The following is a 72,089-nucleotide window of genomic DNA, read 5'->3' on the forward strand; positions in this document are numbered from 1 at the left end:
TTTCCCCTACGCAGCTCATCAGCGACAGAGAGAGTCTGTCAGCGCATTCGTAGACTGACACAGCTTCCGCGTCTGTGTCTGTTATTAGCACGTCTCTTAAGACAAGCTCAATTATCTGACACTGCCCATAATTTTCACCCCCCTCTCAGGCACAATGTAAAGTTCCTCTCCTTTATTTCTCGAGCTGTTCACTTGGAGCAGAAAAAAAAGGAGAGAGACGAGAGTGGGCGGAGGAGAAGACTTGACGAGATAAACTGAGGGAGGGGAGAAAAAACAAGATGAGTCAAAAACTAATTTGATGCTTACTTTACAAGAATAAAGAGTTTCGGAAGACACTCGATCAAATATATGTGTTAGATATTGCAGTGGGCCTGCAGCTGTACGGCCATACGCACTGTGCGTACCATGAGGTGCACATTTACAATACAGAATATTTCACCAGTCATGAAATGTGTCCCGTATTTCTGTTGGCTGTTTAAAAGAACTAGCAATGCCCAATTTACAGATGAATAATTCTTTTGAGTCGATTCTTTTCAGTAAATTGGCCAAACGGGCTTGCAAAACGGTCTGAATCGATTCGTGATTCAGTACAATTCATTCAGACTGCTCTCTCTCACTGAATCATTTGGAGCGGTTTCTCACACAGTAAAACAGTATCGGGATATTTACGAATACAGTGTAAATGTATCTACTGTCAATTGAAACAAAACGCTGTCTTTTTGAGAGGTAACTTTGAGAAACTTGAGCTAGTGCTGTGTTTTTGCGTCCACTCACGCTGTTTTCCATATAAACATTCGCTAGATGGATGTCTTTTGACAAATGCGTCACGTTTCACTGTGTTTTTAGCATCTCTCATGGGAGCGTTGCATTTTTAGACGCTGTGTCAAGTTAAAAAGAAGTTCTTCAACTTATAAAAACGCGTCTCGAGACACCTGTGTTCTGCTCTATTCGTTGTGGTGCGTTGTTTTTTTTGTTTTTTTTTCACGAAAACGCATCTGTCTGAATGGTTACTGGAAGAAATGCTTTAGCTAATAGTTACATGAATGCTACTCATACTCGAGAAAAAAAACAAAAAACAAATGCTTATCTCAAAGTCACCAGATTTGAACGCTTTGGTGTTGTTTTTTGCAACAAAAAAATTCTCACGGGGAGAATGCCCACGGACCCCCCTAGATATAAGGTTTATTAGGCAGATTTAGAGGTCTGCAACCCCACCCGGGCCCGACGAGACCCGAGAACCCGACAGGTTTCAGGTCGGGTTCAGGTTTGTAATTAATGAAAACACTACCGATCTTCTTTCGCGCACATGCTTTCACTCACAAACACGTGCGAACGGACGAGTTAGGGGCCGTTCACACCGAATGTGTTTTTGCACACGTCTGTTCTGTTTTCCCATTGTTTAAACACTTCCTGGATAAATGTCTTTGACATTTGCACCGCATCTCGTGTCTTCAGCGTCTTGTGCAGGACTGGCACTGTTTAAACACCATGTCAAGTTAAAAAGAACTTCACATTTTCAAAAATGCATGTTGAGATACTTGCGCACTGTTTCATTCTTTGCGCTGCGTCTAGATTGTTTTTAGCACAGCTGTCACAAAGATTTAACCATATGAACAAGTTCAGGCTGCATAGAGGGGACTGTTGCATTGTTCCAGATTGTTCTGCACCAAGTGAAGTTTCAGCAAATAAATGGTAAGGCAATGCTTTTTTCCCCTTCTGCTCTAATGTACTAAGGGGTTGCCGTGCCTTATTAAAACTGTATGTTTACTGTTTCAGTCCTGTTACAAATGTTGACGAAATGCTTACATAAAATACAGCTATATTAAGAGAAGATACTAGGAGAAGAAATTAGATAGTAAGAGATTTCGGATTCGGGCTTAAAATCTGACGGTATTGTTTGGGCCGGTTTGGGCCACACGGTCTCAGGTTCAGGTCGGGTTTCATTTTAAGGCCAGTGCAGACCTCTAGGCAGATTTCTGTGCATACCCACAGATTAAACCCTGCAGGTGCCCATGTCTGAATGATAACATGATTGATGCATGTCAAATAAAACAATGACATTGCCAATCTTATCTCATTGGACCAATGTAAAATTTGGATTTAAAAGCAGATTTTTTTTTTTTCTGCTGTTGTTAAAAATAGATTAAAACAAACTATCACTTCTAAACTGTCCTATCAAATAAAGTGCAAAAATGCCTCAGCCCCTTCCCCACCCAAAGTATATAGTCTGTTCATGTTCATTTCCATAAACTATAGCTTGTTTTCTGAATAAAATGCCCAGTCCTTATCCACCTGTGACTCAGCTTTACTTGTATACTGTGTACTTATATTATTGTATACTGAAATATTGATTTATTTTTTATTATTTATTTATTTGTATAGGGACAGTACAAGAACATAAGTTAAGCAACAACAACAACAACAACAAAAAAAGATGCATTGTATATAGAGTTTATAGTGCATGCTAATTTGCATCTCAGGTCCCTAGATAGGCTTTTTCCCAAGAAAAAATCAAATAAAAAAAAATAAAAATAAAACTAAACAAAATTAACATAAGCGCTTGAAAATTTAAGAGAAAATATTAGCCATAAGTGTTAATATTTATTGTATCCAATATTACCTAAATGAGACTCAATTATATGGCTTTAAAATTAACAACATGAAAGGGGTCACATTTTTATAAGATGAACGGATTTGAATTTGTAGTACTTTTACTTTTTGATACTTTTTAAAACCAGGTACTTTTTACTTTTATTTAAGTAGTATTTTAATGGATGACTTTTACTTTTACCTTAGTAATACATTTGTGTGGTATCTGTACTTTTACTTAAGTAAGGAAATTTAGTACTTTTTGCACCACTGACTGTAACAAACCAAACTTTGACCAAATATTCAAAAAATGTAAAATAAATATATAAATAATTTACAGTTATTTAAACATATTTAATGTTTAATATGTAAAATTAAGCAACATGAGAAAACTGTCCTGAAAAACCTAAATATGATATAATGAATATTGAATACTGAAGTATTACTTTAGGTACTTTTAAGAAGCTGCAAATTTCTCATGTTAGACAGTTTAGAATATTGGATATATATCGTTGTTAAATAAATGTTCAGGGTTCAGTACAAGTTAAGCTCAATCAACAGCATTTGTGATTTCTACCAATCTGTAAACATTAAAATACTCAATTTTTCAGAAGTATAGCCACAAGACTTAAACATCATATTTTCGTCAACAGTATGTTAATAACATTTTTTTATCGTCATGATGAGTCTTTTTCATCTCATCATCATTATCATTGATAAAATCAAAAAACCCTTCGTCAATGAACATTTTCGTCAGTAATTTTGTTGACAAGATTAAGACTGAATGCATTAAAGCTTTGTATCAGTATCGGTATATACCTTGGTATATACTGTACAATGGTCCTGCCATAGTAGTCATTTGTAAAGGTGTAGAGGTGAAGACCTCTCAAACCTGTTTAATGAACAACAACGGCGACAATATCTGTGCATATCCATTTATATCTTTAAATGCTTGGAAAAATAAGGATTCATAAAATTAAAAAAAAAAAAAAAAAAAAAAAAAAACATCCACCTCCACTGTTGACTTCCAATCGAATCTATGCTTAAAATGTCCAAACAAAACGATAGGCCTGAACGCCAGCTGACAGGTTCACCTCACACCAAAGGGACACCTGCTAATGCTGCTCCGCTCGGCTGCTAGTTGCTGTGGGAACTGATGGAAAGTGGTAATGATGGCAGGTCTAACACGGTGTAAGAGCAGTAACGCGTGTAAGAGAGGGCAATCATCTTGAACCCACTTCTCCCATGGGAACACGCTAATGTGCTAAGCAACGTGTGCTAATGCGCTATAGTCTGACTGCTGAGCAGCAAACGACTGTCAACACTGAAATCTCACCCATTTAGAGCCAGGCCTAATGTGAGAGATAAGCCTTCAACAGCAGGAGGGAGTCGACGGAACATCTCTGAGAAAATAGATTCAGTCGATCTTGGGGGTTGCGTGTGCGCTAGACAAGCGAATTGTGCAAGACGGGGCTTTCAGAAGAAAAGTGTTCCTTCATGTAAAACACCCATTCTTCCATCCACTTACTCGCTGGCATTTTCAGCAGTGTGCGAGCAAGCGGGACTGTCGTTTGGGGTCAGTCTCTTAAAGAGACCTATTCAGTAATCACAGGTACTCTAGAGATGCGCTTCTGAATAGAAAGAGGTGTTTTTTGACTCTCTTTCATTCCTGTCGGATGAAATAAAATGACCTTGGGAGTCAAATGAATCTGTATGTGTCTGTCATTCACAGACAGACGTCGTCTTGGCGCCACCAGTGCGTCGTGTTCCATGTACGCACTCGTACCGTGAGTACAAATGGGATGAAGATTGTTCTGGCCTGCAGGGCAACGCTGAAGGAGCTGATGGCGTTGCAGGAGCGCTGAGGAGGCCATCACGTGTGTTTTTCTTGTGGTAAAAGATGGCTGTAATCAAAGCAAGAAAGACTTGTGTACAGATTACAGTCTTCAATCAGTCAGCAGGGAAATGATATGTACATCACTCTTCGTATGGACGGTACTGCCTCCCGCACATTTCCTGTGTCAGCGTTGCCAAAGGCAGGATGGGAAATATGGAGAAGACATCGGTGACCTGCCATTCTAAAGGGAAGGGGTTAGTTTTCACTTCCCTCAATGAGTTCTCCAGACACATGTCACCATGGGGACCCTGTCCTGACCCGCTTCGATTCAGAGGTTGACGCCATTTAAAGTACATTTCCACAAAACGGAGACGATTCTGTTGGGAGAAATACTCTCTTTATGTGAATAGCTTCAGGGAGGGATGAGCAAAAATTTCGCTTTCAGAGGGACTAAATGGGAATGAAATACAAAAAAATAACTATATACTGTACATACAAGCAGTGCAAGTTAGACAATGTATTGATACCTTGTCTTGAAGAAAACGCAACACATACCTTGACTGTTTTCTTTTGCTATCCAAACACAAAGAATCATTCCATGTCCGTACATCTTATTTTATCAAAATCTAACTATTCTAAATGTGTTTGCTGGGCATAATGTTAGGGTGTTGTGAGTGGTTGCCAGGTTGTTACTATGCTATCTGAGTTTTTTTTAACAATTTGTTATGTAGTTGTTAGGGTGTTCTGGGTGGTTGCTATGGTTTTACTAGGGTGTTTTCTAGCGTGGTTGTTAGGGCATTGCTATGCATTTGCTTTGGTGTTCTGAGTAATTTTTAACATGTTACTGTGTAGTTGCTAGGATGTTTTGTGTGGTTTCTAGGGGATTGATATAGTATTCTAGGGCGTTTCTAAGGTGTTTTTCTAGGGTGGTTGCTAGGGCATCGCTATATGTTTGCTAAGGTGTGCAGAGTTGTTTTTAGCATGTTACTATGCAGTTGCTCAGTGATTTTTATCATATTATTATGCGATTGTAAGGGTGTTCTGAGTGGTTGCTAGGGTGTTTCTATGCATTTACTATGTTGTTCTGAGTCATTTTTAGCACATAACCATGCAGTACCCAGGGTGTTCTGGGTGGTTTCTAGGGTGTTGCTCTATATGTGCTAAGGTGTTCTGAGTCATTTTTAACATGTTACTATGCAGTTGCTAGGATGTTCTGGGTCATTTCTAGGGGATTGATAGAGTATTCTGGATGGTTACTAGGACGTTACTAGGGTGTTTTCCAGAGTGGTTGCTAGGGCATTGCAATGTGTTTGGTAAGATGGGCAGAGTGGTTTTTAACATGTTACTATGCAGTTCATAAATTATTTTTAGCATATTATTATGCAATTGCTAGGGTGTACTGAGTGGTTGCTAGGGTGTTTCTATGAATTTACTATGTTGTTCTGAGTCATTTTTAGCATGTTACTATGCAGTTGCTAGGGTGTTCTGGGTGCTTTCCAGGGGATTGATGGAGTATTCTTGATAGTTGCTAGGCCGTTTCTAAGGTGTTTTCTAGGGTGGTCGCTAGGGCTTTGCTATGCATTTGCTAAGGTGTGTAGAGACATTTTTAGGATGTTACTACGCAGTTGCCAGGGTGTTATGGGGGTTACTAGAGCATTACTAGTGTTTTTTAGGATGGTTGCTATGGCATTGCTATGCATTTGATAAGGTGTTATGAGTCATTTTAGCACGTAACTATGCAGTTCCAAAGGTGTTCTGGGTGGTTGCTAGGGTGTTGTTATGCATGTGTTAAGATGTTCTGAGACATTTTTAACATGTTACTATGCAGTTGCTAGGCTGTTCTGGGTGGTTTCTAGGGGATTGATAGAGTATTCTGGATAGTTACTAGGACATTAAGTCAAGTCAAGTCATTTTTATTTGTATAGTCTTTTCACAACACACATCATTTCAAAGCAGCTTTACAGGAAATCATGCATTAAAAAAACCACAAAAAAACCCCAATGAAACTGTAATATCGATAATAATTTTTAGCATGTTACTATGCAGTTGCCAAGTGATTTTTAGCATATTTCTATATGATTTTTAGGGTGTTCTGAGTGGTTGCTAGGATGTTTCTATTCATTTGCTAAGGTGTGCTGAGTCGTTTTTAGCATTAATGATTTTTAGCATATTACTATGCAATTTTTTTGGGTGTTCTGAGTGATCGCTAGGGTGTTTCTATGCCTTTACTAAGGTGTTCTGAGTCATTTTTAGCATGCTACTATACTATCCAGTTGTGTACTCTTTTGGATGACTGTTAGGGTATTGCTATATATTTGCTTAGGTGTAATGAGTCATTTTAGCATGTTACTTTGCAGTTGTCAGGGTGTTTTGGGTGGTTGCTAGGGTGTTGCTATGCATTTGCTAAGATGTGCTGAGTCGTTTTTAGTAGGTTTCTATGCAGCAATGTTTGTTTGTCCACTAGGCAAAAATCATAAGTCTGATCTATTAGAAAAGTATAGCACACCTTTCCTCAACAAGCCAGGAATCATTTAGGTTCATAGCATGGTGCAGGATGAGCACATGCCAAAGTTTAATACTTAGGGCTATGGGTTTGTTCTAAAGAAAGTATTCCCAATTCTGACCCGATATTTCCGAATGTATATTCAACACAACAAACACTGTACCAAAAACAAAGACTCAACGATTGCTTAAACAACTCTTAAACAAACAATGATGAAAAAGAATAAACTATTTAAATTTTCCTCCCTGGAAAAGTAGAGAGATACAAAACCTGTAATTTCCTTTGAAACAAGAAAGCACCTAATTAGGCCCTGTGAATAGAACATAACTCTTGGCCAGACCAAAACACATCAAGCAATTGCAGCTCAGGGTGTTTGCGTGTTTTCCCCTGTCCCTCCTTTTCAAATTCCAAATCTCTCAATCTCGTGTCCACCCAAACACCTCAGTTTAATGCAGATTACAAATAATGACAGGAAACTGCCAGGCAGAAACAATCCAAAGAAAAGCATTGCTGGACTGCAGGGGCGTTGTTTACCTAATACCCACCTTGCATCAACCTCCACAGGTACCCCACCACCTTTAGACTGTTAACCTAAACACACAGTCAATAACTCAGACCACTTCCATAGAGATTCAATGAGCTATTCACACACACACACACTCTCTCTTGAGCACTTGCTGGCTCCATAGAGGGAGGTCACACAATTGTCTCTGATTTGGAAAAAGAAGGGGGGGGGGGGGGGGGGATCTCTGACCTACTGCAAAATTGGCCATATTCAGCGGTGGGGGAATATCAGGTTATTGAGTTGGTGCATGCTGCGTGTACTAGACTGTGGTAAACAATCTGCTTGAGCATACGCCAATTCTGCAGTTGATCAAGGGCACGCGTGTGCGGTGTATTCAGAGAGCAATCAGTCTCTAAAGACACTTAGAGGAGAAACAAACTCGCAAACTTTGTCTATAGAAGTGGACGGCTTGACCCCATCAGACAAAGAAAAACCACTATGATCAAATTGCAAAAAATACGCTACTGCACAGAAATGTTTAAGTTACAAAACATACATAGCAAAACAATAAACAGCGAATGACTTCAGAGGTGAAGTGTGTATTTTTTTCAGCCTTATTTCATGAAAATGATGTGACTGTGGCAACATTATGGCGAAATGATATTACGTGGTTCAATATATGTATCCCAGCAGTAAAATGTCTACAATGTAGCTATTAGTTGCTGTAAATGTTCTCTCAAACAGATGAGGTTTTTAAATGAATGCTCTATCAAGTTTTAAATCAACAAAACCAACCTCCCTACTCAAAACCTTCATAACAAATGTGTGATGAAAAACATAATTGGTGAAGTGACCACATCATATTGTGATCCTTATATGTCACTTTGGGCCTATGTGTCAACATGTGTGCTTTCCAGTACTTTGCTAGGTACGTCCTCTTTTTCCCGGACATGTCCTCTTTTTTAGACCTTAAAAAAGCATCCGGCCGGGATTTCTAAATTTGTGAAAATGTCCGGGATTCGGCTTTAGTTGCATTATGGTGTGCATCTGGTCTAATACTTCATTGTGTGTGCACGCATATTTGCATTGCTTTAACCCCTCTTTGTAAGTCCCGCCTTCTCGCACACCAATTGGTCAATTATAAGATGCTTGCAGCAACTATTGGCAAAATTCCTGCCTGTCAATCACTGTGCAAAGTGCTGTTGTGTTCGGCATCAAACTGTTGCTTGACAGTAGCAGCAAATGACAGCTGAGTGGAAACAATGCCCAAACGAAAGTGCAAATTTACAGAAGATTTGCACAAAAAATTCCCATGCTTTCGTCCAGGTCGAGATCTGTGGGAAGCAGTATGCATGACATGTAAAGCTGGCACTTATGTGTAATAAAGGTACACGTGATTTAGAAGCACACATTAGCTCTGCGAAGCATAATGTGTCAGCAAAAGGTGAAAGTTCATCAGGTAAATTAACGGACTACTTTTTGCGACCAGCTAAAATTGTTATCACATTGCTTCATTTTCCATGGCCATTCATTTCCTTTTAGACGACACTAGAAGCCGAGCACTGTATATATTGGTTCTCAACTGGTGTTGCTTCGGGACCCAGATTTAACATTGGACATCAAGTGGCGACCCAAAATTGTAATTTTTTTAAAAAAATGTAACATGTATTTAACATAGTATGTGTCGATTTTTTTATTTATTTTTTTATCTTGCATAGATTTGTTCATGGTTTTGAAGTATACAGGTATGTATCAAGTGACATTATTTCTGTTGTTGATGTCAACAAAAGATACAGGAAGAAGGTGTTTGATTTGGATGCATGATTGTGTTTGTCATTAATACAGCCTCATGGTTACAATCTGACCTCTATTTTAGAGCCATATGAAAACTATTACTTCATAATTAAAGACCCATTTAAATAATTTTATTTTCTAATCATCAAGAAGTAGGTTCCAAGGCACTCTTTAGTTCTTATTTAAAACCACCTTTATTAAGTTGGCTATTTCATATTAGAAACCATTTAAAAACTGTCAGCAGTAAAAAAGAGAAATGTGGATTGCAAACCAGTGCGATCGGCTCAACTGCCTTCTTCAGTTTTCTTTTCTGTTTTGGCATATTAAAACAGGAAGTTGGGGTGGGACAATGAAAGACTTTTTTGAACCCTTTTATTTTGTGAGAAAATTCCTAACTACCATTCTGTTTGGGTTAAAAAAGACCCGGTAGAGTAAAGTTCTGTAGAAAAAAGGATACCTCCCTTTTGATTATAAACAAGAACATTGACATAGGCTTGTTTTTCACACTAAACACAAGCTTTTATAGTAACATTTGTAACCTGGAAAGAGCGCCACCTATATGTCAGTGGTGGTACTATTCCTTTTCCGTAGATATACAGTAAACCCTTCATTTTGAGTGAAAAATACATTGGCTGAGATGTGCAAACATGACCAAATTAGCAAAGCAAATAAAAGCTGAAAACACAACTGAAATAAGCCACAACACAACAAAGTGAAACCAATAACATAACGGAAAAGACACAGCACAATGTAAATAAGCCACAACACAACTAAATTAAGCCACAGCACAGTGAAATTAACAGAAAATAAATATTTTTAAAGGGGTCATGAAATATTATTTTTTTATAATTTATTATCTTCCCTGAGGTCCTCTGACCCCGTCTCTTGCCCTCTTTCTGAAATGCTCGGTTTTGGCCTAAGCACCTCCTTAAATCTTCACTGAAAACGCTCACTGTTCTGATTGGCTAACATTGTGCAGCCCCTCAAACACAGCCATATTTGAAACTCAATCGAACAAGCTCCACAACATTATAAAACTAAATGTCAGGGTTTACACATAACGCACATCCAACAAAGTTCTGTTAAATTTTTTACACTCACACCATAAACTATCAACAATCATGTAATGTGAAATATTTGCAAATGCGTTTGTGCTCAAAACAACAAGATGCATCTCAGCTGAATGAAACAGAATGGGGTCTCCTTTCCAGAGTTTTAAATGGACTTTTACTTGTCTTTTAAAAGTTGAGCGAGATACATGACAACGGTCAAAGATGTCTGTCTAGTGCATGTTTATATACAAAAATAATTCAGAATAGTCCAAATGGTTCCTCTTTGGTGTTCAGGAATATTTAGTAGGCCACATGAGGCCTTGTTTGTCCTTCTCCCTGTTTACGAACTGAGCGCTTGTGGGTGGGGCCGAAGGTGCTATGACGTAAATGTAGCCATCGATGTTGTTGCTGTAGAGGCGGTCATGAATTAATGAGCTCCCAAGTGACGTAGGCAGGGTCCAAAACACCTTAACACCTGACAAGCGCCAAATGCGGGTAAAGTTTCTATTTGGCTGGTGAATTTCGTGGTGTCATACGCCACTTTGGCAGGCGCTTTTTTGTCAGTTTGTGACAGCTTGTAAAATAATGTAACATGTTCCAGGTTTGTCATCATGGAGGTTCTGTAGGTCTTCAGTCAGTAAGGTTGCAGGTCTTTACATGGAACGGCTCTCATTATCTAGTCCCGCTGCTCATTGAAAGTCTCAGTTTGCAGTAAGGATATCGTGCTCACGAACTGGTATGTGTGTTGTGTTGAAGCCGGCTGCTCTTATGAGCTCCTTGGCTCACACTCACGTGCTCTGTTTGTAGCAGATCACCATGAACAGAGCGCTAATTCACTTCATACAGACTACATATTTATTTAATTAAATAGCAGCCATTTGCAGTTTAATAATCACTTTGAGTCACGTAGCGTTTGAGTTTTATGAAGTTGAAAACTTCTGTAGGGTGTGTCTACAGCAGTTACACACTGATGACACACTTAACGGACCTATTTGAAAATGTATACTGTGCTGATTAATTATGCAGGAAATATTAAGCATGAACATATATAGTATCTGTGATTATTAGAAGAAATTGATTGGAATATCTGGCTAAATACAACATAACTGGTGACATTAACAAGCCTGTAATCTTGTCTTGAATTCAGAATATGGACAATCCCTTCACATTATATAATTTTATGTTCTGAAACCCGGGGCTCAACACAATTTCCCGCACTCACTCTACTCAAATCATAATCAAAAGCTGCTCGTTTCTATTTTGCATGGGTAAATAAACACTCGATAGCATAAAGAGCTTAAGAAAAACATGCATCAGTCCAAACGCAACAGCCAGCATTATCTGAAGTTGTGAAATGCCTCTAATTTTTATGCCGTCTTCTCTTGACCAACATCCAGTTCAGACACTGAGAATTTAAATGAGTGATATTTAAAGGGCTCAAGTGCTGGAAAGTGCAGATATATGGCCGTTTTATAGTAGGTAAAACACGCTGTAATTTTCACCGGTGCGCGAACACGCAGTCCGTAAAAAGTCCAGGAAAATTACTGACATGACCGATTCGCATGGGATTAAAATTACTGAGAACTGAGAAGCTCTGGTAATTATTACATTACCCCACATTCCCATATAAAACGAATCCCATCCTAATAGGGCTCAATACTACTACTACTACTACTAATAATAATAAATCAATAGTAACTGAATAATATTTAAGCAATATCTCACACCTGTGATGCTCTGTTATGCAGCACATTATTTGAGAAAAATAACTCCAATGTTCTGAATAATACCACCTTATTTGATAAAAAATAACACAGTATTATGTTGAAAATTAACTGTTCTATTTTCATTTGATTAAAGTTTTAATGAAATTATTTAGACACAATTTTGATGATAACATTGAAATAAACTGTTGATATGGATTTCAGAAATATAATTAAAAAAAATAACATTAATAAAAAAACAGGTATCAGTATCAGCGAGCACTCAAAAGGAAGTATCAGTATGCATTCTAAAAAAAATGGTATGAGGACATCCCTAGTTAGCAGTAAATCTATGAGCTGGCTCTTTTTAGTGAATCAAAAGGACTTATGAATTAGTTGGAGCTGACTGAATTAATTGACTCACTCCAAATAAACCAAGAACTGTTACCGTGTTATGTGTACTTAAGGCTAATGAGACTCGTGAGAGTTACTTACTGGTCGTTCATACGACAACATGTAGTTTAAAATACAAATTTAATTTTAATGTACTAAGTGAATAATCTGAAAAATAATTCTATATGGACTTTCTGGCAATTAAATATTAAATAAATAATAAAACAATACAGTTCTTAAAAAAAGCAGTTCACCTTTATACATGCTTACAGTTTTGTTTGTCTCTCATGTCTGTAATATCCACTTGTAAAATGCAATAAAAAAACAAATTAAAAAAAATATACAAATAATAAAATGGCTGGTAAGAAATCTAACTGCCGGGTAAATGTTTTCATCTACCAGCCACCTTGGCTGGTGGGCTAAAAAGTTAATTTCGGACCCTGGACGTAGGGCTGTTGCGGAAGTCGAGAATAAATGCTTTTATTGCATTGGGGATTACAGTAACTTTTGAGTTCTGAAATTTACAGTATATTTTTTTTATAGTACAATGACCTTTTATATGTCTAAATATCAAGGTAAATTTCATTCCTCATGACATGACCCCTTTAAGCACTATATTTTAAGTCATGAGGCAGTCTGACTCAATGCATGAGAGATCATGAGGAAGCTAGGAAGATGCTCTCTTGTGATGCGCTAACCGGAGAACTAAGTGTTTCCCCTGAGCTGCAGGTACACAAGAATTGCTGCAGGTACTGTGATGTAATTTTCACATCATTGCCTGGTACAGATTCAAGCAAATGTAAGTTATGTGCATTGAGTTCTGGTAGATACCCAACCAGGTTTTGGCCAGAGCATTTATGGACAAATAAGTACAGCGTTTTTATAACTATTTCTTTTTTGATAGTTTTATTGTGTTGTATCTTATTAATTTAATTGTCTTGTAGCATATTTCAGTTGTTTCAGTTTTGTTGTGGGTTAATTCCGTTGTGTTTTCAGCTTTTATTTTCTTAAAAATACAATTTGGTTGTGTTGTGCACCCCTCGGCCACTGTACAAAAAAGCCGATTAATGGAATACTTACATGTTGTATATGTTTGAAACAAATACAGAATAATGATTTATATTCGAAAAGATTTTTATTTCAGAATATAAATGTCCGGCCGGCAGACAAAAAAATTTGTGAAAAATCCCATAGATTTCCATTGAAAGGTCCCCATACATATCTAGGGATCAGGATGTCATAAGCACATCCAGGTATTTTCATACAAAGTTTTGGATGTCACAGAAAAACTGATGGATGGAAACACCAAGATGGGAATAAAATCCAAAATGCGCTTAAGAAACGTATACGCTAACTTGAGGTGGATGAATTTTTTATCAGTGTGAAGAAATGTGCATAAACTGTAATGCATTTACCGAATAAACTCCTAAAGAATTTATGTAGGAATATAGATGGACACCAAAAAAAGGCATGTGACTAAATAATTTGTTCATAACTGGACTAATATCATTGCATCTCAAATGTTGCTCTGGTCATTCTGAAATGCCGGTGTCCTAAAAAAAAAAATCCAAAGCCTGATTAGAGTTTGCAAAGCAAATAAGACTTAATACAAACTTGAACTGTGCCGAAGAGCAGGTTCAGTGACACTTTTGGTTCATCTGACACATATCTGAAAAATATATAGATTCACATGGCAAAGTCATGAGAATGGAGGAAAGCACAAATAACGCTCCCAGAACTGACACGCTGTCGCTCCCAGATATAAGACATCTACTACTGATCATTAGCAAACAAGTACTTCAGAGTGTTTTGTCTGCATGCTCGCAGTGGTACAGTTTCAGTGGAAGTGACGATTTTGGGCTCTGAACACCTGGGATGGAAATGGGCTTTTTTCTCCTGCATATTGTTTTTGCAATATTCATATGTAATATGTAAATTAAATTTGCATGAACGACCCCTCAAGTCGTAATTATGTCTGGGAAACTCTGAGATAATTTTGATAACCGAGTTTCAGAGATGGGAGGAGTCGTAAACTTTCAACATGGTGGCGGAGAGTATGATTTCTGTAGTGAATGTCAGGTTTTATTCATTTTTCGAAATACATTCTCGAAATTGTTAGCGCTTGCCGTTTTGGTCATATTAATTTATGTATGTCAGCAACCATTTGATGCATGTTATACTTTTTTTACACTGTGGAAAAAGCTTGTATTTGACCAAAATTCCATTAACGTCATCAAGCTGAGTAATATGAATAATGGTGTCAAAAGAAAAGTTCCTCAAGAAATACATATGAATGAACCTGCCATCATCCATGTTTCCTGTTCTTTCCGACAACATAGAACTTGAATGTGACGTACTCATAATTACCACTTCAGAAGTGGGAAGTAGAATAATTCTGATAGCACATGAAGGCAGCATCAAAACTACCATTTTGATTTAATGGGATCTTCAAGTCAGAGTCACTTCTGTACACATATGCTTTAATATACATTGAACGCAGAGGCACTACATTTCTGTTTAACTTAACTTTCTATTTATGCTTAAATATTAGCAACCTAACATACCTTCGCATATCGTCCCAACCGTTCAACAGATGACGCCATCGCTACCACCCTCCATCTGGACCTCACCCACCTGGATAAAAAGACTCATATGTTCGAATGCTGTTCATAGACTTCAGCTTAGCATTCAACACAATCATTCCTCAGCATCTGATTGGAAAGCTGAACCTGCTGGGCCTGGACACCTCCCTCTACAACTGGATCCTGGACTTCCTGACTGGGAGACCTCAGTCAGTATGGATCGGGAACAGCATCTCCACCGCCACCACACTGAGCACTGGGGCCCCCCAGGGCTGTGTGCTCAGTCCACTGCTGTTCACTTTGCTGACTCACGACTGTGCAGCAATGCACAGTTCGAACCACATCATCAAGTTCACCGATGACATGACCGTGGTGGGTCTCATCAGCAAAAACGATGAGTCAGCATACAGAGAGGAAGTGCAGCGGCTGATGGACTGGTGCAGAGCCAACAACCTGTCTCTGAATGTGGACAAAACAAAAGAGATGGCTGTTGACTTCAGGAGAGCACAGAGTGACCACTCTCTGCTGAACATCGACGGCTCCTCTGTGGAGATCGTCAAGAGCACCAAATTCCGTGGTGTTCACCTGGCGGAGAACCTCACCTGGTCCCTCAGCACCAGCTCCATTACCAAGAAAGCCCAGCAGCATCTCTACTTTCTTCGAAGTCTGAGAAAAGCACATCTCCCACCCCCCATCCTCACCACATTCTATAGAGGGACTATTGAGAGCATCCTGAGCAGCTGCATCACTGCCTGGTTTGGGACTTGCACCGTTTCAGACCGCAAAGCCCTGCTGAGGATAGTGAGGACAGCTGAGAAGATCATCGGGGTCTCTCTTCCCTCCATCAAAGACATTTACACCACACGCTGCATCCACAAAGCAACCAGCATTGTGGATGACCCCACACACCCCTCACACAAACTCTTCACCCTCCTGCCATCTGGCAAGAGGTACCGAAGCATTCGGGCCCTCATGGCCAGACTGTGTAACAGCTTCTTCCCCCAAGCCATCAGACTCCTCAATACTCAGACACTGGACTGACACACACACACATACACACCTGTACACCATCCAACTTTTGCACATGTCCAGAGTTGCACTTAATTCATTGTCACTTTATACCTGGCTGCTACCTCAATAACTGCTATGTCCATAGAACACTGTTTCATAGTATGTTATGTTTACATTCGGCATTTTTAGAAAGTGTCATCTTTTTGCACTACTCAGATTAGAAATGTGTACTGGTCGGCGCTGCACTGTCTCTCACTGTCTCTTACTGTGCCTATTGTCCTGTTTCCTTTTTAGTATTTATTGTATTGTCCTTTACTTTTTGCACACGTTTGCACGTGCACTTTATGTAGGAATGTGTAAGTCTTATTCAGTCTGTGTAGTCTCATGTGGTTCTGTGTTTGTCCTATGTTGTTTTATGTAGCACCATGGTCCTGGAGGAACGTTGTCTCGTTTCGCCGTGTACTGTACTAACTGTATATGGTTGAATGACATAAAAAAAACACTTGAACTTGAACCTGTATCATGTAATATAACAGTTTAAGATGTCAGATCAGGATGTTCATATCTGAACATGTAGCAGGGATTCTGCTACATAAAGCCTCCATATCAACACATTTAACAGAGCTGAGAGACACTATGGGTAAAATTGTGTGTGAATAGCACAAAGTGGCTGAATGAAACACAGAGTACATGGCGCATGAATGCAGCTCTCAGAACGATTCTTTAGACCCTCCTCGCAAAGATGTTGCTCTTTCAGGCTGATTGAATAGTGGCCATTTTGGGAAATTAATGCCTCATATTTAACTACCTCAGAAGGAAGAGTGCACGTGAGAGAGAGGCAGTTAGACTAAATGGGAGAGACCGAGATGAAACCTCAGGCTTTTTGAAATGTGCTATATCCTGAGGTAAATATAATAAAATAAACCATTTCTACCAACTGTTCTCATTATGGTCCTGTTTCAGAAAAGCCTTTTCCCACAAATGCAGCTGAAATGGCTTTATGTTATTGGTGTGTGTGCTTTCTGCTGGCCTACCAAATCTTCTTATTTATGTATTTGCACATGAAAGTGGAAGACTGGGTCCAGTTACTCTAATTCTAAGTGTGAGGGTCGGTCCAGGTGCAACACTTCACATAGAACCATTTGGCAATTCAAACCACAAACATTCCCATAGATGAAAGAGAAAATATGAAATCACACCCACCCTCACCTCTCCATTGCTTTTACTTTTAAACATACTATATTTTACTACTAACAATTTCCCTGAGCTCAGAACAATACAGGGCCAAGCCTTGTTTTATATAATTACAGTATTACAACATGAGTATTTACACTCCAACAAATCTTGTACACACCCATAAACCACAAGGTTCAAATGTATAGGGGAGACTGGGGCTAGTTGTCACACAACTACACAGTCAATATATAATATAGCAACATACATCAAAGTCATGGCTACAAAAAACCTTTTAACACTGTTACTTTCCTGTAGAAAGGATAAAGTTTACTGAACACAAGTTGACTTTTTGTGACAATATGCCCCTATAGCATTACACTTTAAGAGAAAAGTTGTTACAATGGGAACACATTGTTTATTGACAATGATTTGAGAAGAACAAGCTAATAAGGCAACTTTCACAACATACATTTTTAAAAAATATTAAAGGCTATTTAATGGATTTTCACAGTAAAAATTATGGAACATAAAACCATTCAGGAAACAGCAAAAATGGAAAAGTTAATATACCAAAAATCATCAACAAGACATTTCCATCTGCAGAACTGCCGCTCACTGGAAGTTTTTTAGTTTTTGGCACCATTCAGAATAAATTCTAGAGACTGTTGTGTGTGAAAATCCCAGGAGATCAGCAGTTACAGAAATACTCAAACCAGCCCATCTGGCACCAACAATCATGCCACGCTCCAAATCACTGAGATCAAATTTTTTCCCCATCCTGATGTTGATGTGAACATTAACTGAAGCTCCTGACCCGTATCTGCATGATTTTATGCACTGCACTGCTGCCACATGATTGGATGATTAGATAATAACATGAATAAGTAGGTGTACATGTGTTCCTAATAAAGTGCTCAGTTAGTGTATATATTAAATAAATAGTAATTATATAATATATTCTGTACTAATTTTTAACCTCTTTATTAACTGTATCTATTAATTAAACAATAATTAAATTATATATGTATACATTCTATATATAGCTGGCTTTAGTTGATATATTAATGTATGCTAGTGTGATTTTATTGTGTTCACTTGATATTAACAAGTTATTCACATCTTTATTAACTATATCTAGTCATTAAATAGTCATTATTTTATACATTCGTTCTATATATACCTGACACTAATTGATATCTTCACGCATGATAGTATGATTTTATTGTGTTCATTTGTTATTTATAAAAAATTTTCTCCACTTTTTCTCCCCAATTTATGATGCCCAATTCCCAATGCGCTCTAAGTCCTCGTGGTGGTATAGTGACTCACATCAATCCGGCTGGCGGAGGATGAATCTCAGTTGCCTCTGCATCTGAGACCGTCAGTCCGTGCATCTTATCACATAGTGTGTGTGGAGGCTTCACACTATTCTCCACGGCATCCACGCACAACTCACCACGAACCCAACCGAAAGCGAGAACCACATTATAGTGACCACAAGGAGGTTACCCCATGTGACTCTACCCTCCCTAGCAACCGGGCCAATTTGGTTGCTTAGGAAACCTGGCTGGAGTCACTCAGCCTGCCCTGGATTCGAACTCACGACTCCAGGGGTGGTAGTCAGTTTAAAGTTATTAAAATCTTTAGCATATCTGTTCATTAAATAGTCATTATTTTATACATTCATTTTATATATAGCTGACTCTAGTTGATATCTTAATGTATGCTAATGTGATTTAATTGTGTTGTCTTTTTTTTCTCTCACAATTGTTGTTACCTTCCCTGTGAGACAACTAGCCTCCGCAGTCTCTCCTATATTGTATGGTATTTATAATGAAGGAAGAGTTCAATAAGGCCTTTGGTACTAATTCTTTCTAAACATAGCATGAAATCTTTTAGATACCCATTCAGTAAAGTTCAAAGTAGTCTTTCACTTTTTCAAAGACTTTTTCAATATTTATAATAGCTTTGCAAAGCAATAATCCCCACATAGTTCTCATAGGCAGGGAATATTTTTCAGAATCAATTGAGGTATTGTTTTAGAGCTTCACAACTAAATCAAAACCAATAAATGAAATAACCAATCAAACAAAAACAATTATAAGTTGAGAGTTTGATCTCTTTTGACTTACTCTACATCTCCAGCAGAAAAAGATGGAAACTTTTATCTGTGCGGTCCAGCAGAAAGAGGCCCCTCTCCTCCATCCACACGCGAATGATTTCACTTATCAGGACTGTAGCGTGGCTGAGGCTCCACAGCAGGGCTCCTATCGATTTCCTCACACCGTGGCCACTGCTGCTACAGGAAAATATCACTTTCTACTCTCTCATCCCTCTGTCAGAGGAAGCGGCCATCACATAAGGTCAGCAAGAACTCATCCAAACAAAACTCACCTATCAGCTTGAACTGCTCATGCTTTTATCTATCAGCACAAAGGTAAGGGGCCAGGTGAGCAGCTCCACTATGATGAAGGCCAGTTAGGCAAGTGACTCTCAACTGGTGGGTCTGTTCTGATAGGGTCAAAAATGCTATATACAATTATACAACAGATCATTTTGGTCTTCTAAATTGGTTGGAGTTCCAAGACGCTTCACTGTTTGTTTCACTCTACTTGTTTGTGTTCATGGCATTTCAGACAGACTGTCAGTCTTTGTGTTTCTTTGCAAAACACAACGGTTGATCCTACTTTGGCTTCTTTTGGAACTATTTTCATTGGCAGAGCAAACATTTTCAGCATTACTGTGCATATTGTGTTTAATATACAAGTTACTTTATATTAACTTCTTGTTTATACTGTTGCATAAAAGCAAAATCACACTCACAACTGTGCAGTTGTACTGAATGTGAATTCAGTGAAATTAGGTTGAAAGTTTTGCTTACTGTGCTCACCGAAATTCAAACCACTGCCTCCAGTGGCACAAGTTGTTGAATGTATGTTGCATATTTTTTAATGGAAGTTGAATGTTACATATATCTTTTCAAATGCTGTTTAATGCTTTGTTAATCATTTTAAAAGCTGTATGTGTGAATTATGTTTATGTGAAAAAACAAACAAACAAAAAATTAGCCTACTGTAATGCTAAGGTGAGGTGCACTCAGTAACTTTTGTCTTTGTGTCATCTTGGACTTACACTGACACCTAGTGGCTTGGATGCAGCATCATTTAAAATGAATAGTTTTCAGTTTCAGATGTCATTGTAGAAATGTAGTATTCACAGTCAGCCATGATTAATTTAATCAATGAGTGAAAGTGTCAAATTACAGGACGGTTACTGAGATTAAGTGAGTAGTATTCAGCTGGTCATGTGATTCTAACATGGCAGCCCCCATGTGTGGACCCTCTCCATGTAGAATAAAACAGCTTTTATAAGATTACTGATATGACTGGAGTCTTCATTTTAATGTGAGTGCTCATGATTTCCTACATATATTGCAAAATTTCAATTCATGTCTTTAGGAGTTCAACTTTTTTAATGAGGAACAAATTACTGAGTGCACATTTAATGTTCTGGAAAACATGTTAAAAAATGTGCAAAATGGAATGTCCTTCCTTTCACTGTAAGATTAACTTACTGTAGTTTATGTAAATTCATTCTGTAAAGATTAAGGGACAACAATATTGCTGGCAAAGAATGCAAAAAACATCTTATATCATCATAATGTCCAGTGTGGAGTTCTTTACCAGAACCATAAACTCAAGAAAACTGATCAGTGCCAGAAAGGACAGAATGCGGTCATTTCCATATCAAACAAGCAGTAAACAGTCATTAAATTATTATTATTTTTTCTGATGGCCAGCAGCACTTTTTTCTATTAAAGGCCAATTGTGACTACACCTTTAGGTAAATGTAGATGGTTGAGAATTCTTCGATACCTGCAGTAATGTCTTGACTCTTTTGTTGGAAAGGCGAGGTGATAATTCATGGATCCCCTTTCCGGTTCCCAGCTCCCCACCTGACTTCAGATGCTCGCAGCGCTATTACAATATTCAGATAACCGTGCACTGGAAATTAATTGGACTAATTAACATACAAGTAAATGATGATGCCGTTAACACATTTCATTAACTCAAACTGTCATTTCATGTTCATCGTGCTCTCCGTATTGCATTACAATGAATTGAATTAAATTATGCAAATGAAAGGTGGCAAGCAACGGACGGCTCCATATGAACGTTAATAGACTGTTTTCAGTGAATCTCTGCAACAAACTGACTCAAATTCAAGAGCATGTGCTTTTTCTTTTGATTTAACAGATAAAAGATTTCAGTGGACACACTTTTGATTACATGCAGCAGTGATACAATATATAAAGGGGAATTTGATTATAATACATTTGCATAAGAAACAATTATTAAATCTAAAACTTAAAAGGGTAGTTGACATAAAAGGTCAAGCAGGGCCAGCAGTATCCTACAGTGTAACATGTTATATCTAACTCTATTTTTAAAATGTTTCTTATTGTAGTGTAATTAGGCCTATTATGTATGTCGTTTTTTTTTATGATGTCATACTAATTGAGAGAATATTTGTACTTTTACTAATTCATTAGTCACCACAGGACTTTAAGTGGAATGCAAATAAGTTAAGAGTGATTAAAAATGATAAACAACAGCACCTGAAAAACTGCATATACTTTCCTTAAAAGAAAAAGTGGGGTCCAAATGTCTAAAACCACATTGAAAATCTGGTATTAAAAATGTTATTTAAACATGGAAATAAAAATTAAGATTTAGAATTTTCATTCTGAGTTTGGAATATATATATATATAAGCAGTGAGAATATCTGTATTGTGAGATAAAATATACAAAATATATAAATATCAGCCATTTCAAATCTCATTTTAGGAAATAAGGCTAATTCCTTACCTGTAGGTTACAAAGCTAACTTTTGTTGTCACATTTTGAACTACACAGTTAAAATCCTCCTCAATGTAATGGCATGTGGCTTTTGACTCACTTGCAACAACCCTATTGGCTATTTTCAAAAAAAAAGAACAAGCCCTTCCATATGAATTGTATGTATCACTCTACTCTATCCTCTCCACCAATAGCTGGTGTGTGGTGAGTGTTCTGGCACACTATGGCTGCCGTCGCATCATCCAGGTGGATGCTGCACACTGGTGGTGGGTGAATAGAGTCCCCTGTTCACTGTGTAAAGTGCTTTGGGTGTAGTGTCAAAAATGCGCTATATAAATGTAACATTCACGTCCCATCCCAACTTCCTGTTTCAGTTGAAAATACGTCAACATCAACACACTGAAGAAAACTGCACTACTCAAGACAAGAAAAATGTGAAATGTTAAAGAAATATTATTCTGCACTATTGCAGGAGGGTCTATTACTAAAATCAGTTGACTTCAGCACCCCTTGTTGCATTATATGCCAATGGTTTGAGTCCAAAAAATAGTCTTTTTCCAAAGTTGGAGTGCCTATAACTCCATAAGTATTAAAGATATCTTAATATCCTTTTACTTTCTGGTTCGGAACAAACTATCCATTTTGTTTCTTTATTTTTAAGGCCCTATATGGTTAAATCATAAAGATATGGGGCTCTCAATGTGACTCCATCCAAAAATGTGTACATTTTACCCATTTTCAATTGTTGAAAACCATTGTGGGTCACATGGTATGAAGCTAGTTTTACTTGTCCAAAGTCTAAAATAGCCTACAAATAATGCTGAAACTAGAAATGTACCTTGTAAAAACAATAATGTCAATTTTGAGTCCAAAAATACACTTATATACACACACACATATACATACACAGTTGCAACTGAAATTATTCCCCCCCCCCCCCCCAGTTGAGTGACACATTCAAAGTCATAGTGTGAATATATAACCTAATATTTGTAAATAGCAGGATTTTTTTTAAAATACATCCATGTCATAATTATTCAACCCCTACTGCATGTAGCTGTTTCTTGTAAATATGTAAGGCTACATAAGTAATTGTTTTAAAACAAAATTATGTCATCACTCTGCAATAGCACTTATTTAAGTTTTAAAATGTAAGTTTAGCGTTGTTAGCAAAAATGTATTTCTATGCAAAAAATGCAATTAAAAATAAGATGTCTCAAAAGCTAATAGAGGAGATTATTTCATTACGCAAGAAAGGTCAAGGCACTTCAATTTCCAATAGACAAAGTTGGCAGCACCATTCATACATTTTTTTAAATATGGTAAAACAGCAACCTTCTTGGGGCGTGGAAGAAAGCAAAACTTCACCAAGGGAAATGTTGACTCCAGTTGACTGAATATTCAAGAAGTAATTAGGAAAGACCTGTGGAGTCCTGGAAGAAGGTTTTATAGACGTATGACAATAAACTGAAAATGAGTTTTAGACCCATGGGACAGCAGTACATCTGGAGTAAGATGACAAGGTGATGACAAGAACAACACCATCTCCACAGTCAAGCATGTAGGTGGGTCAGTCCTGTTATGGGGGTGTTTTGTGGCTGCAGGAAACGGCTATCCTGACTATGTGACTGACACCATGGATTCTTTCAGGTATCAGGCCATTTTGGCATGAAAAATGTGATGCCTTCAGTGTGTAAATTGAAGCTCGGTGATCACTGGACTTTTCAGCAAGACAATAACACCAAGGATACATCCAAGTTATCCAAAATCTGGTTCAGGGATAGGTCGTGGAATGTCCTTAAATGGCCCTTTCAGTCCATCATTTAAATCCCATTGCAAACCTTTGTTGGGATTTCAAGGAAGCAGTGGCAGCACAGAAACCAAAGAATGTCAATGAGCTGGCAGCTTTTACTCATGAGAAATGTGTAAAAATTCTAATAGAGAGGTGTCCGAAGCCTGAGAACACTTACCTGAAACATTTATTTGCTGTTATTAAGGATAAAGGATGCTCCACAAATGATTGACTTTGGGGGTTGAATATTTTTGACATGACATTAGTGGATGTGATTAATGATGTGTTACATTCATACGAGCAGACAGAGAAGTAAGTCTGAAGTAAGTTTGGAGCAGAAGAAATAGAAATAAACCTTGTGTAAATTGTCAGCTTTACATTAAGCTAAAATGCTATTTCTAGACATTTTACATGCACGTTAACAGGCACGATCATATTTTTTTTTTATCTAGAAAATTCATATTGGATCATAATATCTTTTTTATCTAGTAAGACCTTTGATATTAGGGCAAAAATCATATTCTTGATAATTTTTGTATTGTTTTCCTGTAAAAATATCTTAAAACAACACTGCATAAGATATTTAGGTTTTTCAGAGAATGTGTATTTTGTCTCACTGGCAGAGTTTTTATAGTCAAAACAAGTGAAAAAATCTACCAGTGCTGAAGTAATCTAAAGTATTTAGAATACATTACTGACCTTGAGTAAATCGACTGTTAGCTCAATTTGTTACCCTGATAATATACAATACATTTTAGTCTGGTCTCAGACTTTTTAACCCCACCCACCGTATATATAAATTTGGACCTAACATGTCCAATAACATGGACATTTGTCAACCACAAATCAATTCCCACACTGATGCATTTAGTATACAGCTAAAAACAGACTCTGATCACAAAAATTTTATAGTTGTAATATACAAGCTCTTCAGGGAAGAAATTGCTGTGTGTATTTCTAAATTGAAAATGAAAACAGGGGAAGCTGTTCACACTTGAACAAGTACAATAAACATATTTCTTATGCAATTTAAGGGGGTAAAATGGTGGGTGGATGCCCTTGGTACCAGCTCTCTTTATAAATATTGTAACATTGACAGTCAATGAAGCTTTAAAAATAATTTGAGATCAGAGCCACAGGAAGTGGTCTGGAGGCCAGGAAATGGTCTGAGATTGAGCTTGATTTCCTAATCTGGTCCTGTTGCTTCAGTGACATCTGCTGAACATTATACACATAAAGGTCACCACATCAGGTCGAATGTAAGTGGTTTCCAGCTATCATGACAATTATTTTGCATTCTTAATTCAATATTGTGTAAAAATGTCTTTTGGCATTTGGATCAAATGAGTCAAAATAAAGATGTTAAAACGGACCACTGTAAGTACAGTGCTGTGAAAAATATTTGCCTCTTCCTGATTGTTCATATTTTTGTGCATTTTTCGTACTAAATTGTATTAGATCTTCAAATGAGATATAACATAAAACAAAGGCAACCTGAGTAAACATAAAATACAGTTTTCAACTATTTATTTTATTATGGAAGCAAAAAAAAAAAAAAAAAAAAGAAATATTATCCAACAGCTATATCACCCATGTGAAAATCTAACTGCCCCCTTAAATTTAAAATTCTGGTTGTGCCACCTTTAGCAGCAACAACTGCAACCAAACACTTCCGATAACTGGAGATCAGTCTTTCAGAATGCTGTGGTAGAATTTTGGCCAACTCTTCTTTGCAGAACTGCTTTAGTTCAACACATTGGAGGGTTTTCGAGCATGAACTGCCCATTTAAGGTCCTGCCACAGCATCTCAATCGGGTTCAAGTCTGGACTTTGACTAGGCCACTCCAAAACTTTCATTTTGCTTCTTTTGAGCCGTTCAGAGGTGGACTTACTCCTATGCTTTGGATCATTGTCTTGCTGCATAATCCAGCTGCGCTTGAGCTTAAACTCATGGACTGATGACCGGAAGTTCTCCTTTAGGATTTACTGGTAGAGAGCAGAATTCATGTTCCCCTCAATTATTACAAGTCGCCCTGGCCCTAAAGCAGCAAAGCATCCCCACACCATCACACTACCACCACCATACTTAACTATAGGTATGATGTTCTTTTTGTGGAAATCTGTGTTTGATTTACGCCAGATGTAACGGGACCCCTCTCTTTCAAACAGTTCCACTTTCTATTCATCAGTCCACAGAACATTCTCCCAAAAGGTTTGAGGATCATCAAGGTGTGTTTTGGCAAAATTCAGACGAGCCTTAATGTTCTTCTGGATTAGCAGTGGTTTTCACCTCGTCACTCTTCCATGGATGGTATTTTTGGCCAGTGTCTTTCTGATAGTGGAGTCATGAACAGTGACCTTTATTGATGCGAGAGAGGCCTGCAGTTTCTTTGATGATGTCCTTGGCTTTTTTGTGACTTCCTGGATGAGTCGTCGCTGTGCTCTTGGAGGAATTTTGGAAGGTCGGCCACTTCTGGGAAGGTTCACTACTGTGCTAAATTTTCTGCATTTGGAGATAATGGCTCTCAATGTGGTTCTTTGGAGTCCCAGAGCCTTTGAAATAGCTTTGTAACCCTTCCCAAACTGATGTATTTCAATCACCTTTTTCCTCATTTCTGGAATTTCTTTTGACCTTGGCATAGTGTGCTACTGGGTGAGACCTTTTAGCCAGCATCATGCTGCTGAAAAAGTTCTATTTAGGTGTTGATTTGATTGAACAGGGCTGGCAGTAATCAGGCTTGGGTGCATCTAGTCCAGCTGAACCCCATTATGAATGAAGTTTCATAGATTTGGGGATTTAGTAACTTTAGTAACAAATATTTTTCACACAGGCCCAGTTGGTATTGGATAGCTTTTTTGCTTCAATAAATAACATTATCATTTAAACTGTATTTTGTGTTTACTCAGATTGCCTTTGTTTTATGTTAGATTTTGTTTGAATTTTTGAAACAATTTAGTATGAGATATACACAAAAACAGAAGAATGCAAATACTTTTTCACAGCAATGTAATTACTTCCGAATCATTCATCTCATAATGAATTATTGTGTTGGGGGAAATCTTAAGATATCACACATCTCGTATGAAAAGGTACGACTTATGCTGCCATAAAAATCAATCAATTAACAAACTTAATTTCAAATCGATACAATCAGGGATGTAGACCCACCCCCCAAATAATCAAGACTAGCAAGTACAATACCCCCCCCCCCCCCCCCCAAAAAAGGTTGATACAATCAACTTTTAGCTTGCCTCAACACAAAACTTTATTTTAAGAAAGGAAATGTGTGGGGGAAAAAAGGTTAATTATTCTCTATTTATACTTGCAATAAAACTGACTGATGTACAGGTGCATCTCAATAAATTTGAATTACTGAAATAAATGAACTTTTCCACGACATTCTACTCAAATTGCGAAACTCGTGTATTAAATAAATTCAATGCACACAGACTGAAGTAGTTTAAGTCTTTGGTTCTTTTAATTGTGATGATTTTGGCTCACATTTAACAAAAACCCACCAATTCACTATCTCAACAAATTAGAATACATCATAAGACCAATAAAAAAAACATTTTTAGTGAATTGTTGGCCTTCTGGAAAGTATGTTAATTTACTGTATGTGTACTCAATACTTGGTAGGGGCTCCTTTTGCTTTAATTACTGCCTCAATTCAGCGTGGCATGGAGGTGATCAGTTTGTGGCACTGCTGAGGCGGTATGGAAGCCCGGGGTTTCTTTGACAGTGGCCTTCAGCTCATCTGCATTTTTTGGTCTCATGTTTCTCATTTTCCTCTTGACAATACCCCATAGATTCTCTATGGGGTTCAGGTCTGGTGAGTTTGCTGGCCAGTCAAGCACACCAACACCATGGTCATTTAACCAACTTTTGGTGCTTTTGGCAGTGTGGGCAGGTGCAAATCCTGCTGGAAAATGAAATCAGCATCTTTAAAAAGCTGGTCAGCAGAAGGAAGCATGAAGTGCTCCAAAATTTCTTGGTAAATGGGTGCAGTGACTTTGGTTTTCAAAAAACACAATGGACCAACACCAGCAGATGACATTGCACCCCAAATCATCACAGACTGTGGAAACTTAACACTGGACTTCAAGCAACTTGGGCTATGAGCTTCTCCACCCTTCCTCCAGACTCTAGGACCTTGGTTTCCAAATGAAATACAAAACTTGCTCTCATCTGAAAAGAGGACTTTGGACCACTGGGCAACAGTCCAGTTCTTCTTCTCCTTAGCCCAGGTAAGACGCCTCTGACGTTGTCTGTGGTTCAGGAGTGGCTTAACAAGAGGAATACGACAACTGTAGCCAAATTCCTTGACATGTCTGTGTGTGGTGGCTCTTGATGCCTTGACCCCAGCCTCAGTCCATTCCTTGTGAAGTTCACCCAAATTCTTGAATCGATTTTGCTTGACAATCCTCATAAGGCTGCGGTTCTCTTGGTTGGTTGTGCATCTTTTTCTTCCACATTTTTTCCTTCCACTCAACTTTCTGTTAACATGCTTGGATACAGCACTCTGTGAACAGCCAGCTTCTTTGGCAATGAATGTTTGTGGCTTACCCTCCTTGTGAAGGGTGTCAATGATTGTCTTCTGGACAACTGTCAGATCAGCAGTCTTCCCCATGATTGTGTAGCCTAGTGAACCAAACTGAGAGACCATTTTGAAGGCTCAGGAAACCTTTGCAGGTGTTTTGAGTTGATTAGCTGATTGGCATGTCACCATATTCTAATTTTTTGAGATAGTGAATTGGTGGGTTTTTGTTAAATGTGAGCCAAAATCATCACAATTAAAAGAACCAAAGACTTAAACTACTTCAGTCTGTGTGCACTGAATTTATTTAATACACGAGTTTCACAATTTGAGTTGAATTACTGAAATAAATGAACTTTTCCACGACATTCTAATTTATTGAGATGCACCTGTACACTATGTCAATAACCTGTAACACGCTTCCCTCGTCTCATTCCAAACCTCAATGTTTTCTTCCTTCTGTGGTTATTTTCCTGTTAAAATCATGGTTTAAGTTTGGGTTAGGGGCTATATACTAATGAACAATCGTAATAACATTGTTTGTTAATTTTCTCCATGGGAGTCGAGACCAGTTCAGTACCATCTTGTACTAATTCATATGACTTGTGTTACAATGTGTTGGCTATTTTGAACATAGCCAAAGTCACACTTGTAGGGGTTATGAGAAGCATTTGTTTTTCAAACACACCATATAAATATAAAATATAACATTTGTATTCTCTACAATTAAAACAAACGTACACTTCAATAACAAATTTCATTGCTTATGAGTCAAAATGAATATTGTGTCATTTGTCACACAGAAGGACCACCTAAATGAGCTTGTGGAGGCAAAAAGGTGATTACAAATTGTGAAAAACTGAAATGGTGACCTTTTGTAGGGCCTAAAATATACACTTTTCCTTTTTAATTTTAACCTCAAATAATTTCCATTGATGTTATCTGTCAACTATTTATAGCTTTGTATTCAAGCATGTGCATTAGTGCTCTGCACTGAATTACACAGTAAATACAAAGTAAACGGCACTGAGAATAAGACAACTGACACCCTGAAGATTCAGTTTAGTCATTTTAGTGTGAAATAAACAGCTGCCCTCAAAAGTGGGCATTGTACAATAGTCCGAAGCTTTCTTAAAAAAAAATAATAATAATAAAAAAAAAAAAAGACTAAAATAAAAATATAAAAGTGACATGTTAAGATGCTATTTATATTGAACAAAATCAAGAAAGACACCAAAAACTAGGAAAACAGTAAAAATGCCATTCCGGATCACCGTGAGAGAAGCACCCTTAATTGAATCAAAATAGTGTTTATGTCATTTACCTGCTGGGCTTGAAAAATTTGGATAGTGTATGGACCTCTTGGCTAATGGAGGTATAAAATCCCAAGACAAAATTGGCAACGGTACTCAAAATAGTTGGATAAAGAAACCATTATTATTATTTGAAAGAATAAAAACAAAATAAGGGAATAATTGTACAGTACCACATGGAAATCAAGCCATACTTGAACACGGGCTGACAGCAAATGAGTGAATCAACAACCTGCAGTACATAAAAAAAAAAATGCATTCGCTTTACAAAATATTTATTATCAAACTCAAGAGTATAACAATGAGCGACAGGGAATATTTCTATGAGAAGGACAATCTCTCTCTCTCTGCAAGATGTCTGATTAAAGACATCAGAGACTCTACTTGGCTATGGTAAGCAGATGGAGGAGAGGGACTTCACAAACCTTGACATAAAATCCATGTAATAACTACTGTGAATATCGTCCACATCATCACATTTTTAGGCAGTAATGTGACTTGTCTGAAACAAAACACCATGACCACAACAATAAATGGCTCAGGTATTGTTCCACAAAGACTTGGTTGTTTTACAGTGATGCATTGGATAACATGGGATTTTATTGATCCTTGCCCCAGTATTTTGACACAACTGAGGCTCTTTTGGTCCAGAAACATGAAATACAGTTCTACAAATGAATGCCCCAAACAAACAGACATTACGAACCAGTTGTTTTTATCGGTCTACTATAACAAAGAGTGTGAATTAAGTTCGATTTGGCAAACTACAAACCAGTTAATTTCATACAAATGATTCCTGACTCGGATTATAGTCCAGCTCTTTAAAAAAAAGAAGCCAAAGGGATTTTTTTCCCCATAGAAAAGTAGCTGAAGTCCCCACAAATCCAGACAACAATGTATATAAATATCATTTTGCTCAATACGATACGATCGACCGCAAGAGGTTTGAGAATTACGATACATAAAATATTTTTAATTACATGATTGTTTTTATATTCCTCATTTGTCGGGCCTGGGTTTACCTACACAAAATAAAACTACATGAAAATAAAATCAGAAATTCATTTTCAAAATGAGCCAAAGAAATTAGACATTTAAAAACACAATTGGACACCTTCATAACTCCCGACAGCAGAAGGGCAGACTTCACTCGAACACCATTTTGATTTACATCTTCCTCCATATATGGAGAACTTACACCACAAATATCACTTACGACCTATTGAAGTTAAAGGACTAGTTCACCCAAAAATTTAAATTGCCATTATTCACAAGCACCTCATGTTATTTATTTATTTTCTGAGGAACATGAAAGAATTGAAGAACTTTTCACAACTCTTTCCATACAACAACAGTTCATAGTGATGTCTATCAAACTCTGAAAAGGACTCCAATAAAGCACAAACATAATAAAAGTAGTCCATACCACTCATGCACTATATTCCAAGCCTTCTGAAGCCATACGGCAGCTTTGAGTGACAAACAGACTTTTGGTCGTTTTCCACTGATTTTCATCCACCAAAAAAGTGAATAACTTAAATGTCGGTCTGATCCTCGCACAAAGCTATCATATGGCTTCCGAAAACTTGGAATATTGCACGAGTCATATGGCCGAATTTATACTTTTTGAAAATTTTACTTTTATGGTGTTTTTGTGTGTGCGCGCGCACCTTTTGGAGCATGACAGATGCTGAGCTGCATCTACTTTTTTACTTTTATGTTCCACGGAAAAGAAAAACAAACAGCAAATGGGTTTTAAATGACATGAAGGTGAACAAATAATTACAGCCGTTTCATTTTTGGGTGAACCATTCTAACATTAGCCACCCGTTTCTTACCACTGCTGCATCCTTTATACAACACGATTAAACCCATTCCAACAAATACACACCGAAACAGCTGTTTAAACACCCACAATGAACTCTAGCTTTGTACACTACAGCTTATAAAACAATATAAGGCATTTCAGTGTTGTATGTTAAAACAAGAAATAATGCTTCCCTCGTAAATAGATGAACAAAAACCCCCATAATTTTATATTTGTAAAATATATATATATATATATATATATATATATATATATATATATGTGTGTGTGTATAATATGCATTCACGTAAATATACATATTTACGTAAAGGAGGGTAAATATGTAAAGGTATAAAAGCAAGGTATATGCGTGAGCGTGGAATCGACATAGTTAAACTAAAGTCTGAGGTTGAGGGAGAAGAGGATGTGATGTTGTACCGGAAGAGGCGGAGCCTTGGCGGTCCAATTGAATGTTCGGTCGCATTCCAAAGCGGCGGTTTTCCCCGTAAGACTCATCACATGTGCTCTCACTCACTGCAGCCGTCATGTAGTCACTCTGCGGCATCCTTGGTGGACACAGAGACTAACTGCAGAGGAATCTCAGCTGTGGTGAGCTGGTCCTGTGAGCTAGAGGTGTTGACGGTGGCGTTTACCGTGGCCAGACCCTGCACGGCGCCTGGCTGGATGTTGGTAAGGATGAGTGTTGTACCCCCCGCCGTGATGATGCTGTTGGAGGAAACGGCCCCACCCACACTGGTCACCACGGCTCCGCCCCCTCCCTTCTTATTCTGGTGGGTCTTTATGTGTTTGGCCAGATGATCGCTGCGCATGAATCTCTTCGAACACTCAGAGCATACAAACTTCTTCTCTCCTGTCACAGTAGAGACATAAAAAAAAAAAAAAAAAAAAAAAACATTAGATAGAAACAAAGAAAAGATCAGATAAAAGCTTTGTTCCAAAATATAATCTGAGCTGCCAAGAGGGTTCCCAAATCTTCTGACTAATGAATTTCTATGACTTTCCAGTCATTCATGATCACTGGATATGAATTTTTAAAAATCAACTAAATACATATTGCACTCACCAAGCCTAATTTTCTATCTGGTGGAATAATTGAAAGCTGAGCAGAACAAGAAAAATACATATTCAGGTGATTCTTGAGCTTTTTTACATTGGGACATTTTATTGACATGAACATTTCAGTTTACACACATTTAGAGAACTGTATTTTAATATATATTTTTTTCATTACAGCAACACAAAAAAACAAGGTCATTATATTTTCATTATCGCAATGAACTTTTTTTTTATTATTATTGTTTTTATTATTATTATTATTATTTTTATATACATCAGCACTAGTGCCCGACTGATATATCGGTCGGGCGATATTATCGGCTGATATTAGCCTTTCACCGATATATCGGTATCGGCGTATATTTTACCAATATGCACCGATATGAAAACTTTTTTTCAGAACATATAATGCAGAAAACAATGCTTTAGAATTGGTGTCATAGCGTAGTTTCTCCAGCAGAGCGCGCTAAAAAGTAAATAAAGTCCATCTTTTACTCTCCATGATGATGAGCTTATAGCTAACTAGCTAATCACGTAGCTACTTTCATAGCTTGTCAGCTGAGTGGAAGCTAATGTGTAAACTAGAGATGTGTGAGACTAGTTGACTAAACGGTTCGGATGCTGCTAGTCGACACTGGAATTACTAGTCGGTTAATATTTCCCCCCATTAAACTGATAATAATTTTTACACATTTAAGTTTGGCTTTATATTTTTACAGAGGCTGCACTTAAATTACTGTCATATTAATGTTACATATGTTAAATAGAATTAATAATACAAATATTATTTAAACAAGAGGATATCTGGAGCAGATACAGAGTTTCATTTCACCTCAGGCTGCGTGCAGGAAAATGTCCTCTCACTAGACAAGCAAACACAGCAAAGTAGTTATGAAATCACTTCGGTGGTGCGGGAATCGGCTTTCCAAATGTTTGAAAGTCCCTAAGGATGTTTTCACATTTGAGTCTTCTTTACATCTGTGCATTTTCCACTGAGCAGGCTTTTTCAAGCACAGGATAGACGCCTCAGGTGAGCCAAGTCCCGTCTTTCACCAGACCATGTCGACGGGTTAATTTTACTCATCAAAAAATTATGCTTTTGAGTAAGTAGCCTAGAAAATAACTGTTTTAGGCTAGGTATGCAATTTTTTTAATCTGCTGATTAAGAAAGCTATTTTCAACGAGGTGCCGACTGCCTAACGTGTTAAACTATCTTTTATTCTGTGTGCACGTCATGTTTAGAATACATTAGGTTTATTGCAGGCTACATCACAGGCCTATTTTTTTCTATCCTATAGCTATTTTTAACTATTAATGGTTGATGTTCTTTACCGAACAGCTGTCATATTAGATCAATGGCTAATGCACAACTGCACGTCATGAAATACACGCAACTTTTCAGCATATTTGTTTCTCTCTCATAGATTTGGCTTACCTGTTAATTATTTTCAACAATGTTCTGACTGTTTTAATATGTTAAGTAACTTTAACTTGGTGATTTCCGTTTAGAACAGGCTTTTAATGGTTGTTCCATTGATCCTGCACTATTCATTCAATTTTCAATAAATATATCTGTTAAATATTTGCTAACATTGATTCAGTGAATGCGTGTCATGTTCTATATTTAATGTACAATGATCATAATTCAAGGCGAGCACGTCGCAGATAAATGCCCCATTTCAGTGGAATTTAGCATCGGATTTGGAATAGATTAAGTATTTTAAATGGGTCGCATACATTTTTTTTTTTTTTTTTACTGTTTTCTGAAGGTTGGTTTCTCTTTAGACTAGTCGACTAGTCGGTTACAAAACTTCCGTTTAAACGACAGTTAAATTAGTCGTAGCACACATCCCTAGTGTAAACATGTATTCACCAAAATGTCTTGTTCAGGATTCACAGTTTGGTACCCCCTTCAACCGAATAATTCCAGTCGTTGCATTTATAAAATGTAATATTTAAAAGTCTGGTTTTCCAGACATTAAAATAGGATACATAATAAAAGTAGATTTAATAAATAGTATATTTGCCCTGTGTAAATAATAATATATAGGAACTGGATCTAAAATAAATGAGGGGTGATAAATACTAATACAACAGGCTGGAAAAATAGACATTTATACGTTTTAATATCCTTTATATATATTTTGAATGTGTTGAAACTTGACACCGGGTGAAGAGCAGCTTAAAAGATTTTTTTCTCTCTCGTAAATGTAAATGAGTGTAAATGCCAACACCATCATATATGTTGAAAGGACTGAAGCCTGTCATGCAAAACATGAGCTCACTGATGTCATTAAATGAGTCTGCTTTTTTATTCCATCAGTTACTCCTGGTCGGAGGCTGCCGTATATATTTAGTTTATATGTAGGGTTACGTCCTACATAAATTTAATGGTGCAACGCTCAAATATTTAGTAGAGCGTAAATTGTGACTTAGTGCCCATTTACACCACAACTAGGCTAAGTTGTAATGTACGTATAGATGGTGCAACCGGTCCCTGATGTTTATTTAGCTATTTATTTTATTTTTATTTATTATTTATTTAAATGGTCAGCAATTGACTGATACTAAACAGTATACTGATGTTTATTTAGCTATTTATTTATTTTTATTCTTTATGGTCAGCTCTGCTTCTCATTTTATTTTAATGGTCAGCATTTGACTGATACTAAACAGTAATACTGATGTTTATTTAACTATTTATTTTATTTTTATTTATTCTTTTTTAAATGGTCAGCAACTGACTGATACTAAACATACAGTACTGATTTTTATTTTATTTTTTCTTTATTTAAATGGTCAGCATTTGACTGATACTAAACATACAGTACTGATTTTTATTTTATTTTATTCATTCTTTATTTTAATGGTCAGCATTTGACTGATACTAAATACAGTACTGATTTTTATTTTATTTTATTTATTCTTTATTTTAATGGTCAGCATTTGACTGATACTAAATATAGTACTGATTTTTATTTTATTTTTTCTTTATTTAAATGGTCAGCATTTGACTGATACTAAACATACAGTACTGATTTTTATTTTATTTTATTCATTCTTTATTTTAATGGTCAGCATTTGACTGATACTAAATATAGTACTGATTTTTATTTTATTTTATTTATTCTTTATTTTAATGGTCAGCATTTGACTGATACTAAATATAGTACTGATTTTTATTTTATTTTATTTATTCTTTATTTTAATGGTCAGCATTTGACTGATACTAAATATAGTACTGATTTTTATTTAGCTATTTATTGTATTTTTATTCTATTTAAATGTTCAGCAATTGACTGATACTAACAGTATTTTTGTTTATTGAGCTATTTATTGTATTTTTATTTATTCTTTATTCTCTCAGTGTTCGTTTCTAGAATTTGTTGACAATGTATAAAAAATAATGTCAAATGCCTTCTGAGTACCTTTTTATAGTCAAATCGGTGAAAAATCCACATAGAAAAGATCTGTTTTCACTCGAGCTCAAAAATTAACATATCGACCACGGTAATTGGTGAATTTTCCCTCTCTAAAATCGGAATCGGCATCAAAAATCCCATATTGGCCGGGCTCTAATCAGCACTTACTGGTACTGCCTTTCGTTTTCGCTGATTTCATAAATAAATAAAGCGCTTAAGTGTACTGAAAATAATTTCACAAGGCAAAAAATGTAAGTCCTAAATGTAGGCTTCTACACTTCATAATTTTCTTTATGAATTTTTTTTTTTTTTTTTAAAAGAGTTAATATGGCCAGGACATTTCCTTGACAGCTTTCATGAAAATCGCCCATTCTCTAGTGAAATGTCCATTATTTTGAGGATTTTTTATTTTTGTTTTCATTTCTAAGGCTGGGTGTTGACACAGATTTCCCGATTCGATATCTATTTGTCGTGGGTGATTTTCATGAAAGCTGTCAAGGAAATGTCCAGGTCATATTAACCCCCAAATCAAGACAAAAAAAATAAATAAAAGTAATAATAATAATAATTCATAAAGAAAGCCTACATTTAGGACCGTTAATTTTTTTTGCATTGTGACATTTTCAGTACACTTAAGCACTTTATTTTTTTTATTTATTCAAATTCACAAGCTCTCCATTCGTTTCCAGTTGATGTGGGTATATTTCAGTTATAATATCCATTTTGCTTATATATGGAAGAAATGCTCTCTCATATAATGCTGTTAATTATACAAGGAACCTTCTAACTTAAATTATGAAAAATATAAATTGTACAAATTTATATACAATTTTCATGACTTGTCACATTTTACCTTTTTAAATATTATGTCTGGAAATTGCACACACACACACACACACATCAGCCACAACATTAAAACATTAAAAAATATTGTGTGGGTTCCCCTCATGCCACCAAAACAGCGCCAACCCGCATCTCAGAATAGCATTCTGAGATGATATTCTTCTCACCACAATTGTACAGAGCGATTATGTGAGTTACTGTAGACTTTCAGTTCTAACCAGTGTGTGTTAAAATCCAAGGAGATCAGCAGTTACAGAAATACTCAAACCAGCCTGTCTGGCACCAACAATCATCATTAATCATTATCTAATCAGCCAATCGTGTGGCAGCAGTGCAATGCATAAAATCATGCAGATACGGGTCATGAGCTTCAATAAATGTTCACATCAACCATCAGAATGGGGAAAAAAAATGTGATCTCAGTGATTTTGAGCGTGGCATGATTGTTGGTGATTGTTTAAAACAGAGCTAAAGACTGTCACAGAGGCAGTGAGAAAAGAGAGAAACACACTGTGTGTGTGTGTGTGTGTGTGTGTGTGTGTCTGTGTGTGTGTGCGTGCGAGTAAGAAAGTGTACCAGTGTGTGTTCTCCTGTGTCGCTGTAATTCATCACTGCGTGTGAATCTCTTTCCACAAAACATCCAGCTGCAGACAAAGGGTCTCTCCCCTGAGTGCCAGCGCAGGTGAGCTCGCAAGTGAGACGTCTTTCCATACACCTTACCACAGCCGGGTATATGACATATGTGCTGCTTCTTCTTGCCCATGTTAGATCCCCTACAACACACAATTTACAATCTACAATTAGAATGCAAGTACATTGCACACATTCAGTGATAAAGGCATGTAGCCAAACATGCCACAGGATATCTGTATTACAAATTAACTAATTAATAATTAATAACTAATTAAATAATACTAAGCCTGTCAATATTTTGACTTCCAAAACCACTTTTTGTTTTGTCTATATAATATTTATTTGTCTTCCCTAAAAATGTCTTTGTTTTATCTTCATTTGGGGGCTTTTCTCAGCAAATTGTGACATGTGATTACTCTTATTAATTAACTGGCATATCATGTAATTAATTTTATCGACTGACAGCCCTAATATATACATATAGACTGAAATATAACTTTCTTTAGTGTTAAAATGTGTTCTCCAGATTTTCATCTTACCTCCCTCCTCCCTCTTTGCAGTTGGGGCAGGTGCATGCGACCCTGCGCAGACGTTTGCCCTCCTGGCTCAAGCCCTCCATCTCCTCCTCCACTAAACGAACACGAAGGTGAGAGAGGTCATTGGCATTCAGCGTAGAGCTACTGTCCAGAGGCCACTCCTCCGAATCAGGCTCCTCCTTAATCTGAATATCTACAGAGTATAGTATGATCAGTGTTACACTTATATAACTGAAGAATTACTGCTGGACTTGATTCAATGCAACACACCCTCTTCTCGTACATAAGAGGGAACATTTTCTACACTTTTGCATCAATAAATGTTTTCCTGGACGAAAACAGAAGCAGACCTTGCGGGTCTCTCTCGTGCATTTGGTGCAGTTTAAATCTCAATCCAGTTATGATTAGGGATGTGCCAGGGTAGTTGACTAATCAACTTGTCATCTAATAACTTACTGGTCGATTATCGGGGTCGATTACTAACATTATTTTTAGAGGTGGTGGTTTTAATGGGATTAATTAAGAGATGCAACTTCTTGGAGAGCATTTTTGAATGATGATACCTTGCTGTGCTTAACAGTGAATAACAGTTAGCACAGTAAAACCATCTGTCTCTTGAATGCTTTAGGTTTAGTCCCTTTATGTGCTGCTGTTACTGCAATCAAAGTGCCGAATCAACAATACATTTCAGGACGATCACTGTAAGACGTTAAAGGGGTCATGTTACGAGGAATAAAATTTTCCTTGATATTTTGACATACGAGAGGTTGTCGTACTACAAAAACATACTGCAAGTTTCAGAAACTTTCTCTCTTGCCCAAAAAGAGCATTTATTGTTTCTACTCTGCAAAAACGACTCATTTTGAAATCGGCCCCATAGTGATGCAAGAATGAATAGTCTCCGCCTCCACGACATATGTAATCGGTGTGGTGAATTCATATAGAGAGAGTGGCTAACGGAACCCAACACCAGAAGTGCTACTATTACTACTGTAGTTTGCTTTTAACCAATGAAAAGACTAAGGCCCTAGGTACACTTTCAATTTGACGAGAACGCTCAGTGTCTGTGTACAGTTGAACGCTAGCCTGTCAGAATATACTCCATTTAACTGTGCACGCATACAGATGCGGTTGGAGGATGTGCGCTACGACTGCTATGAGACACCAGACTTTCTCTTTGGGAGTTCAGACCCATAAAGATGTCTTTATATTCCTTACACAAATGTAGATATCTCAAGACCTCCTCACACACGTGCTTTTGACTTGCATCATCTCCCGATGTTTAGCGGCGATTCTGCATGTTCAAATACGCGCGGTTAGAAAAATTGGGCTTCGGGTGTTCAGTGCTCATGCATTCTGCTGATGACGGGATTTGTGTCAGCGCGTCCTGCATCTCTGCAAAGCCTTCTGAAGGATCCCAACAAGAGGAATGAGGACTGACTGACATTTCTCTAAAGATTCTATTGAGAACTTTTATGATTTAGACTTTGCAAAGAACCATATATTGAAGATGAAGCAGTGGCAACTATTTTGACATGACACTAATGCTGGTAACAAATTTAATACTACAGTTTCATCTGTTTATGTTTGTTTGATATGTAAGGAATTGTATAGTCAGCTGTTTTTCCATCGCAAAATAAACTATGATCAGGACTCCAGCGCGGAGCGCATCATGCTTATTACACGTTTACCAAAGAAATACATTATTGCTCACGAAATATTGATGTGAGATTAAATTATTTTTATTATGTAAGAAAGAAAGCATTGCATGGAGTGCAATGAAAGACAATGGTGAAGTATACGCTTGTAATGCTGTTTGTTTTAGCCAGGACATCCTCTATTATGGCCGCAATGAATACGTTTGGATGCCCATTGTCCAGCATTTAAGCGCCGGTTCGATTGAGGGAGACCCTCTCCAATGGTCGACCGGCGAATCGATCGAGAAAAAAAAAAAAAAAAACAATCGACCCCACCGGTGAACAATCCCGTATTTCCCAAAACGGGATGCACATTAAAGCGGTGAGAAAGGGAAACCAGAGGGCTGACCATCCCTAATAAGACTACCTAAAGCTGGATTCAGATTTATTAACCCTTCACACTGTCAGCTTGTGTTAGTCTGGCCTATTTTCGCTGTTTGGTTAGCATTAACTCATTTTCTTTTGTTATTTCAGTCAAACAACTGTTGTAATTTGATTGTGTGCTTCACATAAATTGGGACATATGCTGTAGCTATCAATGATTGCCTGGACTGGGTACTTTTAGGTGATTTTGTCAATCGCTTGCACGTTTTCATTATTTCATTCTTGGGAGAAAAAAAAAAAAACAGTTCCACACGTGTAATTAGCGTTAGCTTTGCAAAGATGTTAGCCAATCATAACAGTGGGTGTGTCTTAAAGCAGAAGCAGCAGAAACTGAGCGTTTCACACAGAGGGCATGTCGTTTAGGAAGGCTGCATTACCTACAAAAGTTGCCTAAAACAATAATCACTTTTGGTTCTTGGCACTTGGTTAACATTATTTTCCCAACCCTCGTTACCTAGGTGACATCAGCTGAAACTCACTATATCAACACTTCAACTATTTCATAGGAGCATAGCAGAGATGACAGCAGCTGAGCATGACAGGGCTTCGTTCAAGACAGTTAACCTTTGATATTATTATTTTTTTTTAAATGATACGAATTTGTGTACTTGACACCTTTCCTGAATCCCCATTATTACCATGCTTTTGTACATGTAACAAAAACCTTGTTTGTGACAGTCAGTTTTATTATACAAAATTATTTTCCAGGACTAATAATTATTTTTCAGGACACAACTTCTTCCATTACACAATCGTTGAAGTGAAATCGGAGCACTTCGCGTTTACTATCAAAATTCTTGCTTATATTTTCACGGGCGATTTGTGCGAACCTCCGCAGGTGTAGCTTGGTGAATCTTCAGGCGCTTTACAGAAGCTGCTCTGAATGCAGCCCGCACTGCGGGTCAGTGAGATGGGTGGAGTTCATTTGGAGTGCTCACATTTTCCGGGGTTATTGCATTATGAGAAACACAAATGTGGCACAAATGTTTGTGGCATTTCTATATACGCTTAAAATTCCCTCTTTTGGACAGTAAAATATGATTGAAATTTGAAGTGCACAATAATCATATTTAATCAGGTTAGATCAAATAACCACGACCAGAAGATTATTTAATAACGGTGACAGGCCTAATGTCATCCCTCCTCATGCAACAGCTGCAGTACCTCCAGTGCTGTCTGTGTCCTCAGACTGCTGGAACTGAACACCCGCCTGACCCACGGAATTCACTGTCACTGACTGCAGGTTAGGCATCTGTCCTGAGGTCAGGCTAACCGGTGTACTGCCCTGACCCAGAGAGAGTGTCTGCACCGGGGCAAGAGTAATCTGCTGAGATGGAGCCGTCTGGAGCTGAAGATTCTGGAGGTTCTGAACTCCTTGGACCTGCAAGAATAGAATGGGATGGACAAACAAAATGGTGGAAGTTTAAAGAATGTTCTAGAACTTTTAAGGAAGCACCTCCCCAAACTGGATTTAAATATAGTTGTTTTGTTACAAAAATATAAAACAAAAACAATATTTTTTGTAAAATATGTTAAAGTTTTCCTTTTTATTCAAGTCCTACTTATTACAACAAAACTATGTATCTTTAATTAGACACTGTGATAATCACTGATTTAATTAAGTACATGTAATTACACTGATTCAAGTCTCAAGACTTAAAGTGGCATTCAGCAGTTCTCTAGCGAGCATTAGCATTGCTCTTCATCGTGTACTTTAAGTACCGATGTTACAGTGGTGTTAGACACTATACTGCCATCTTTCGACGTGGATCAGCATGATCATCTCTGCTGCCCCCGTCAGCTTTGGAATATCATTTGCATCTGAAAAAACTGGAGTTTGAGGTCATTTCTAAAGTTATTTACAGTTGAAGTCAGACGTTTACATACAACTTAGCCAAATGTATTTAAACACAGTTTTCCACAATTCCTGCCATTTAATCGTAGAAAACTTTCCCTGTCTTAAGTCAGTTAGGAACACTATTTTAAGAATGTGAAATGATTGTATGAATAATATGAATAATAATGAATAAAAATGAATAATAGCAGAGAATGATTTATTTCATCACATACCCAGTGGGTCAGAAGTTTACATTCATTTTGTTAGTATTTGGTAGCATTGACTTTAAATTGTTTAACTTGGGTCAAACGTTTTGGGTATCCTTCCACAAACTTCTTAAAATAAGTTGCTGGAATTTTGGCCCATTCCTCCAGACAGAACTGGTGTAACTGAGTCAGGTTTGTAGGCCTCCTTGCTCACACACGCTTTTTCAGTTCTGCCCACAAAATTTCTATCAGATTGAGGTCAGGATGGCTTCTCCAATACCTTGACTTTGTTGTCCTTAAGCCATTTTGCCACAACTTTGGAGGTATGCTTGGGGTCATTGTCCATGTGGAAGACCCATTTGCAACCGAGCTTTAACTTCCTGGCTGATGTTTTGAGATGTTGCTTCAATATATCCACATACTATTCCTTCCTCATGATGCCATCTATTTTGTGAAGTGCACCAGTCCCTCCTGCAGCAAAGCACCCCCACAACATGATGCTGCCACCCCCATGCTTCATGGTTGGGATGGTGTTCTTCGGCTTGCAAGCCTCACCCTTTTTCCTCCAAACATAACGATGGTCATTATGGCCAAACAGTTCAATTTTTGTTTCATTAGACCAGAGGACATTTCTCCAAAAAGTAAGATCTTTCTCCCCATGTGCACTTGCAAACTGTAGTCTGGCTTTTTTATGGAGGTTTTGGAGCAGCGGCTACTTCCTTGCTGAGCAGCCTTTGAAGTTATGTCAATATAGGACTTGTTTTACTGTGGATATAGATACTTGTCTACCTGTTTCCTCCAGCATCTTCACAAGGTCATTTGCTGTTGTTCTGGGATTGATTTGCACTTTTCGCACCAAAATACATACATCTCTAGGAGACAGAATGCGTCTCCTTCCTGAGTGGTATGATGGCTGTGTGGTCCCATGGTGTTTATTCTTGCGTACTATTGTTTGTACAGATGAACGTGGTACCTTAAGGCATTTGGAAATTGCTCACAAGAATGAACCAGACTTGTGAAGGTCAAAAAATATTTTCTGAGGTCTTGGCTGATTTCTTTTGATTTTCCCATGATGTCAAGCATAGAGGCACTGAGTTTGAAGGTGGCCTTAAAATACATCCACAAGAACACCTCCAATTTAGTAAACCTCCTATCAGAAGCTAATTGGCTAATTGTCTAAAGGCACAGTTAACTTAGTGTATGTAAACTTCTGACCCACTGTAATTGTGATATAGTCAATTAAAAGTGAAACAATCGGTCTGTAAACAATTGTTGGAAAAATGACTTGTGTCATGCACAAAGTAGATGTCCTAAACGACTTTATTATAGTTATAGTTTGCTAATATTAAATCTATGGATTGGTTAAAAATGAGTTTTAATGACTTCAAACTAAATGAATGTAAACTTCTGTTTTCAACTGTATTACTCCTATAATATAATTGCTTTGCCTAAAAACAAACGTCAGAAATCAAGTGAACATGCTTCTACTGTTCAGGATAGATTATTATTGTCCCTCATATCAATAATCTTTGGAGACTGTCTACATTTCACATTATTTCTAAAGACAGTTATTACCTTTTTTTAGAGAACTGCTTAGCATAAAATAAACCTCAATTATCTAGCGATACATAATGTTATGGTAAAGGAAAGATTAGAATTGTTTTTGATGATCAAATTTAGCATGTCCATGAATACTGTATTTGAAGAACTGTATTTGCTTATTTCCAAGCAACCAACATCATGGTTTACACAAAATCCACAACAATCGCTGTACCAAGCTACTTTGCACTAAAAGAATGAAGCTGTAGATGCCTTATCGTTGCCTTTGCCGGTCTTTCTGTCTTCTTGCTTGAAGCAAGTTGCTTCAGACCTTTTTTGCTTCTTCGGCAGCAGAGCTACTGGATCTCCCGTTGTCTCCAATGCTAAAGCACGATAAAAGTATGCTCCATTGTGTTCTGTCACCATGACAAATTCCTTGTGTGTGTAAGCATACTTGGCAACAAAGCTCATTCTGATTCTTTTCGCGCTTCGTGTCACCAAACAACAATGTTCTAAGCATAGCCAAACGTATCTATCAACACAGGCGGCAGCCAATGAGCGCAAGGATTCTCTTCTTCGACATTTAGTGAAACACCGCAGGACATGTGATTTCAACATGGCAAAACACACTGAAGGGGGTGACCTGCACCATTTAGAATAAAACACTATTTATAGAAAACTATTATGAGTACAGTCTTCATCTCATGTGAGTGTACACCATTCGGATCAAACTTCACAAAAACACTTTTTAAATTGGCTCCAAACTACTGAATGCACCTTTAAGTACACTTAACACAGTGACAGTTCTTGTTCATTTAGAGTTAATCATGACTAAAATTACGACTTTTGATTCAGTTGGCAAGTCAAGAACTGCTCCGACTGATTCATAGAGGTTGTCTTTAGACCAATTCAAACTGTTCAAATATACTTAAAGGGATAGTTCACCCAAAACTTTTAATTCTCTCATTTTCACACCCTCATGCAATCTCAAACATATATGAATTTCTTTCTTATTCAAAACACAAAAGGAAGATTTGTTTTTAAGGATGTACGAGGTGTTTTTGTCCATACAATGCATGTCAATGGGGTCTAAACGTTCAAGCTCCGAAAAAGGACAAAGGCAGCATAAAAGGCCCTGTTTCCACCTGGTATTACGATGTGTTTCGGGTGATCCAATCACATGTAGTCAGGTGAGACACATCGCTGTTTACAACTGGTCACTTAAATGCATCTCCTGTGTCCACTTGTGTTCGGATTTTGAGGGGAGGGTCTCTGTTTCATGATGACATACATCAATCACTCTATCAGTGTGTTACTGCATGATATTAAAGAACAACAAATTCAGAAAAGACAAAGCATGAAAAAAAAGGCGCACCGTTTCTCCCAGATGCAGTTGAAATTTAACCTGAGCACAAACGCAACATGTCAAACAGAATTATCCATTATTTTAGTGGATTACCTGTATTAAAGGAGCTTCAAGAATTTGTGCTTATCATCTGTGTTGATATCAGACAAACTAAAGAAGATCTGTGATGCTCTCGTGATTGTGTATGTATCCGCTTTTTTTAATTTTCCAATCGGACGGTTATTTCCTTTTAAAGCCACTTGTAAACGGCAAAGTTTAAGCTCTTGTTTTAGTGTAGCAGTTGATTGACAGATGAGGGGTGGTGCTTCGCTGTGGGTGGGACGCAGTCAGGGCGGATTACTGTTCACACCTCAAATGTGATGTGATTTCTGTGATCTGATCACAAAACATTTTAGACCCCGTTTAGACCTGTAGTTAGGGCTGACCGCATGTGATCGGATCACCTGAAACGCATCTTAATATTTCCATACGGCTCGAGTGGTTGAGATAAGCTCATTCTTGCATGATCAAGCGAGAACTTCTGGTTGTATCGTGCACACGTTAGTTCTCATGTGAACATGCAAGTTCACATGCGTCAAGCGTGAGGACGCGTGAACGAGCTTTTTTTAGAAACTTGCTTAGGAGAGCTGGGTGGAAGTAAAGCGTTTTGGTGATTAAGGACTGAATTTTGGCTCTGTTTTCACCCAAAGCAATCATATTGCTTAGGATGTCATGGATTAAACCACTGCAGTGGTTTACTTTTTTGGACCCCACTGTCTACAAACACACCATACATCTCTCAAATCTCTGTTTGTTTTTGTAAAGAAAGAAAGTCATTCAAGTTTGAGACAGCATGAGGGTGAGTAAATGATTAGAGAATTATCATTTATAATTATAATAAACTATTCCTTTAACCTACTATGACACAGCAAAAGTGAGTCTGTTTGATCAATTCATTAAAAACTAATAAGCTTATAAGAGGCATTTGCTCGTGAATCCAATTTTAGTGCTCATGCTGTTTATTGCTGTACAGACAACTCAAAAGATATTTTATCTATTTATTGTCTTTGTATTATCTCATGAACCCATTTCTTCTCCCTTTCATCACATTCAATTCACACCGCAAACTCACAACTCAGCTAAAATGCTGTCTTTCTCTGTGGCGCTGTAGATTCAGTAGTGACACAGTGCCACTGCTAAAAGTGGTGCTGGAAACACTATATCAGTATTTTAGTACAGTGTACTGTCTGCAATAGAGGGAGAATGCAGTATTGCAAACTTGAACAAGCATTGAATTAAAAGCAGTTCTCGATTACAAACCTAAAAAATGCACTAAAATAATCTGTTACAATTGCAGTTTTATAACTGTAATTCAACATTCATTACCTTAAGAATAAAAAAGGGTTTGGTGTCAATCATCACTGCTAAACCTGACAAATCTTACCTGGAAAGTCTGCCACTGTATCTGTCCTGATGGTGTGACCGTTTGGGCCTGGATGAGGAAGGTTCCTGGGTTGATGAACTGGACGTTTTGCAAAGACGGCTGGCCCAGAGCAGACATCTGACTATCACTGGTCTGCAAGGGCAACTGCTGTAACTGGATCACCTGCTGTCCTCCTGACAACTGTACCGCTCCCTGACTGAGGTAGGCCGATCCGTCCCCCTGCTCACCTGCTGTAGGCTGTGTGAGCACGCCCGTGCCGTCTATCGTGCTGGCTGGTTGCTGTGAGGATGAGGCGGACGCTGAAGATGTAGTAGGCACAAACATGTCTGCGGTTGCATTAGAGTTGAACGTCTGTTGTTGCTGTTCTCCTGCTTTCTCTGAGCCCTCTGAGTTCTCCACGCTCTGATTGGTCATGATCAGCTGTCCGTCCGCTGTGACGCCAGTTGCAATTGGCTGGGCCCCCGAGAGGCCTAGAGAGTCCAGATCGACACTGTTTATGGGCACAAAGGTAATGTTACCAGGCAAACCTAGAGGCACGTTAGTGACCACCTGACCCTGACTGCTGAAGGTAGAACTTCCTAGAGACAACTGCTGGGTCATGAGGTTCTGACTATTGCTGAGCACATCGGCTGATGCTGTTCCTGTAATGCTGATGGTCTGGGTGCCGTCTGGGAGGATCTGGATCTGCCCTGAGGCGTCCTGCGCCATTGAGCCCCCCTCAACCGCTGAAGCAGAGAAACCCAACTGCCCATCGGCCGTCTGCACCTGAGGGATCACTTGGTACTGAATGTTAGGCACTGCACCGGTGGACCCATCGGTCCCTGACGTCAGTAAGATGGACTGGTTCTGGAGACCCTGGAGGCTCTGGAGAGGAAGAACATACTGTCCGTTGGATGTGACGATACCGGTGCCGGGGAGATGTAAGACACCTGAATCATCCTTTAACGCTTCCCACCTTTCCGATGACCCTGTTAACTGCACTGCGAGGTCTGCGTTCTATGAAGGAAAGCAGACATGTTTCACAAGAGAAAAACTACTTCAAAAAGTTCAATAGTGCAGAGGAGGAAAAATAGATTAGATTGCTCTCATTGACTTGCAGTAGAGACTTTCAACAAAGTAAATAGCAGTAGCAATTAGGGCAGGGCAATATATATATATATATATATATATATATTAAATATACACAATATAATCGTGATGATTTTGCTGATGATATAAAATTAAGCAATATTGTGAATATTGCAATGACCTTAAAGTGCTTATTATTCAGCCATTACATTTTATAAAGAGTGCATTGTTAGACCAATCTGTGATCCTTTCTTGCAAGGTTTCACAATAAATTTAATGCAACAAAATAAATAAACACATTGTTTGTGCGTGCTTCAGAATGAGCGGGTGACGTGCTGTTCTGTGTGCATGCGTGGTGCTTGTGATACACTGTTTTTGGAAGACTCAGAGAGGTTTGCGTGCATAGATGGGGACACTATACAGTAAAAAAAGATTTCGGTTAAGATATTAAATGGAGGTTCTGACACTCTGTAGTCATTAAAAATCCCAGGGCACTTCTCGTAAGATTAGGGGTGTAACCCCGGTGTCCTGGCCAAATTTTCCCATTGGCCTCTATCCATCATGGCTTCCTAATAATACCCTATATACACTGGCAGCCAAAAGTTTGGAATAATGTACAGATTTTGCTCTTATGGAAAGATATTGGTACTTTTATTCACCAAAGTTGCATTCAACTGATCACAATGTATAGTCAGGTCATTAATAACATGAAAAATTACTATTTCAATTTGAAAAAAAATTCAGAAATTCTTAAACTACTTCAAAGATTTCTCATCATAAAATCCTCCACCTGCAGCAGTAGCCTAGTTTCCATCCACTTTTCACTTTTCCTCCCTGCCCTGGGTGCCGAAATGTTTGCATGATGTAACACACACCTGCATCTCAACAAAGATTTCCGCATGAGTTTCCAAGTTAGAAGTCTGACATAAAGTGTCATTCCGTTGCACTTTCCCCAGTTGAAAGGTGGAAATTCTGACTCTCAGAGTTGAATGGAACACATCATGAATCACAGCAACAACAATATGGAGCATCACGGACACACACACACACACACACACACACACACACTCACACACAAAAATCACACAAAAAAATCTCACACACACACAAAATTACACACACACACACAAAATCACACACACACACACAAAATTACACACACACACCAGGCTTGTGGCAGTGAACTCAATGCGCTGAAGCAGCACATATACAGCAGGCAAGGGTTTCAAACAGTTAGACAGAGCGCAGCTAAATGGAACAGAATGTAGCGTCTTCAAAACTGAACTTCAACTTAACACGCATATCAAAAACGCGATGGTTATGGCGTGTCCTGTTATATGAAAATAGACGGTTTAGACAGTCACTAAAAAAACTGGTGCGTGCTTACTAAGGTTACTACGGTAACCTGAAGGAAGAACAGACAGATGTGCATTGGGCACATTCTTTCATTGAGTTGGGCAGCGAATCTTCACATAATGACAAAATATGATGCATTATATTTTGATTATGCAATCTTTTGTACATTTTGTAACAGATTATTTTATAACAGCCTACAATAATAAATAGACGATACACTGGAACAACAAGAAGCAATGCAGCAGCCAAAGACTTTTGTCTTTTGTTATTATACAGTTATGTACATATCATTGCCCCTTGAGTACTGGAGCAATTAGTCCGAGTACTCGAATAGACAAAATGACCAAAATGACCATCCCTAGTGTGTATATATATATATATATATATATATATATATATATATAGATAGATAGATAGATATAGATAGATAGATAGATAGATAGATATTTCTGGCCAATTTTGGACATTTGTACTAGTGCAGCACTTCTTCACTTCACTTGTATTGTAGGCTAAAGTCTGCTTTGGTATTCATGCTTATTTCTAAGTTGCTTTGGATAAAACTAACCTGTCTGCTAATGGATTAACAGTAAATTTACCATCATAACTAAGATTAAATCATTGTTTCCATCATATCATGTAATCATATTTCAATGTGGGTATAAACAGCACCGTTAAGAACAAAGACTCCCGAGGGGAAACTCGTACTACGTCTCATTTTAAGGCGCTATAAAAGTGATATCTTTAGTTAGTGACTTACCACTCCGGCAGAATTATTAGAGGTGGCCCCGTTCTCTCCCCCGGGGGCGGGCGAACCGAGGCCGGTGCAAGTGGCGGCGAGCAGGGCGAGCGGCGAGGGCTGGCCGTCCTGCAGATGGGCGGGTTTAACACATGAAAGGGGTGGCCACACAGGAAGTACCAGTGTTTTTAACCGAACAAACAGTAAACTTCATCAAAGCACACGCTCATGAGAGTATGAGATGAGAGACTGTGACTGAATTTACCTGCTCTGCACCGCCGCCGTCCTGAGCGCTGCTGCTGTCCGCCATGACTCCCGCTTTCACTGGCCCTTCAGGCGCTTCAACACAAAACACAGCCATTAGAGAGCCTCTATACTGCACGTTTGCAGTGTATACTGCTTTGTTAATAACAACAGCAATGCATTAATGTTACATGGATAATTTAAGCTCTTTATGTATTCCCTCCTCGCATATCAAACTCTTTTCTTCACCCGCCTGCTAACCTTAGCTTAGCCTAGCTTACCATAAACAGAGCCAGCACAAAGATTCAAAGCGACCCTTCTCACGCTCTTCAAACTCATACGTACCGGTCATTACGTGAGTTCTTTCAAAAATAATCCTGATTTCCGCGTTTAATTACAATCCAAGCATGATTATTTTAATCGCTGTCGGCGCTCGCTATAGATCCGTTTTTTTTATTTATTTTTTTCCTAATTTGATTGACGGCGGGGCTTCCACTTCGCCAACCGCGTCACCGACAGGAAGTCCCGCCCTTCGTCTCTCCCCTCATTGGAGGTTGGGTTTGAGGGTTCGCATGTTGATTGGATGGACGTGATGTCTGTCATTTTGACCGGGTTGTTTCATGTCTCTCTGTACCTGTAACTAGTTTGGTCGGTGAAGGTGTGAAAGCGTTTTTTTAAATCCGAAATGGGAACTAGAGGATTTGTTTTGGTTTTCGTTTTCCTTTCGATGCGTTGAGTTCATCGTTTGCTTTTTAAACTTGTTTGACAAATGCTTTATTCTTTATATGTAAATACTTTAGTTTTTCTTCACATATTTTGCAAGAATGCTTAATTATAGTTCACTTTGCTCACTCATTTCTCTTCAGGCAAGCAGGGAAACTGATGATACATCATTTTTCATTGTTTTATAATGTTGTAATCAGCTATTAAGAGGTTTATGGTTTAATGTTAGAGCTCACTTGAGCTCTGTCAAGGGTTTCTCATGCCACCAGAGAATGCAGCAGCACCTTTCAGAAGGATGCGGCAGAGATATCACTGGAATTAGCCACACTTCTTTTTCTTTTTTTAAGTAATATTTTTAATGGAACACATAACTATAATTACAGATAACATTACAGCAGAAAAAAGTTCCAGTTTGTGTTTAATCTCCCCAAAACACGGAGGGTAGACATAACCATGAACAATCTTACCCATCCTGTATGCCAAGCGGGGTTGGGAGGGTTACATTTAAAAAGTATTCCGCTACAGGTTACAGAATACATGCTGTAAAATGTCATTTGTAACATATTCATTTAGATTACTCAAGGTCAGTATCATAATCTAAATACTTTGGATTACTTCTTCAGCACTGGCTGATTTTTTTTAGTTATTTATTTTGACTATAAACAAGTAAATAAATCAAGAAAATAAACTTCACTGTAAAGATACATTTTCTGAAAAAAAAAAAAAAAAAGCCTAAATATGTTTTGCTACTCAAGTAAATGTATCTTGTTATAAGACATTTTAAGATAGTTTTACAGGAAAACAATATTTAAATTCTCTTTAAGGATAACATTTCTGCAGTACATCTTTGCCCTAATCAAAGGTCTTATTAAAGAAAAAGGTTCTGCTCTAATGTGAATTTTCTTTATAGAATTCATTTTAAAATATAATCGTGCCTGGTAACAGATGCATGGAAAGGCAAGACATAGCATTTTATCTTAGCATAAAGCTAAATGTTCACAGGACAATTTACACAAGGTGTACTATTTTTGCTGCTCCAAACTTCAAAACCCCACAGAGTGTACACAACCACATCCTTTTCTGATCATAGAATGAGGCAGAAAATATATTATTTGTAGCTTTCTATACAATGTTAAAAGCAACTTTGGTTAGCTTTTCTTGCAAAAATAGCCAAATCGCATAAAAAACATTGACAAGGCATGTAATTGCGAATTTATTGGATTTATGTTTCATGTCAAAGCGTTTTGAACTGTTATTTGTTAAACTGTAGAAACACGATGTAGCTACTCTATAAGAGGAAAAGTTCCTAAATGACATCATAATTCACTCACAACAGAGTGAACGTGCTTGTATGAATGAAACAAATAATAAGACAATTTTTCACCAGTGTTCGAAAGCTCTTCGGATCGCATTATTTATATGGATAAATGTTTTCAAACTGAATAGACTAAATATTAAATGAAAAAAATGACAATAATATGCAAAGTAATCTCTTCAGTAATCAAAATACTTTTTGAATGTAACTGTATTCTAATTACCAATGATTTAAATTGTAACTGTAGTGGAATACAGTTACTTATATTTTGTATTTTAAATATGTAATCCCGTTACATGTATTCCATTACTCTCCAACCCTGATCCCAGGACAGCAAGGACACTAAAAATAGCAATTAAGGGACAAGGCTCTAAAAAAATAAAGCACTCGATACATAGTTAAATTTTGGGGACAGCTTTGAAGACAAGAGAGCATCTATTACAAGTATCATCTTTACCTAGAAAGAGCTTAGAACTTAATTTAGTTTCATCTTTGTAACAGTAAAGTTAATGAAAAACCTTGAATTTAATTAGATCGTACTTTAAAAACTAACTAAAACTTGTCTACAGCTGATCAAAGCTTAGTTAAGGAATGAAGATGGCAAGTTACCTAACTGTCCCCTACACAATTCATGTTATGTTTCATTTTTAAATGTAGAGTGACAACAAATTACAGACATTTATATTAAATGCTCTCTCCCAATCAGAAAAGTCCTTGGTAATAATTTATTTATTTTTTTAATAGCTACAGGCAGCATGTGATAATAATTTATGATTAAAATCTGCACTAAACTTCTGACTTTAAAATGTATTAATAACAATAATTTATGCTCTTGTTTATAAGATTATGTTATAATTCAGTGCAGTTCAGTTATAAATGCTACAGTTTTAAATTAGACCTAGACATTATAAACTATACCGATAGATCTGACTCTAAATTCTAATTGGGTACACTGCGTTCAAATGTGAGCGTACATTCAGTATTAATGCATCAAGTTGCTACATTGCTTGGCAACCGCAAACATATACCATTAGGACAGTGAACTACACTCACTGGCCACTTTATTAGGAACACCTGTACATTTACTTATTCATGTGATTATCCAATCAGCCAATCATGTGGCAGCAGTGTAATGCATAAAATCAAGCGGATATGGGTCAGGAGCTTTAGTTAATTTTCCCACCAACCATCAAAATGGAGAAAAAATTTCATCTCAGTGATTTAGACAGCGGCATGATTGTTGGTGCCAGATGGGCTGGTTTGAGTATTTCTGTAACTGCTGATCTCCTGGGATTTTCACACACAACAGTCTAGAATTTATGCAGAATGGTGCCAAAAACAAAAAACATCCAGCAAGCGGCAGTTCTGTGGACGGAAACGCCTTGTTGATAAGAGAGGTCTACAGAGAATGGCCAGACTGGTTTGAACTGACAAAGTCTACGGTAATTTAGGTAACCGCTCTGTACAATTGTAGTGAGCAGAATATCATCTCAGAATGCACAACACATCAAACCATGAGGCAGATGGGCTACAACAGCAGAAGACCACGTCGGGCACTTTATTAGAACCATAGTGTTCCTAAAAAAGTGTTTAGTGAGTGTATATTATTTGATGTAAGAATTGTTCATTCTGATCAGTAAATTAATATTTACTATTTATTCCACATATGATGTATGATTTATAACAGCAGGTGTCTTTTATCATTCTTTGTTCAGGAGGGGACAGCCAAGAACGCTCATTGTCCTGAGAGGAGACCTGCAGTGTTGGCTTACATGGAAAAAAAACTTGAACATGTTGATTTGTTCTGCTAGTCTTTTTGGCATCACTGTCTTGCCTATAGTATTAAAAAGGCATGATATTGTCAATAGATTTTCATTAACTTGGACAACTTACAGAGTATGTACCTATGGCTCCCTGATTCATAGTGCACCAAGGGAGTTGAACAGCACAGAATGAGGAAATTAACTTAGGAAATTAGACTGTCTGGGGGGCAAATTCAGCAGATTGTTTTGTTATTCACCAGAGAGCATGGGCGGCAAAAATGGGTGGAAGTTGTTACAAAATGGGCTCACCAAGATCATATAGAAAAAAAAAACTCACTTTGTATTGTCCTACATGTCTAGAAGGAGACTAAAGTCTGAGAACTTTGTCGGTTACAGTGGTGTTGCTTTTATAAATGCTTAAAGATAAACACGATTGCATTGTGATAACAGCCCCGAAACATTCTGCACTCTGATCTAAGACTCTGACTATTCTCTGCATTGTTTCCACTGTGTCAGCTCCTTCAGAGAGTGACCAGAGAGCAGCGTTTTCCTTCAACCTTCAATTCAAACTTGGGCCATTACAGCCAGACTACAAAAGCACTTTCCTTGCACTCAGGGGTTCGAACCAGTGAGTTGGGGATATTTCCAATCACTCCGCTGTCAGTCTGAGTGTCAGGTAAACACTTGCTGGCAGACAGAGCCTTTAGAATGTCCCACATCTACGGCTCGCACTCTCCTGCCTTGCCATGCACTGCCTTATCCACAATCTAACACACAAAGACACCCACACGCATATGGAAAGGCAAAAATGCTTGTTGTTCAATGGTGCACTTATCTAATCTCATATCTTTAGATTGAGGTACTAGTACACAATAAGTTAATTGCTTTGAGATTTTATCTTGTGTGTGAGTGGATGTGTTTTCGGGCACAGTGACAAATGGTCTTGCAAACAAGTAACACAGTCTTGTGTGATCAAGTAAAGCTGAAACATGATCATGGAATTATACTGGAGTTATTAATGGTTTTGCCCCAAATGACCCACATGCAAATGATACAAAAAATAAATAAAAAAAATTAGGAGTTATAACACAACTGTTTTTGCTTTATGATACAGATTTTACATCGGACATAAAGTGGCGACCCAACACAGTACCAAACTGAAACCTGTTTTGAATGTATAAGCCTCTAAATACGAGCCTGTTAGTGTTCTTCTTCTCATTCTGGCTGGGAGTCTATGGCAGCCCATAGAACCGTACATTGGAAAGTTGTGAAATCTGGCTCACTCATTGCTGCGGGTCTGATCATCAATCTTCCCAACTTTGGGGTTCCCAACTCAAACCCTATAGCACCACCATCAGTTAAAAATGTTACTGTTTAACAGTTAATAACTTTTGAACCATATGACCTACAAGCTACATACTCTGATTCGTCTCCTAGTGACCTTTTCAGCGGATCCAACCACTCCAAACTCCACCCAAGATTTGGCAGCCATTTAAAATTTTTACAAAAACGTACTTTTGTGAACTCATCCCACAGCTTTCATTGGGTCTTCCCAAGACTTGTGTCTGATCATCCTGAGACATTGTTGGCCAAAAGTTTTTAAAAGCTTTTTCATAGACCAAACCGTTCCCTTATTACACATCAACAAATTCAGCTGAGAGGCTGTATCTTGGCAACACTTTGTCCTATTGAAATGAAACTTAGTATGCTTCATTGGGACCATGATCTGAGGGGACATGCCAAGCTTGGTTACAGAGCCACCCATGTAAAAAAGTAACTTTTAACGTAATTACTTGAGTAGTTTTTTGGCAAACTACTTATATACTTTTACTTGAGTCATAATATTTCTCAGTACTTCTACTTGTACTCAAGTGAATTATTCCTTCAGTAGCAGTACTTTTACTTAAGTAAAAAAAAAAAAAATGTACTCTTTCCACCACTGCTACTACCCTCACAAATCATTCCTTCATAGGTGACGCAAAGTTTACTCGGAATTGTTGTCCGGTGATGGAACACAAGGACAATTGCGTTTCAGTCTGTTCATGGAGCAGCGATTTCTCACATGCGCAGTAAGGGGATTTAAGCGTTTTCATACGTTTTAGTGTGGATGAGCAACTTTTGGAAAACGCTTGAAAACGGTAGTGTGGACGGAGACCATTTCGAAAACGAAAACGCAGTTTTCATATGTATCTGGATTTATGTGGACGTAGCCTTAGACAAAGGTTTTTTAAATTTTTTTCATTCAAAACTTGCATGAACAACAGCAGTATCTTGGCAACTATTTTGTGTACTGACTCTCAGCTTTAGCACCTGTCAAGCTTGTGGCAGTGTGGCATAATGGTATGTGCTAGCTTGTATCGAGTGACAGATGAATTTGCACCAAAATCCATCGACAAATAATATGATTTTGAACCCTGGAAATAAGAAACAAAAGATATAGAAAGCTTTTTATTTTGCTATCCTTACAAGGCACAATCATGTGGTTAGTTGCAATATATTATTTATATTTATGTAACAACTTCACAGCAGAAGGGAAGGAGAACACAGGGAAATGGGTTTTCCAGGCTCAGGTAAGACTTTTAATCGGCCACTTCAGTGCTTTACAACTTCACAAACTCATCAGCTTCACAGGCACGTAGTTACTTAAACACATCAGCTTCACAAATACAACAGAACGAACGTAACAGCTTCAGGAGCACCGTGGCCTTCCTTGTGCCAAGCTCTCTCTCTCCTCTGCTGGTGGTGTGGCTGCTTATATGCCGCTCTCCCCATGCTCACTGGAATTAGAGACATGTGTTACACATAATCTAGCTCAGTTGCAAGCGCCCTTACTGCTTTCTCTCTCTCCGGACGGATGCTTGACCACACCCCCGCTGCCACAATTTAGCATTGTTTTTCCCTGCTGTCTGTGACCCTCTAGACCAGTGGTTCCCAACCCTGTTCCTGAAGGCCCCCCAACACTACATATTTTGGATATCTCCCTAATAAAACACAACTGATTCAATTCATCAGCTCGTTAGTGGAGACTCCAAGACCTGAAATGGGTGTGTCAGAAAATGTGCAGTGTTGTGGGGCCTCCAGGAACAGGGTTGGGAACCACTGCTCTAGACCTATGACTCATTTTGGGTCACGACCCACCAGTTGAGGACCACAGTTATAAAAACAACAATTAAAGATATTAAAAAATGAACCTTTTCATCATAGAAGGATACCTTCTTTTGTATACAGCATTTTAGATAATTGTCCAAAAATTGGACCCATAATTGGGGTAGGAAAAAAACAAAACATGCATTGAATGTTTCTTATGTTAATCCATTAATGCATTTCAAAATGAAGGTGACAAAAGAGTTTCAAAACCAAAGCACACGAATCCTGTTATTTATGACCTTTCAGAAATCTGCAAGTTTAGTTTTGGAGAGGAAAAATCTGTAATTTTCTGGTATTTTATAAGGCACAGAGTTGAGACATGCTTTCTGTCAGCTAAGGTGAAAATAGCCAGGCCTGTTTACCACGTGAATATGAGTTGTTTCTGAAATTGTCGTATTAACATATTGGTGGAGCCACTTGCTGGGGCCGATCTGCGGTGGAAGGGATCGTGTGGAGAGTGTCTACCCAGCTGGAGGCTCCCGGTGGCCTGGGTAAATGGAACCTCGATGGGGAAGCTTCAAAATGGCACCACAGGAAAGACTGTGGCTAGAATATCAAACGTATCTCAATGACACATGAGCGTAGGGACCTCCATTCGGACACCACTGAGGCAGAGACAGCGGGCCCAGCAGAGAGGTTTTACTGCGGTAACAGCTTAGGCTCATGTTTAAAGAAAAATACGAACAGAAATTTGGGTAAAATGTTGCTAAATGTCTGCTCATGCAGAAAAAACAGCTCCCACAGATGTAGTTATGATGAAGGAATATTCCTTTGAATTACCTTACATTCATAATGCTGGAACTTCTGCACAATAAATCATTGGACCGTTTTAGCTTCTGGTTCCATTTGAAAAGAGTGATACATGACTGCTAGTTTGATTCATAAAGTCTTATTACTTTCTCTTGCTGATTTCTGAATCAGACAAGTAGCTTTGCCATTTTCCAATGGGGTTGTATAATACAGACAATGCTTAAAGTCAAAATAAAATAGCATCTGCAGTCAATTTGACTTCCACGATGAAACATATTTCTAGGTGAAACTAGAAAAAAAACAAAAAAACAAAAAAACAAATCACATAGGTAGGCTACGCTGTGTGAGGTCACAGGTGGCAAGAGCACTAAGTGGGTAGTGAAAAAAACAACAAATTTGCTTCTTTTCCAATTTGTAGCTTTGTTCTTGCAATGCTACAACAAATTACAGGGATGCAAACTCATGAGGGGTGAAAAATGTAAGACAATCACTGGTCCACAAACATTTTTTCTGGGGATATTTTTTTTTTTTAAAGAATAAGCTAAAAGCACCAATTCCAGCTATTTTAGTGATTCAAGTTTATTCAAGTTTACAACTGTGCAGAATTAGCTGCAAAATAAAGAGTATTTTGGTGAGGCTTGCTTCTGTTTCACAAATTTGTTCAATTTTATTAACTGATTAGTTCAGTGACCCCTTCTGGAGATGTCACTAGGTGGCGACAAATGAGCGTTTTATGTGCTATGAATGAGTCAGTGAATCATTTTGAGTCATTCATGACTGAAATCTACCAAGAGACTTTATTGTGTTTAAGCATTAAAAGAACAAAGCAGACCTATAGTTTTCCTTCAGTCTGAGCATTATTTTTCATCCAAAAAGTCAACAATAATAGTCTAATAATATTAATGACGATCAATAACGTCCTTACCTTCTCCTTTATTAAAACTTGCATGGCTACAAATCTACTGACTTCATTATAAGAATTAAAAACACAAAGCAGATCTACGGTATCATTTTCCTACAGCAGCCTATTTAAACTGCTGAGCATGGCTTTTATCAGAAAAAACCACAATAATAGACAAATAATAATCATTTTGAGTTTCAATAATGTTCTTTCGTCATTGTAAAGCACATTTCACATGAGTTGAGTTGAGGTGTCAACAGTGCCGCATTGCCCTCCACATGACAAGAGTTGCAGAAAGCGTCTTTTACAAGTTTGCCACGTATAAAAAGTGGGAGGTGTGCACAATAAACATTGAAAACATGTATTTGGAAGAGAGAAAAAAGCTTACAGTTGAATTGATAGCAGTAAGTAATAAAATGACTCGTTTATGTTTAGGTCTAAGCGTTTTCTTGGTGAATTTAAATTAGTTCAATAACTGGGGTCTCTGATATTCGTAAATGATAAGGTAATATTTATGAGACATTCAATGTCTCTTCACAAATTTGGACAGTTTTTAAATATTTATTGTTGCTTAGTACTCTCAAAGACATTACTGGTGAAGCAAAACCGTGTGTGTGAAAAACACTTTAGTGTAAAGTGGCGTCACTTCATAGACTTCAATGTATTCTGCAGCGCTGATGCGAGTCATGTGAAAGACCCTTAACGTGTATAAATATCACTTACTTTTGCACATTAATCATTGCTCTTCACAATCACAAAAGTGACCGATTATGGTTTCAAAACGGTGAATTTCTCAGAAAGGTGAGGAGTTTGAATCCCTGAAATTATTATTATTTTTTTTTTTATGCATTTATTTATTTTGTGGAATTTGATAATTTTCCACAGCACACCTAACAATCTTTCACAGCACGCTAGTGTGCTGCGGCACAGTGGTTGGGAAACACTGCTTTAGTGGTTAAATCAATGTCTTCTGAAGTGATATGATAGGAGTGGGTGAGAAACAGATCAATATTTAAGTCATTTTTTTACTGTAAATCTCCACATTTGACCAGCCCCGACAGTAAGTGGCGATATGCATGAATAATGCAAATTGCCAAAAACAAAAGAAGAAGATGTGGAAGTGAATGTGAAAGTGGAGATTTATAGTAAAAAAGGATTTAAATATTGATCTGTTTCTCACCCACATATCACTTCTGAAGACATGGATTTAACCACCGTAGTCTTAAGGATTACTTTTACGCTGACTTTATGTGATCTTTGGATATTCAGATTTCTGGCCACAATTCACTTGCATTGTATGGACCTACAGAGCTGAAATATTCTTCTAAAATATTCATTTGTGTTCCGCAGAAGAAAGAAAGTCATACATATCTGGGATGGCATGAGGGTGAGTAAATGATGAGAGAATTTTCATTTTTGGGTGAACTTTTAAAGAAGTTAAACTACAGTCAAGCTACTCTTTAAAAAACAAAAAGAATTTAGCTACACTACAAGCTACTAACAAACAGTAGCTAACTACATTGAAGCTACAGTATTTAAGGAAGAAAATATTTTAGATATATAACAATCGGATTATATGTTTTAATTCTGACATTCCTTTATGAAAATTAACAATGTTTTTAATACAGTAACCATAGTTTAATCATGGTATTTGAAGTGAAAATATAGTAACCACTAAATTACCAACTATAGATTGACTTTGATAATGAAACAACAAGTTTGGGGTTGAAGAATATCTTATTTTTTTACAAAACAATTTTCAAAATTGCCTTTAGTTTATTCAATATTGTTTTTCTATTTTATTTTTGTTCTTATGCATTGTTTGTGCTTAGAATTGTCATGAAGAATTTATGTGTTTGTTTCTCTTCGTCTCATTACATTTAATGTCAGGGATTGTTTGTATTTTTCCAAGTGTTTTTGGGTTAGTGCTATGCTGGTATGATTTACAACAATAGGATTTGGCCTTTTGTGGGTGCAGTCCTTTATTCTCGCAGTCTTGCTTGGTGTGGTGCCATTGTGGTTTTTGCCTCCGGGCAGAGTGGCACCAACTGATGGATGACTGTGACAATATTTGAAGCACTGACAAAAAAAGAAAAAAGCCACTAATCATCCTTTGATATCTCCTAATCCTTCTTTTTCATTTCCCAAATCTGTTACAATTAAATCAAATGAAAGCAGCCTCGAGTGAAGAAAAAACTGGAGACTCTCTGATGTGTATTTTATTCACCAAAGTCAAAAGAGTTCTCATTATTGCCATTAAATTCCAGGCATCTTTGTGCAATGACGTGTTGACATGCTAGAGCAGTTTTATAATGTTGCATCTTATGAACTACATTTGCATTGTTCTAAATAACTTTATTATTGTTCCAGAAATGTAAGTGTCACTGTATGCAAAACAAAACACTGTAGCCAAGCCGCAATTTGTCGTTCCGAGCTCATTTAGCTCTGACAAACAGGCCTCAATAATGGGTTGCAGCCTTGGCCAGCACAAGCAGAACTCTGCCTTGGGAGTGAGAGCAGAAAGCCAACCACTACTTATCTCCCTGTGAACTTCTTAATGGGAGAAACCTCAGTGGTGTCACTGATCCAAAAGTGAAAATGTTTCTGTGTGCACATCCTCTTTGTTGGAGTTTTTCTCAAGAGCCAACAAAGTGTCTAAATGGGTAGTTGAGGACTGTGTCCTACATTCTGGCATTCTATACTTCATCAAAAACTATTAAACTTTTATATATTGCAATATATAATAAAACTCATTATTATACATGCAGATTTTATGACTTTATGTTAATGTAGAAACTACATGGATATTTATATTTTTGAAAATTAATTTGTCATCGCAGGACTATTTAAGTGCAAAAAAGCAAAAAGGTGATACAAATTGTGAGAACTTAAGAAACTGTGACAAGTTACAGCATCTAAAATATTTCCCTTATACATTTATGGGTAAAACTTTATAATAAGGCTGTATTTGTTAAAGGAATACTCCGGGTTCAATACAAGTTAAGCTCAATCGACAGCATTTGTGGCATCATATAATTTAACACAAAAAATTATTTTGACTTGTCCCACCTTTTCTTTAAAAAAAGCAAAAATCTTGGTAAGCTACAGTGAGACACTTACAATGGAAGTGAATGGGTAAAATTATAGGCTTTACATTTCTGCCTTTAAACCCTCCAGAAATGGGCCCTATTCACTTCCATTGTAAATGCTTCACTGTAAGTGCCTTTTTTTTCCCCCTTTTTTTTATTTTTTATTTGACCTTGAACTGGAATCCGGAACATTGAACATTCTTTCATCATTAACTCATCTTTATGTCACCCTCAAACCCAAATTACTTTCTGGTAACACTTTACATTAATGTTCCCTTTGTTAAAGGTTTACTAAGTTGTTTTATTAATGACCACTAAGCCATTTACAAATTAATTATAAATCATTGATACAGTATGTGGTTATAAAAACATGACTTTCATGCAATACTTGTCAAATAATGAGTCATTTTACCTCACATGCTAGAAATGCTCAGTAATACTTATTCAACATTATTAACCTATATAAAATGTACTTTAATGTAAAGTGGGCACATCAATATAGTAATTAATATAAATGCAAAGTGGACTGTAGCAAAATTACATAATCTCTCACTATATCTCACTATAATAGTATATTTTTGCTGCATTGAGACATATTATGAATTATTTGATGCTTTACATTAATAAGTATGGATAAATGTATTTATTAAGCATTTATAACATGTTAAACATGTTACAACATGTTAAAAAGTTAAAATGCTCACTATTTGGCAAGAATTGTTGAAAGGCAACCTTTTTATTCATTTTGTCATAACCGCTTAATAATGATTTATAATGCATTTGTAAATCATTTATTAGTCATTAATAAACCCCTTTAAACACCTAACACAGGGAACATTATGTGTTACTTTTTTCTACATTGGAATAAAAAAAGCAAAGCTTAGCAGTATGCTGCTCTTTTCCATACAATGACAGTGAATGGCAGTAATCTTGGTTTTTGCTTGTTTTAAAGAAAAGGAAGGACCGATTGAGCTTAACTTGAAGCTGGAATATTTCTTTAACATTAGTTACCTAAGTTTGTAAACTAACAATGAACAATAATTTTACAACACTTATTATTCTTGGTTAATGTTCATTTCAACTTGTACTAATACATTAAAAGTTGTATACATTAACATTAGTTAATGCATTATGAACTAACAAGAATAAACTAATTATATATAAAATAATTAGATTTTTATAAATTAACATAAACCACGATTAATTCATGCAGTTAAAAACATTGTTCATTGTTAGTTTAAGATACCTTATTGCAAGGTTTTATCTATTAATGGTTAGCTGAAATTTGTGTACACATATTTACAGTACACATACGTAGAAGGACTAGTTTATTTCTTAGGACTTGTAACTGGTCTTTCAAAAAGTTTTGCTCTATTTGGAAGCACCCTTTTGCATTCAAGAGTTCATTTTAAATGACCCTGCTGTGTGTAAAAGTACAATTATTGCATGTTTAGTGTCCCAGTTAATACGAGCTCATAAAACTGCATGTATAATAATGAGAAGAAATTGAAAATGTTGGTCTAAAATAGTTACAGCAGGACACTGCTGAAACTGCTTAACATTTCATAACTTCCCTTATACATTTTTACCTTAAACATTAATGTTAAGAAATAAAAAAGCTAATGTCTATGTTATTTTCAACCTGTAAATTTCATGAGACTAGGCTGATTATTTGTCAACTACTAACTCTGAATATGGAAAATAGTATAGAACTTGAGGTATTGCTGCAAGACTGCTTTAACAAAGATTACAAATTAAAACACAGTCTAGACTCATCAATCTTATATCTAAATTCCTCTTTCCATAAAACAAAAAGGGATTTACAGTAAATTGCTGAAATCACAAAGAGATGTGTGTGTATAGGTGTGTGTCTGTGTGTGTGTGTTTTCACATGTTGGAAATCAGACACAGAAATCAGTATGCATGGTTTCCCAGTGTTCCCGTGGAGCGAGCCAAAATATCTCTCTCCATGACCTACAATCAAAACATGTAAAGTACTACAATTTAAAATATTCTATCATCTCTCTCTTTTTTATCATACACATCTTCTATTCAATCTCCTCCTGAAGTACAGAGACAGTAATACAGGAACGGTTTTGTTTTCCCATATCTGAGAGTGCAATTTCAGCCTGGAACACTATGCTACACTGCATCAGCACAGACTTTGTCTCGGAAATATGAGAAAGATGACAATTTTATTCACTCTCTCTGCAGACAGAGTTTGGCGTATCTGTAAGAGAGTGCTTTGAACTCGGAGCCCATCGTTTTTTTAAACTCCTGCAGAGAATGTGATCACACGTTCATTACCATTCCATCACACACACACACACACGCACACGCACACACACACAGAGATCGTGCAGTGTGTTGAGGATAGGTGTGCTATAACTTTTCTGAGCCATCAGACCTATGATTTTTGCCTGGCAGATGATAAAACATCCCACAGACTTACATTGAAGCCCAGAATATCTATAATAACAGACTTGTGGGTGGGCTCTTTAAATTGGTCCAGTTAGCAATCACATACTGTAGCAACACCCTCACAACCATCCACAACACCTTGTTGTGGTGGTGATTTTTGCACAGACAAGCACCACTCACATTTTCTTTAGAAAGTGTAAAATTTAGTTACCCCCTGGGTAAAGGGCACTTTTATTTTATTTTGTGGCATAATGTTGATAACCACAATTTATTTTCAATTTGTCCCTATTTATTTATTCATTTTTTATATTTATTTCTTATGGAAAAATCGAGGTTAGAGTGAGACACTAACAATGGAAGTGAATGGGTCTGAGTGATCACTGGCAATGTTCAGGTAACCTCAAACCATGAGACTAATCCTTGCAGAAGAGCAGTGCCAAAACACAACTCACATAAAATGTTCCTTCGCAAGTTGCTTGCAATTTAGGTTTCAACCACAAATGTCGCTAGAGAGCCCAAAGTTCCGTAGCGCAGCTTTAAAATATGAAATTATCTCATCATTTAGTAACAGAACTGCTGAGGGCAGTACCACCTAATTACAATAAGAACTGCATTTCTTTTTCCAAATTTTTCTTCCTCAAAAGTACTAAAAGAATCATAAAAGGAATCTTTTAGGAACAGGAATTGTTAACTTGATTAAGAGGAATCGGAATTGGAACCGGAACCATTAAATTCCTTTTGATTTCTAGCCCAGTGTTAGGTAAGATACTTAAAAATAGTAATCCACTACAAATGACTATTTATTTCTCTAAAATTGTAAACTGATTAATTTACTAATTATATCATTAGAAAAAATAATCACATTACTAATTACTTTACTTTTAAGTTACTTTCTAAAACAATTTTATGCTTAGCAAATGAAAAATAATGTCTATATTTCTTCCTTTTTCATTGTTGCAAAATATGGGATTGTCCCATATTTAAAGATGAAATGATGCGTCCCTTATCGAAACAATATGGGACGTGATTTGTCCTGTATTTAAGCTGGTCTGAAGGCGTCACTGCGAAATCGTTCAAGATCGTTAATTTAACTTTGATATTTGTTGGAAATTTGAGCTAAAACGTGCTACAACTGTGGCGGGTGTGGTAAGGGACCAACTGAAAATGTCAGCCAGCACACCCCCCTCACCTCCCAGGTCAATAACTCTAGATAGCGTCCCGTATTTACAACTTCAAAAGTCCTAATTGTTACACACAAGTCATACACTCACCTCACATTTCTCCTTCACAATGACTCATTACAAGGCCATAATTCATATTCTACATAAATAATATATTAGAAATAAGCAATCCTATAATGTACTTAAAAGTAATTAAGTAGTCAAGTACCTGTAATCTGATTATAAGAATTTAAAATGTAATGCATTACACTATTTTTTTTTTTTTTACTAAAAAGTAAATAGATTACAGCAACTAATTACTTTATAATTGGATTACTCCCACACTTCCAGACTTTTACCCCTAGAGTGGGGTAATAGACCCCCCTTCACCTGTTATATTTATTTATTTATTTATTTATTTATTTCATGATTTTGTAATCATTTAAAACTCCTGATATTATTTCTTCTCATGCAAATTATGTTGCTCCATCAATATTAAATAAAAAGAAATATATTTTTTCAACCTTCATACACTTTGCGACCAGGAAAAAATAAATAAAATACAACTGATTACAATACAATGTAATTAAATACTTTAGCAGATTTTCAGAACAATACAGAATCCTCAGATTCTTGGGAGATATCATAAGATGTGAGGACAGTTGTTTTTTCTTCTGTATATCAAATATGTCATATGTTAGAAAAAGGGGGTGGCACTGGCTCATCTTTCCCCACTCTCTCCTGAACTGCATAAATGAACACATTGTCTTAAAAGCTCCATTGTCATTCTTTCAAGCGTTGAGATTAAAAGATGCAAGTAATTAAAAGTAGCCCTGTCAGCCATGTAGAAAATAATAATTTTCTTATTTACGAAAATTTTCTTTAAAGTCTTAACAGTATCACGCCAGGGGATATTTTTGAACTCCTCATAGGTATTTTTTTCACTCAAGCAAACCAAAAAACAAGTAAATAAAGGTTAATCCAAGTCTCATTTCACTTGTGCAGCTTTTCCTGCATGAGATAATCAGGATGCCACACTTTGGTCAAATCCAAATCCCTCCACAGATACAATTATCCGCGTCCCTCGGCCTGCCAGTCGCTCTGTCAGCCCAGTCTTTTAATTCTGTAATCAGGGACGAGCAGCCCCCGTATCGCTGTCTCCACACAGCAGCCAGTCAATACAGACATCCCCAAACACACCTCGCCTGATTCCCTCAAATGTTTTATTGAGTGTGGACATCTGGGCTACTGTAAAACACGCATTATCTGAGCTGGGAGGAGAGCAGCGCCCCGCTTTGTCCCCGCTGTCAGTCGTGACAGTGTTGCACCGTTTGATGGAGATTAATGAAGTATCAGGAGAGTAATACGCTTCTTCAAGCACTCTTACAATCTAGAGGAGCGGTCCGTCCCCATCTTAAATAGCAAAGCTGTCAGCGTTGAGAGGACCTTTCACTCCGGCGCAGAGGTGTACAGTGCTCTCTGAGAAAACGGACACAGATAATGCATTGGCGGGCAGGTGGGGATGAGCCGGTCGCCTCTTGGCAGGTATGCTATCAAACTCTGCAAAGCCTTTCACGCTAAACTAATTCCCTCAGTGCGGCACTTCTTCCGCTAGATGAAATAATGCACAACTCTGAGGTGAATACATAAAACAATAGTATGCTTCTGAGAGGAACGAAGAAATTTTTCATTACAAATAATGACAGGTATGGAAATATGAATTTGTTGATACATTAAGTAAAGTCTGCAAAAGTATAAACATATTTCCACTCTCCATACACACGCACATGCTCTCATAAAAATGTGTCCATGTGTTATACATAGGGCATCTACAATCCCACTGGGCAACTGTACAATTCTTCCTCTGTCAATTCCCATTCAGATGTACTACTAAAATGGAAATAACTCTCTTTCATTTGAGAGTACTCACAGTTCCCGAGGAAACAAAATGACTCCCGTCAGCTCCTCATATTCGTCAGGCCTGTTTGTTCCAGCCTGATCTCTCATAAAAATCAGCAAGTGTGTACCGATTTTTCTTTAGCCGAAATCAGTATACTTTGACCGAATTTGAAAACACTGCCTCCAGAGGTTAAAGCGGTAAGTGTTTCAGAGCATATAAACAAGTGTGACATCCATTTATATCCAGGAGAGGTTGCCAGAAGCCAGATGTAAAAAGAATTGTTTTCAGCTGAACAGGGTGTAAAACAGTGAAGAGAAATGCTTATTTTATTTAATCTACTCCCCAACCAAAACCCAAATCTAACCCTAACCATTAGTATAGACAAAATGCAATGTTAGGGATAAAAATGCAACCTCCTTATCACGCTTGTAATTGTTTATACAAATGTGATTACTTCCTCATTTGAATGGGAACTGAACTATGGTCTCCCATGCAACCGACACAATGCGCTACCAGTCATGCCATGAGGGAAAGTAATTGTTGTTGAGCCGTTCCAAATTTCCAAATATGTCTGATGGGAGAAAGGGCATGTCAGTGAGTCGGCATACTGTTGCTGATCCTAGGGTACCAGAACTTTTGGAAACAGCATGCCGACTTCCCGTGTGATCATGTTGGTTTGTTCCCTGTCCAGCAAAACTCAAAATAATTGACTTGAAGTGCAAATACGAGCAAGATTATGCATTCTGCTACTGAACGGCACACAATTAATTAGAAGAATCAATGTTCCTTTTAAAGACTCAGGAGACCATTTAATCCGAGCTCAATACTGGCAGACTGGCTGGATGGAGGGGGACACAGAAAAAATCAATGGCTATTGGTGAATTGCGAGTACGTATTAAAGGCGGCCTCATCTCACTGCTTCATTTGCACTTGAAAGCAGCCATCTGGAGCAGCAGGCTTGGTTTAAGCAGATATGATTGCTAATAATGTGATATAGCCGTATACTGGCCTATTCAAACGCCCTTCCCAATGCTTAAATGAAAAAGCACTGGTTTCTGTCTTGGGAGAAGTCAGGGACGCACACGCAGACACAAACACATATAAGCATACATATAAACAGCATGAATGCATCAAACTGGAGTGGGGGGATAAAGAGACGCACCGAGGGGCCTTGCACGGTTTAGCAGAGCTGAAACTCTCTGAAGTTTCTGCGCGAATGTGTGTGAGTGGGTGACTTCGCTTAGGTATACTTTAAGAGCTAAATCGGTCACACTTCACATTAATGTTCCCTTTGTTGAGACTTTATAGAGAGTTCATCAATGGCTAAGTCATTTACAATTGCATTATAATTCATTTATATGCAATTATAGCAACATGCTTAAAAAGGACAACTTTCATCCAATACTTGCCAAATAGTGAGTATTTTAACATAAATGTTACAAATACTTTATAAATAGATTTATTCATACTAATATTAATCAAAAACATAAAATGGCCTAATTCATGATTTATGTCACAATGCAGCAATAAGATTATCAAAGTGAAATTAAATGGAGGGATTATGTCATTTTGTGCTTTGTGTTTATATTAATTCCTGTAATGTCTTAACTTACTTGTGATGTTACTTTCCTTGTCACGTTGATGTTAATAGAATGGGTTTAACTAGTTCTAGTTACCTAAAGTCCTCTGCAAAATAGGTTTCTTAGGTTTCTAATGTTGGCAACTCCTTAATAAATGCTTCATAATTGTCCACTTGAATTTTTTTGCATTTTTTATAATAACCTAACCCTAACCCTAACATTTTCATTGGTTACAAATGTTGAATTAGTTTTATTAAGCATTTATAACATGTGAGGTAAATTGGCTCACTATTTGGCAGATATACCTTTTTGAACTGTTGCCTTCTGGTCAGCGCTACAGAGCTCTGAGCACCAGAAACATCAGGCACAGGAACAGTTTTTTCCCTCAGGCTATCCATCTCATGAACGATTAAAACTGCCCCATTGAGCAATAATTATGGCCAATACACAGCTTAGTCTATTTATATTTATCCAACATACCACACCTATTCTGCCATTACATTCCCTTGCTTCTGTATATAACAGATTTGCATATTGTACATACTAGTCCTATTGTGTATTTCTATATATACTTTATTTTCTATTCACTTTTTATTTTTATGATTATCTCTGTCTTGTTGTTGTATTGTTTGTACACTGGAAGCTTGTGACCAAGACAAATTCCTTGTATGTGTAAGCATACTTAGCAATAGAGCTCATTCTGATTCTGATTCTGATATTTAATTAAAGTCACTCTTAATGCATGTTGTTATAACCACATATAAATCTGTTAAGGTGTTTTGTGGGATATAAAGGATGAACAGATGTAAATGGAGTAAATTTAGAGATTATAATTGGGACAACAAACCATATGTGTCTGATCCCTTGGGCTACTGCTAATAAGGGTTAAAGGGTTGTCTCAATCACACACACACACACACACACACACACAGACAGAGAGAGAGAGAGAGAGGGATTACTGCCTAAAACTCTTCATTTAACTCAATCTCCTTCAGGCTAGTAGTTAATCTAATCCGCCCTAATAAAATATCACTTAACATCTCACAGATTATACATACACTGAAAATGTTCACACTCCAAACTGATTTATGAATGCAAGGTAGTTAGCATCATGATTTTTCCAATTTTACTAACCAGACCACAGTATAGTGTAATGTTTAAGGCAGTACAGCTGTGTCCACATACCTCCCCAAAATGTATGGGGTTATTGCTATCTGTACCTTTAAAAGATCAGTTATTTAATGCTGTAATTATTTAATTTTGTTTTGTGAAAAGACTTGCAAAATTCATCAGTATTACATGATTATAAATAACATAATACCAGTAATTTATGCCTCATATTTTTCTGTTTATTACATCCATACTCCAATAATAAGAACATAATTTATAAAATAAAAAAGTATTTAGACTTACTGTAAGTCAGACTTCCAAATGTATGAATGTTAATACATTAGATGACAAGACATAAAAATAAGTGGTACATTTTTCAAGTAAAACATTTGACAAAATACAACAGTTTGTTAAGTAATAAAACAATGGATATACTGTTTAAAATGAAGAATATTTGAACACTTTCTGGTTGTCCAGTGTTAGTGAGAAATATTCATAGTTAATGTGCTGAACTCTATCTGTGTGAACTTCAGGGGAACTGACTTCATACACTAAAAATAACTGCGACAACAGTTGCTTAAAAGTCATTGCCAAAATGATTTGTTCTGAGAAAAGCTCTAGCATAATTTGCTTGCAGATGCCACTTGCTTTGATATTTTGTTATCTATACAATGGCATTCATACATTTTAAGTGTGTCTTAAGTGTCCAAACACATTTAGGGTCACTGTAGACAATAAGCAGTGCATTTTATCTCAGGTTTAATCTCAGGTATTTCAGTGGAGAGCTTTATGTCAGGATTCGTTCTCACACCCTGCTTTTGTTTTCTCATTAAGACCTCATTCATTTAAACAGGTGTTGTAGAGTAAATACCTGCAGGCTTGTGTTGCCTCAGGGACAACGTTAAACAGCCACTCACTCATGGCAATGTTGTGTGTTTTAATGCAAATTCACAATAAGGGAGAATTTTCTCAAAGAGGGAACCTTCATTTTTTATCTGTGGTCTGTAGATGTCAGTGGATTCTGCAAGTACTTATAGGGTTCTGATGATTCTTTGGAGATTGAAGAATGGATAACAACTTTTCAGATGCGTATTGGTTTCTAGGGCTATGCGTGCAATGTGCTTCATGTGGTAACGTCTAAATAAACTGGTTTGATTTAAGTCAAAAATATTATTTAACATAACTGAATCAACCTGAATATATTTTGTTGGTTAAACCAGTTTGATCAAGTAGATCAAAGGAAACAATTGCAGGTTATCACATTATACAGTGAAGACCTACTACACATTTTTTAGCAGTTGGCAATTCTATGCATACATATGTATTTATGCTATGAATAAAGAAAATTTGCATACTATGTACAATAACTTAAGGTCTTCACTCAGCTTTCTGCCGAAATAAAAACTTGATTTAACGGGATGTGTGATATTGAAGACATTATGACAGATATATATATATATATATATATATATATATATATATATATATATATATATATATATATATATATATATATATTCAATGTAGAAGTGATAATAATATTAATAATACTAATAAAAATAATTTAAAATGTAATTGTTTATATTTAATAGTATTGAATATTATTATTTATATTAACAATAATAATTATTATAATTTTTATAATTATTATATTTAAGCAATATCACACAAGCAAAAGTGCACTGAATATCAGCATGCTATTTTTCAGCCACAAGTTATTTTTCAGTGTTTTTTCTTCAATTTTCTTTTTCAGTGTTTTCATGTCATTTGATTAAAAAGTGTTACAAGTTCATTTGATTAGACAACATTTTAATTAAAAAAATTATCAAAACATTAATCATGAAATCCAGAAAAATTTAAACGGAAAACAGAGTTTGGGGGGGGGGGGGAATAAATAAAATAACAGATTTCAGAGGGCCCTATATTCTACAACTATAAGTTTGATATGGTAGCATGCTTTTCTAAACATAGCCTAGGTTTTTTAAAGCCCCAGTACACTGATGGTTTTCTACATTGAAAACAATGTTAACCTAACAAAATGTGCTTCATGTGGTAACATCTAAATTAACTGGTTTGATCCAAGTCAAAAATATTATTTAACTTGTCTGAATCAACCTGACTACATCAGGTTACACCAACAAAAGGTAGAAATCGCTCCTTAAGGTAACAATGACAGGTTACCACTTTTTACAGTGTAAAGACCTAGATAGAAGTTCTGTGCATGGGGAACCTGCACTTATTTTCTCAAGAGTGTTGCTCTTGTTTAACACAGAGCAAAGCAGGAAGGAGGGTTTATAAGTGGTTTGATACAAAAGTCTGTCTCCTGACCACTACAACACCACTTCCTCTGTCCCCCCGCCCCAAAATACATGAAATCCAGCAATCTTCCAAGAACCCCCCCCCCCCCCC

General features: G+C 37.1%; 1 protein-coding gene across 3 annotated transcripts; it reads right to left on the reverse strand.

Annotated features, from left to right (window-relative positions):
* Window positions 1-30,243: 30,243 nt before the first annotated feature.
* Window positions 30,244-50,332, reverse strand: LOC127447363 (transcription factor Sp3-like). Of its 3 annotated transcripts, none has more exons than XM_051709181.1 (8): window positions 50,167-50,332; window positions 49,844-49,917; window positions 49,600-49,707; window positions 46,419-47,414; window positions 41,212-41,428; window positions 37,970-38,159; window positions 37,374-37,570; window positions 30,244-32,326 (listed from the first exon to the last, which is right to left on the reverse strand). In XM_051709181.1, exons 1-8 carry the CDS (start codon window positions 50,171-50,173, stop codon window positions 32,007-32,009), a joined length of 2,109 nt encoding a protein of 702 aa, XP_051565141.1. In that variant the 5' UTR covers window positions 50,174-50,332; the 3' UTR covers window positions 30,244-32,006. The 3 variants fall into 3 exon arrangements, with proteins under 3 accessions (XP_051565141.1, XP_051565142.1, XP_051565140.1); XM_051709182.1 differs by having other exon boundaries at window positions 37,970-38,060; window positions 50,103-50,332; XM_051709180.1 differs by having other exon boundaries at window positions 50,103-50,332.
* Window positions 50,333-72,089: the final 21,757 nt, after the last annotated feature.

This window comes from Myxocyprinus asiaticus, chromosome 10, assembly GCF_019703515.2.
Source record: "Myxocyprinus asiaticus isolate MX2 ecotype Aquarium Trade chromosome 10, UBuf_Myxa_2, whole genome shotgun sequence".
Lineage (NCBI taxonomy): Eukaryota > Metazoa > Chordata > Actinopteri > Cypriniformes > Catostomidae > Myxocyprinus > Myxocyprinus asiaticus.

Excerpts from the sequence above, each read along its gene's own strand:
- LOC127447363 (XM_051709180.1), bottom strand. The coding sequence starts at position 50,160 with ATGAGTTTGAAGAGCGTGAGAAGGGTCGCTTTGAATCTTTGTGCTGGC. Across the intron at positions 41,429-46,418 it reads TACAGTGGCAGACTTTCCAG|GTCCAAGGAGTTCAGAACCT; the intron begins GTAAGATTTGTC and ends CTATTCTTGCAG. Across the intron at positions 32,327-37,373 it reads ACACAGGAGAACACACACTG|GAGAGAAGAAGTTTGTATGC; the intron begins GTACACTTTCTT and ends CTACTGTGACAG.